The sequence below is a fragment of the Hypanus sabinus genome, chromosome 25 (genome assembly GCF_030144855.1).
Source record: "Hypanus sabinus isolate sHypSab1 chromosome 25, sHypSab1.hap1, whole genome shotgun sequence".
Classification (NCBI taxonomy): domain Eukaryota; kingdom Metazoa; phylum Chordata; class Chondrichthyes; order Myliobatiformes; family Dasyatidae; genus Hypanus; species Hypanus sabinus.
In genome coordinates, this window is record NC_082730.1 from 9,702,363 (window position 1) to 9,763,617 (window position 61,255).

General features: G+C 44.8%; 1 long non-coding RNA gene across 2 annotated transcripts; it reads left to right on the forward strand.

The window, feature by feature from the left end:
- Positions 1-6,690: 6,690 nt before the first annotated feature.
- LOC132380993 (uncharacterized) lies at positions 6,691-36,215 on the forward strand. 2 transcript variants are annotated; one of them, XR_009507897.1, is made up of 3 exons: positions 6,691-6,716; positions 35,507-35,657; positions 36,043-36,215. It is a non-coding gene; the product is annotated as an uncharacterized LOC132380993 (long non-coding RNA). The 2 variants fall into 2 exon arrangements; XR_009507896.1 differs by lacking the exon at positions 6,691-6,716 and adding an exon at positions 7,656-7,731.
- Positions 36,216-61,255: the final 25,040 nt, after the last annotated feature.

Sequence of the window (61,255 nt, forward strand, 5' to 3'; positions counted from 1 at the left end):
CAATCAACAATGGTTTTGGTTCTAAATGTTCCTGCGTTACTTTCATGAATTCAGCAAAGCTCATTTCGGCTGTTTTGGTTGGCACTGTCAAACTCCTAACCAAAACAGTATGCTTTTCCACCCAATGCCCTCAGCAAATCTGGTACTTGTTTCTTATTGGCTATTAAAACATTGCGCAGTTAGCTCAGTATGCATATTCCAGTTATCTGGTATGTAATCAAGTGCATCAATCTTTCCTATGTACAGTAGTCAAATATTTCACCTTTTTTTATGGTTATTATCACCTGGTATTCATTGTTTATGAAGCCATGAATTCTTCAGTTCTCTGCCTTAATTTTTTAAACTTGACCATGTCTCTCCCTTCAAAAGGAGCATGTACTGTAATGTTTTGTTTTACTTGACCGTTTCTCGCTGCCCATTTTTTTAAACTCAAACATCTCACTACACTTCCTCAGACGGGTAGCCATCGCAGGTTTGCTTAAAACTTCCTCATTGCTACTGTTATGTTTTGTAACTCCAAAACATAGAACTAATTGAAAGGAAAAGATGGGAGTCCAAAATGTGAGTCTGCCTTGGTATTTTACTTTAAATGAGATGTGCACTTATCATATGGTAGTGTCATGACATATAGAATTCACATCTTTTTACATATAACTGTAATGAATTATTTAAACTGACAAGAATGCTTAATCAAACAATATATTTTAAATATCACTGGAATACTACAGCAATGTAGATGCCCATAATCTGGACCAGGTGAAAATGTCCGCCACCTGAGTCAGGTGGAGATGTCCATCACCCAGGCTAAGTGGACGTGTCCATCACCTGGGCCAGGTGGCCCAGACTGGGTGGAAATGAACAGAATCCAGACCTAGAGAAGATGTCCATCACCCAGGTGAGGTGAAGATGTCCACCACATAGGTCAGGGGGAATAGTCCATCAGCAAGCCAGGTAGAGATGTCTACTAGAGATGAACACCACCCAGGCCAGGCATAAATGAATATCACCTAGGCCAGGTGGAGATGTCCATCTCCCATTTAAGGTGATGGTGCCCACCAAACAGGTCAGGTGGAGAAGCCTATCATCAGGCTATTTGGAGATGTCCACCACCTGGATCAAGAGTTGTCCATCACCCAGGTCAGTGGAGATGGCCAACAGCTGGGCTAGGTGGAGATATTAATTAATCAGGTCAGATGCCAATGTCCACCACCCAGGGCAGGTTGTGATATACTTCACTTTGGCCAGGTGGACATATTCATCACTCGGAACAGGTGTAGATGCTCATCACATGTGCAGCTTCTTTGCTGACAATGTCTAACGTGAAAGCTGCAGAGACCTGTCCCCATTCTCTGAGCTTAACTGAATAAAATAGTAAATGACAGGTGATTCAAAAGTACTGAACACCCTTGCATAATTTATTTCAGCTTCGAGGCATCCCATTGAAAGCAATCATGTAAATAACGTCCCAGAGCACTCAATCACTGAAGGTTTACAATAGCTTTGCACTAAATATTATAATTAGAATCAATCATGCTTATGCACTGATCTATCCCTTTGGTAGATGCAAATTCTACTTGTTGTTGGCCATCCATTTGAAATTGATTCCTAGTCCCATTCCGATGTGTCTGTCCACAGCCTCCTCTAGAGCCATGGAGAAGCCACATTCATGTTGGGGGAGCAACGTATCAAATTCCATCTGGGTAGCCTCCATCCTGAAGGCATGGACATTGATTTTTCTAACTTCTGATCATTTCTACCCTTTTCCCATTCCCATTCTGACTCTTCTCTCACTTCTTCTCCTTACCTACCCATCACCCCACTCTGGTGCCCTTCCTCCTTCCCTTTCTTATATGGTCCACTTTTTTCTCCTGTCAGATTCCTTCTACTTCAGACCTTTACCTCTTCCACCTATCAATTCCCAGCTTCTCACTTCATCCCCCTCCCTTTCCCACCTACTTTCCCCCTCACCTGGTCTCACCTATCACCTGCCAGCTTGTACATCTTCCCCTCCTCCTGCCTTATTCTGGTTCCTTCACCCATTCTTGTCAGTACGAAATGTCAACTGTTTATTTCTCCCCATAGATTCTAACCTGCTGAGTTCCTCTAGTATTTTGTGTGTGTTGCTCAAGATTTCTAGCATCTGCAAAATCTATTGTGGTCATATTTGTCATTGATACTTTCTGGGAGACTAAGCTGGAGCACTGGAGAAATTATACCATCCACCACCCATATCCCACACAACAACACCCACTCACCCATTTCCTCCGTGCATGATAATATTCACTGAATCTTATTTCCGACATAAACATACAAGCTAGGAGCAAGAATAAACCACTCGGCCCATCTAACCCACTCAGCCATTTAATAACATCACAGCTGCTCTGCTTGTAACATAACTCAACACTCCCATGCATTCCCTTCAACACTCTTGCTAATCAAGATCTACCTTTGCCTTAAAAATAAGCAAAGACTCCACTAGGGTCTTTGAGGAGATTTCCCCAGAAGACTCGAGCAAATTTCTATGGATGTAAGGTGGAAAGCATTCTAACTGGTTGCAACACCGTCTGGTGTAGGACCAGAAAAAGCTGCAGAGGGTTATAAACTCATCAGCTCCATCATGGGCATTAGCCTCCCCTCCATCAAGGACATCTCACAAAGGTGGCATCCGTCATTCAGTATCTTTGCCATCCAGGACACATCAGATTGGACTGTACCCGTAAGGAATGTTTTGAGCTGTTGTTAGATCTAGCGGAAGAAATAGCAAGCTCAGTGGGTTGATTTCTGCACCAGAATCAAGCATTGCAGACGTGTGAGTCCTTCGCAGATGGTATCAGTGTCAGGGCAAAGTTTCCCAATGCACAACGGCCTCCTGCCAGTTTCAACACACACAGCTATTTGGCACTGAGCTTGTTGCCAGCTCTACGCTGAAAGACAAGAGGAGCAAGAAACCCTGTATAAAGTAGCCTGAAGCATTATCAAAAAAAATAAACACCTCTTATATTTCCATAGCACTTCCACCAACTCAGGGCATACAGGGAAACCTTCCAACCAGTGACGTACTTCTGAAAATATATTCACTGTTGTAATGAAAGGAATGTGACAGACAATGCACTCAACATTCTACTCAACTGTTATAAGACCATTGAACGGTCCCCTACTATAATAAAATAGTTTCTTGACTTCCCAATCCATTTCATTATAAGTGCCATTACAAAGAAGACATGACAGAGCCTTTACTCTCTTAGAAGTTTGTGCAGATTCGGCATGACGTCTAAAATGTTAACAAACTTCAATGGATGCACAGCGAAGGCTAGCCTAACCAGTCAGTTGCGTCATGGCCCAGAATGGGAATGCCAATACCCAAGAGTACAATGCCTACAAAAAGAGGTGGACAGAGCCCTGTCATTCACAGGAAAACCCTCCCCACAATGGTGCAGAGCTACAAAGAGCACTGGCTCAAACAAAAAAGCAGCATTCATCATCAAGGAACACCCCCCCCCCCGCCCACCCTGGACGTGCTCTCTTTTCACTGCTACTATCAGGAAGAGGTACAGGAGCCTTAGGTTCCACAGCACCAGGTTCAGGAACAGTTATTACACTTCAACCATCAGGCTCCTGAACAAGAAGGGATAACATCACTCAACTCAGGACTGAACTGATTCCACAACCTATGCACTCACCTTCAAGGACTCCTCAACTCTTGTCCTCGGTATTATTTATTTAATTATTTAATTATGTATTATTATTATTATTATTATTATTATTGATTAATTGGTTGATTGATTAATGATTCAGCACTTCTGTGAAGTAAAAGGAATTACAGAGGCGTGAGAGAGGAGTTACTTAATTGGAAAAAAAACACTGGCAGGGATGACGGCAGAGCAGCAATGGCTGGAATCTCTGGAAGCAACTAGGATGGCACAGGACACATACATCCCAAAGAGGAAGAACTGTTCTAAAGGAAAGATGACACAACCGTGGCTAACAAGGAAAGTCAAAAAAAACAGAAAAGCTGAAGAGCAGGCAAAAAATAGAGCAAAAATGAGTGGGAAGTTAGAGGATTTGAAATATTTTAAAAACCAACAGAAGATAATCAAACAAGTCATTAAGAAGATAAAGATGGAATATCAAAGTAAGCTAGCCAATAATATCAAAGAGGATACCAAAAGTTTCTTCAAGTACATAAAGTGTAAAAGAGAGGCGAGAGCAGACATCGGACCACTAGAAGACAATGCTGGAGAGGTAGCAATGGGGACAATGAAATAGCAGATGAATTGATGCAGTATTTTGCATCAGTCATCACTGTGGAAGACACTGTCAGCATGATGGAAGTTCCAGGTGTCAGGGGTCATGAAGAGGGTGAAGTTACCATAACTGGAGAGAAGGTTCTTGGGAAACTGAATGGTCTGGAGGTAGATAAGTGACCTGGACCAGGTGGTGTACACTACTGGGTTCTAAAAGAGGTGGCTGAAGTGATTGTGGAGACATTAGTAATAATCCTTCAGGATCACTAGAGTGGTTCCGGAAGACTAGAAAATTGCAAACGTTACTTCGCTCTTCAGAGAGGCAGAAGAAAGAAAACTATCGACCTCAGTGGTTGGGAAGATGTTGGAGTCAATTATTAAGGATAAGGTCTTAGGACATTTGGAGGCATGTGATAAAATAGGCAATGGTTTCCTCAAGGGGGAATCCTGCCTAACCAATCTGTTGGAATTCTTTGAAGAACTAACAAGCAGGATAGACAAAGGAGAGTTGGTTAATGTTGCGTACTTGGATTTTCAGAAGGCCTTTGACAAGGTGCCACACATGAGGCTGCTTAACAAGCTACAAGCCCATGGTATTACAGGAAAAATTACAGGGAACAAAGAAGAGGAAGAAAATTGGGTCAGCCGTGATGAAAAGACTGAACAGATTCGATGGGCCAAATGGCCTAATTCTACTCCTATATCTCGTGGTCTTATGGTATCATTGTTATTTTTTGCAGTTTATCTTCTTTTGCACATTGGCTGTTTTTCAGTCGTTGTGTATAGTTTTTTGATTCTATTGTATTTATTTGTTCTACTGTGAATGCCCGCAAGAAAATAAATCTCGAGGTAGTACATAGTAACATATGTATTTTGATAATAAATGTATTTTGAACTTTGAACTTATTATGGCCTTTGTACCCAACTGTCTTCTGGCACTGCCCTCCCCTGAAACGGTAATGCTTTTATTCTGCATTCTGTTATTGTTTTCCTTTGTACTGCCTCAGTGCACTGTTGTGATGAAATTATCAGTATAGGTGATATGCAAAACAAAGTATATCACTGTTCCTCGATATATGTGACAATAATAAACAAATTTACCAATTTAACAGTATCCCAGAGAAATACGGCAACCACCAGATAACCTGTTTTAAAAATCCATTATTCGGCCTGTCCACATAGAGTGTCAGGAATCCTTCCTAGACACAACTAACAAATTCTGCCCATCTAAATCATTTGCATTAAGGAGGCACCAATCAATATTAAGAATGATGAAGTCCTCCATGATATCAGCCCTGTTACTCTTATAGCTTTCTAAATCTGCCCCACACACCCACCCTCGATCTTTTCCTCGGTGTCTCTGTTGCTAATGGGGCTCTATAGAATGCTCCCAATAGAGTGATTGTTCCCTTCCTGCTTCTGTCTTCCACCCACACAGACTCAATGGACAGCCTCTCCCCGGCATCCTTCCTTTCTGCAGCTGTGATACTATCCCTGATTAGCAATTCCACTCCCCCACCTCTTTCACCTCCTTCTGAAACATATACTGCAAGCCCCGGAACATCCAGCAGCCATTCCTGCCCTTGCGACAGCCAAGACTCTGTAGTGGCCACAGCATCATAGTTCCTTGTACTGATCCACGCTTTAAATTCACCACTCTTATTCCTGACAGTTCTTGTACTAAAATAGACTCATTTATGACTGCATTTATGCCCTACCCACTGCCTGTCCTTCCTCACACTCTCTCTGCATGTTGCATCTACCTTTACACCAAATGCTCGTCCTCTGACACATCAGTCCAATTCCCAACTCCTGCAGACTTAGTTTAAACCCTCGCCAACAGCTCTAGCCAACTTGCCCGCATGGGTATTGGTTCCGCTCAGGTTCAGTTGTAACCCATAGCATGTGTGCAGGGCATACCTCCACCAGAAGAGATCCCCATGGTCCACAAACCTGAAACCCTGCCCCTGCACCAATTCTTTAGCCACACATTCATCTGCCAAATCAACCTATTCCTATCTTCACTATCACAACCGGGGGTGTTTTTTTTAAGAAGAAAAGATTTTTTTTGTCAGTTAACATGTGGATTGTATTGTCTCAGTGTAACCTCATGGTATGCAGTGTTCCTTGGACTGATAACCTTTTATGTCTAATTGTTTGTCTTTGGACTATCAGGGTTTTTCACTTTGTGTTGCAAGTGCATCTTTTGGGACCATGCAGATTTTAAGCTCTCTTTGTATTTATCACTTTTATTCAATTTGGGGTAATTTAATTTGCATGGGATTTTCAATGTGTTGCATTATTATTGCAGTTTTTATGGGTTATTGCCTCGTCTGGATACAGGGCTGTCTGATTGGTCCTGAATTCTGATGTGCTCCAGGGTGTATTTCAGGAAGGCAGGCCAACTGCACTTTGCTCGGTCGTTGTGGCTCCCTGTCTGGTGAAACTCGGACCGAGTTCCCTCTGAGTGTTGTGAGTGAGTTCAGTTCTCTCAGATTCTGTATAGTTTACCTGAGTTCTCCCCAGTTTCAAATCACAAACAAGAGAAAATCTGCAGATGCTGGAAATCCAAGCAGCACACACAAAGTGCTGGAGGATCTTGAGTTTCTCATTAGTTTTGCTGGTTAATTTCTGTAATAAATCTTTTTTTCGTGCTTTAATTGCCTTAAGTCTCTGGGTATCCTGCACTTGGACCCTGACACTCACGGGCAGCAATCCAGAGATTACCACCCTGAAGGTCCTGTTTCTCAGCTTCCTACCTCTTTCCCTGTATTCTCTTTTCAGGACCTCCTACGTATACCCAACTGTCTTCTGACACTGCCCTTCCCCAAAACGGTAATGCTTTTATTCTGCATTCTGTTATTGTTTCCTTTGTACTGTCTCAGTGCACTGTTGTGATGAAGTTATCAGTATAGATGATATGCAAAACAAAGTTTATCACTGTTCCTCGATATATGTGACAATAATAAACAAATTTACCTATTTAACAGTATCCCAGAGAAATATGGCAACCTGTTTTAAAAATCCATTAGTCGGCCTGTCCACATAGAGTGTCAGGAATCCTTCCTGGACACAACTAACAAATTCTGCCCATCTAAATCATTTGCATTAAGGAGGCACCAATCAATATTAAGGATGATGAAGTACATACCCTACCTACGTATGTCATAGGCAACATGGAAGCTAATATTACCCCCAACCCATGGTTCATTTTAACCTGAATCAGTCTAGTAGCTGTATGAGTTAAATCCTCTCCTAGTTTTCAACAATCTTCACCTGATCCAGAGGCCTGGACAGAAACCTGGATAACTTCTCTCTGTAGTAATAATTTTACATCCTAATCTCTTACTGTGAGATTGAACTGGCTGGCTATTCATTGCTTCTTTAGACAGTTAAGCTATCTTGGAGACCTTGTTTATGTTTCAATGTGAAATACAATGGCGAGCAGGAGAACTACTTACTCTGCAGAGAGCACTAGATCAAACCAGTAAGTATGAGAGAAGATTTTCTACACCATTCATAGTTAAATCATGTGCATGTTTCTTATAAAGGCATTTGCAGTTTTTCTAAAATGTCAAGGATGTCTTCAACCTGGCATTTGTTATGCTTAATTGCTGAGGATTTGAACTGCAATAAATATTTCAAACCAATGATTTATTCATTGGACCTTGTGTTCTACATAGTTACTTTGTGTATGAACTTTGCCTCAGACTGATAGCTTTGCCCAGTCATGCCGCAGCATGATTTTATACATTTCAAATCCACTGTTACTCATCATCCAGTAGTGAGTCTCAAGTTGTAAATTTTCCAGACAATCACGGCACCAGATCTTGCTGTCGAAATACCAGTAAAGAAAATCCTACTGGTCTTGCCGGATGCACAGTGGAAAAATGTTCTGGTTGGTTTCGCTACAGTGCAGCAGTTCCAATGCACAGGAACACAAGAGGCTGCAGAGAGTAGTGGACACAGCACCTGCCCACCCCTGACAGCATCCACAACAGGTGCTGCTTCAGGAAGGTGCCACCTATCATGGAAGACCCCCACCAGCAGGGCCATGCCTTCTTTCCTCTGCTAGTGTTGGGCAGGAAGTTCAAAAGCCTGGCGTCCCACACCACCAGGCTCAGGAACGGTTATTCCCTGAGACCATAAGGTTCCTGAACTGAGCTGCACAACCCAAACTCTACCTCAGTAACAAAACACTGTGAGCCACCTCTTGCACTACCATGGACTTGTCTGTTTTTTTGCACCATGTTCTTGATTTGCAAAGTGTTTTTCTTCACCACCTGGTATAATTTATGTATACCTGACGTTCCTTAAGGCTGTCATAGCCTGGAAAGGTGGTGGGGATAAACTCTCACTATCTACTAAACGCTCTCAATGACGTGCATCTCAAGTAGCTTCTGACAACTGAGTCCAGCTCCTGGCCTTCATGTAGCTGCTCAGCCCTGTAAAACCAGTTCTACTGACAGGACAAAGGGCAAAGGCAGGCTACTGGCACCTTACAATCTTCTCCATGGATTGTCACCTTGTCGTGGTGGAGAAGCTTGTGTGGTCCTGAGATCCTGAGAGTGATGCCGTCTGGAGCTATGCTCCTGTTAGTGTCACCCATGGTGGTAAGGTCGAGGGTGAGATCCCTGACAAAGAGCAATCCAACCAAGACCTCAACGGTGGAACAGGCGGACGAAGTTACCTTGAACTCAACGGCTGTGAAGGCGGATGAAGCCTGCAACAAATCTATCAGCTCCAATCATCATAGTTTCCGTGCCTTTGGAATCAGTTGTTTGATTTGTGAAGTATTGTGTGCTTCTTGGAGTGCAACATCAAGTGCACGTTAAACAAATACACGCACAAGCGTCTTCGCTCTGTGGGCCACATCTTCGCGGAACAAAGACCATCATCCTTGACCTCGAGGGATAACCATGACAATGACAATCAGTTGTTCTGGGCAGATGAAGCTTGTGAGCTATGGTTAAGAGAAGGAAAGCTCTGATATCAGACCTCTGCTGCCTTGCAGCGACACCCACTCATTGGAGAAGGCTTCAGGAGTAAATCTCGAGGAAAAATCCAGAGCTGGAGTCTCTAAGGCAGCCCTACACTGAATTCAATGCCGACTGGCAACTCCTGCAACGCGACTGGTGTCAAACTGTATTGGTCTCTGCCGTTCCTTTGGGTTTATCAGATGCGTGGAGAGGGGGAGCCTGCTGCATGGACAACAGCCTGCTCTCCATATTGTACTGCCCGGGCTTGTGTATCACATAGACAGCTGGGATGCAACATCCACAGTCAACCCTGACCAACGGAGGGTCTGAAATTGATGGTCTGCATGTTGCCTGCACCTAATCCCTTGTACCTGTACCTCAACACACCTGTTCACATAATAGTGAGCTTGACTTGAAATTTGCCTTCTATCTGTATGTAAATGGTAGGTCAAGTTCAAATGAGGTTAAATGCAAATATCCAAAGGCATCTGTCCAAAATGTGGCGTTGATCACTTGTTTTGTGAAAGTAGTATCTCTCTGCTGGCTGACAGGTGAGTGGGCTGAATTGCTGCTTTGTTCAGTCCGTTCCAACGGTATTCACCACAAGTATGCAGAGCTGGAGGTTTAAAAAGATTAGGTCATATCAAATCTCGGGTCTGGATTACAGTTGAAGGTAAGGCTGTCTGGGAATGCAAGGAACAGCTGAATTTACATCAGAATGTAAGGAATAAAGTATAAACACAAGAGATTTGGCAGATGATGGAAATCCTGAACAATAAACACAAAATGAGGAGGGGTTGGATCCCTGGGTTCATTGGAGTATCGTGTTCATTTCTGGCTGCTTCATTATAGGAAGTTTATGGAAGCTTTAGAGAGGGTGCAGAGGAGATCTACCAGGATACCGCTTGCATTAAAGAGTACACCTGATAGGATAAGCAAGCTGGGGCTTTTCTTTTTGGAGCGAAGGAGGATGAGAGGTGTCTTGATAGATCTGTACAAGATGGTAAGAGGCATAGATTGAATGGATAGCCAGAGACAGTTTCCAGGGCAGAAATGGCTACAAGAGCCTTAGGTCTTCACCACCAGTTTCAAGAACAGTTAATACCCCTCAACCACCAGGCTCTTGAGCAAAGCAGATAACTATATCCACATGCCCTTCCACTGAGATGCTCCCACAGCCAATGATCTTACTTTACGAACTCTTTACCTTGTTAGTTATTGCTATTTATCTGCACTTGCACACTTTGTTGTTGTCTGCACCAAGTTTCATTGATCCTGTTATAGTTACTATTCTATATATTTGCTGAGTATGCCCCCAGGAAAATGAATCTCAAGGTTGTACCTGATGACATAGATGTACTTTGGTAATAAATTTACTTAGAACCTTATGCAAGCTGGCATAATTTTAAGGGGATTGGATGGAAATATAGAAGGGATGTCAGAGCTAAATTCAGCCTATAGAACTCTGATCAAGTATATACATTCCCCCTGTTACTGTGTAGGCGTTCTATGCGTGCTCTTGAATACCCACTCCCAATCGTAAAGGTGTGCTTTTAAGTTCATTTTCTGCAGGAAAGTACCTTTTAGTGTGGGTAGATGTCAGGAGTATCAAGGAAGTGAAGGACATGTGAGAGAGAATAAAGAAGCAAGTGGCAGAATGGGACTGATGGAAATGTGCAGAGGGCTAGTATAAATTCAGTGGGTGGAATGGCCTTCCAGGTGACAAAGAAGCTTGAGAGATATGCGATGATTGGTAGCGGGTTGTAGCAAAATGACAATCAAGGTTCTGGAGTATCTGGAACCTGGGTTGTTGGCATCAAGGCATAAGTTATGATCCCCGGAGATGGGGAATTTAAAATTCATTTAAAAAATTCTGGAGTTTCACTAAAATGTCACAGGTGTCCATAAAACAAGTGGTTTTTTGTGTAAACAGAAATGAATGTTCCTCAGAGAAGGAAATCTGTCCTCCAATTTGGACTACAATGACTTGACAAACTCCAATGAGATGAACCACTTCCTCTCTCACCTCAGGGGTAAGTAGGGCCCATTGGCATTATCCACATCCTACAGGTCAAAAATAGATAAAACACATCCCTATGTTCTATCTTCTATGTTCCTCTCTCATGTTGGTATTTAACCATCTGAAGAATATAATCTGGATCTCTACTGGTTGCACTGCTCGACCTTTACATCAAAAGCAGAGATGGAGGCCTCATCATCATTATGTGACATGGGTGAACATGGTCTGTCTGTGACCACAATTGTTCTTGGCAAGTTTGCTACAGAAGTCGCTTGCCATTGCCTTCTTCTGGGCAGTGTCTTTACAAGACGGGTGACCCCAGCCATTATCAATACTCTTCGGAGATTGTCTGCCTGGTGTCAGTGGTCACATAACCAGGATTTGTGATATGCACTGGCTGCTCATACGACCATCTACCACCTGCTCCCATGGCTTCACGTGACCCTGATCGGGGGGCTAAGCAGGTGCTACACCTTCCCCAAGGGTGACCTGCAGGTGAGCGGAGGGAATGAGCGTCTTACACCTCCTCTGGAAGAGAAGTATCTCCACCCCACCACCCCACATCAACATTAACCTCCAGACTGGCTTCTCTGAATTTAAATTCCCCACATCCTGTGCTCCTAATTTACTCTTCCAGGCCAACAAGGAGAAAGGGAGGGTTGAAGACTTAACCAACTCCCATCAGGGACTCAAGGCTCCCCACCATCGAGAACATCTTCAAAACGTGGTGCCTCAAGAATGAGGCGTCCATCACTAAGGACCCTCACCATCCAGGAAATATCCTTTCTCATTACCAGTGCCAGGGAGAAGTTACAAAAGCCTGAAGAAGCACGCTCAATGTCCCTTATCTCTCTATGTATTGCCTATCCGCGTACCTGTCCCACCTGCCTTTTAAAAGATGTCATTGAGCTTGCCTCAACCAGGTCTGGCAGCTCATTCCATTTACGTAACACCGTCTGTGAAACAAAGCTGCCCCTAGCTTCCTATAAAATCTCTCTCCTCTCATATAAACCTGTGCCCTCAAGTTCTTGGCTTCCAAAGCCTGGGAAAAATACTGTGTGTATTCACTATGCCCCCTTCATACAGTGAAGAATATACTTTGTTCAGTATATATAATGACATAGAACATAGAACAGTACAGCACACTAAAGGCCCTTTGGCCCATGATGCTGTGTCAGCCTTTTCACCCGCTCCCAGATTCTAACCCTCTCCTCCTACATAGCTCTCCTTTTTTCTGTTGTCCATTGGACAAGCTAGGAGTTCCATAAATGTTCCTATTGTATCTGCCTCCACCCCAGCAGTGTGTTCCACATACCCACCACCCTCTGTTTAAAAAACCTGCCTCTGATATTCCCCCTATACTTTTCTCCAAACAACTTAAAATTATACCTTCTCATCTTAGCCATTTACACCTTGGGAAAAAAAAGATCCTGGCAGACCTAAAAGGTCTTGGCCTGAAACGTCGACAGTTTATTCCTTTCCATAGATTCGCTCTGGCTGTCTTTTCAGTTTATGCCTCTTATCATAAACTGAAAAGACAGCCATCTTGTACACTTCCAACGTCAACCTCATCGTCCTATGCTCCAAAGAGAAAATCCCTAGATCACTCAAACTTTCCTCATTAGATGTGCTCTCTAATCCAGGCAGCATCCTGGGAAATCTCTCCTGTACTCACTCTAAAGCTTCCACATCCTTCAACAAGAACTGAACTCAATATTCCAAGGGTGGTCTAACCAGGGTTTTATAGACCTGCAACATTACCTCTGGATCCGTGATGGAGAGGAATAAACAGTTGATGTTTCAGGCCAAGACCCTTCATCAAGACTGGAAAGGAAAGCCCGAATAAGAAGGTGGAGGGAGATTTTTCCCCAGGGTTGTGAAATCAAGAATTGGCAGGCATAGGTTTAAGGTGAGAGGGGAGAGGTTTAATAGGAACATAAACAGCAACTTTTTTATACATCTATGTGGAATGAGTTGCCAAAAGTGGTTGGCCATAGGTGTGCTAGGAACTTTTAAAAGACAGTTAGACAGGTACATGGATTGGAAAGATTTAGAGGGAAATAGGCCAAGCTCTAGCCGTACCTTCTTATTCTGGCTCCTGCTCCCTTCCTTTCCAGTCCTGATAAAATGACTTGGTCCAAAACGTTGACTGCTTATTCCTTTCCATAGATTTTGCCTGACTTGCTGAGTTCCTCCAGCAATTTTTGCGCATTGCTCAAAATTTCCAGCATCTGCAGAACCGATTGTGTTTTTAATTCCAATAATGTTTGTTTCAATACTGTAAGTTAATTCTATTATCAACAAGAGGGCCATGTTTTACCCCGCTTTACATTAAGTTCCAGCTATCATATCACTGATTGTATGCACTGATTTAATCCACTAATGAAAGCATAATGACTCTTCTGATGAAAGTAATTGTAACATCCTGTTCATGCTAAGAGAAATAAACCGTATCGTCTGTGATTAACTGGATTCTGAAAACTCACACTCAAGAATATTTTATTTACTTGTGCACAAAGAGAATGACATCACTCCTGTTACCATGCTCTTCTGAAGATTGAACAAAGACTTTTATACAAACTTCACTAGCTGGGTACAGATACAGACCAATTGTGTATGTTCAAATTTCTTATTTACGAGATCAATCGCCAATCATATTACAATAATACAGGTATTAATAGAATAAAATCAGAATCACTTTATTTCCAGTATGTGAAACATACCAGTATCGATTGTGGTTTGGTGCCAAGCATAAAACACAGGATAATACCGTAACAGACAACACAATAACAAACGACAATTTGCAAGACAACAGTACAAGCAGCCATGAACAATCAACAACTAGCAGAACGGTCACGTGCGCAAACGTCAATAATCAGACTTAAATAAATGAACAGCCTCAATAATTGTCAACAGAACAAGCAGAGCAGGAAAGGCCATGTAATGGATGTTATGTAGGAACAGTTAGGGTGTTCCACCTGAGTGAGGTTTATTGGGAAGCTAGATTGTTACAGGAAAGAAGCTTCGGAGATGACGTGTAATAGCCAACAGAATCTACACGTTAAAGGCCAATAACATTTGTGAAAACTAACTGACCGATAGTAAGTGTCATCCTGGAATCTTTCGATTACGTCCTTATCTTGTCTCGGTATGACGAGTAGCCCCGGTCCCCCGCTGTGCAAGAGGGAGCTTTTCTCTTCAAAGACCTTTCCTGCCGAGGCGGACTACACACAATATCTCCACTATCCTTGCCTGGACATTGTTTCAACCCTTACGTGGCTGCATCTTCCACAACTGTTTAAATACACTCAGTGGCCACATTATTAGTCACCTCCTGTATCTAATAAAGTGGCCACTAAATGTACATTTGTGGCCTCCTGTTGTTGTAGCCCATAAAATCGAGGGAACTACTGGGCAGCGTGGTTTGAAGGCTGGAAGAGCCTATTCCAAGCTATTTTACAATAAATAAATAAAGAAATTAACATCTCCACTTCAAAGTTTGATGTGTTGTGCACTCAGAGATGCTCTTCTGCACACCACTACTGTAATGAGTGGTTATTTGAGTTACTGTCACCTTCCTGTCAGCTTGAACCATTCTCCATTCGGGCCATTCTCCTCTGACCTCTCTCATTAGCAAGGCACTTTCACTCACAGAACTACTGTTCCCTGGGTTTTTTTTTGTTTTTCACACCATTCTCTGTAAACTCCAGAGACTGTTGTGCATGAAAATCCCAGGAGATCAGCAGTTTTTCAGATACTCAAACCTCCCTGTCTGGCACCAACAATCTCTCCACAGTCAAAGCCACTTACATCACATTTCTTCCCCATTCCCCATTGGCCCAAACAGCAACTGAACCTCTTGACCACGTTGGCATGCTTTTATGCAGTGAGTTGCTGCCACGTGATTGGCTGATTAGACATCTGCATTAGCAAGCAAGTGTACAATGGCACCTATCAAAGTGGCCACGGAGTGTAATTATGAGAGTGAGGTCAGCAGATGGGTTCATGGAACAGGAATGAGGTTGTATTCCTGAAGTCACACCCACCCACTCATCATTGTTCCTTACATAATGCTCTCTGAATCACTGCACTGTTATCAGGTCTGGTGTCTTTAGAACAACTTCGATTTGTTATTTTTACTGTACTCTTAAAGGGAGCTTGGCTTCTCAGCACAGAACAAGATACTAGGCACTATCTGTTGTTTGAGAGGCAAGGAGGAAGCATCCATCACAAAAGGCCCCCACCATCCAGGCCATGCTGTCTTCCCACAGCCTACTTCCCACTTTCAAGGACTCTTCATCTCATATTCTTGACTTCATTGCTTATTTATTATTAGTATTATTGCTGTATTTTCTTTTTCTCTCAGCTCGAGCTGGTGGAACCTGGGGTACGAGCATAGCCAAGCATACTCATTTCTCAATTGCTAGGAACTTTTGGACTATTCTAGTGGTGTTTAGAATTGGAGATTTACATAAATATTGCGTTGTGGGACTAATTACTCCTGCAAGGGCCCTAGCTATCCAGAATGTTATTATGGATTGTCTATCTGTAATAATGATTCGTCATAATAAATGGGCTGAATGGCTTAATTCTGCTCCCATGTCTTATGGGCTTATAATAATAATTATTATTATTATTGTTATTTAACTTTCTTCTTTCTTTGTGTATTTGTTCAGTTTGTTACCTTTGCAAAATCGTGTTTGTCCATCCTGTTGGGAGCAGTCTTTCATTGATTCTATTGCGTTTCTTGTATTTACTATGAATGCCCGCAAGAAAATGAATCTCAGGATAGTGTCAGGCGACCTCTATATATACTTTGATAATAAATTTACTTTTGAACTTTAAACTGTGAAGCATGGGGATGTTACTGATTGTTTACTCTGAGATGAGGTTGTCTGCAGTTACTGAATGACCCAGAGGACTGGGTTCAAGAGCCATGAGATAATGTCGCATCTCTATAAGACCCTGGTTAGACCACACTTGGACTACTGTCTCAACACTTTGTGGTCTCATTCAGTTAAAATATTCATTGTCTTCATCATTCTTCTTTCCAGAGTGGATTGCCTCACACCTTCCCACACTGTGCTCTGTTCACCAACTCAATTCACTAATTTGTATGCCTTTTGTACTGCTCTCAATGTACCAATCCACCATCTGTGTATCATCAGCAAACTAGTCAATTTTACTGCATTCAAGTTACCAATACCAACTTAGCACTTTACTGCCCTATCTTCTATGATAGAGGCATTTGGACAGATACAGGGAGGGTTAAGGTCCTACATGGAATGAGCAGAGAGAATGCTGTGGTCAGCATGGACCAGATGGGCCAAAAGGCCTGTCCCATACTGTAGTGTGGTCACTTGAGTAGAGTATCATGTTCACCAAAAGGGTTTTCTATTGGTGGCTGTAGAGGCTGATCTGGGATCCACATATTCTGTAGGGTGGATTCCCTTAATGCAGAGAACTTCTGTGAGATGTTGTTTAACGTGGGGAGGCAAATGCACGGGCAGCACACTGTCATTAACAGATTGAGGTCAGGATTCAGTGGCATGGAATGCAATATGATTAGGGATTCTTCACCGCTGCAGCCTTCCTCCACCTTCACTGCTGTTATGATGAATCATCATTTTTCTCTAGTTCAACCTTTAAGACCCTAGGTGAATCACTCTTTGTCTGGAACTTCCCCCTTGGTCTTACCGTTGTGGGTAATCCGACCGGGAGCTAAGTGTCAGGTGGCTAAACTTCAGATGGCACAAATATCAAGAGCATGAGTTGAAGAATCCTTGAAAGTGAGTCCATAGGTCCTGGGAACATTTCAGTAATGGGGCAATTGAAGTTGAGTGAAGTTATCCCCACTGGTTCAAGAGCCTGATGGTTGAGGGGTAATAAATGTTCCTGAACATGGTGGTGTGAGCCCTGAAGTCCAGTACCTTCTTCTTGATGGCAGCAGCGAGAAGAGATAATGATCTGGGCGGTAGAGACCCTGATGATAGATGCTTTCCATGTGAATGTGCTCAATGGTGAGGACAATTTTACTCGTGATGAACTGGGCCATATCTACGATATTTTGTAGGAATTTCTTTTCAAGGGCATTAGTGTTTCCATAACAGGCTTTGATGTAACCAGCCAATATACTGTCCACCATACATTTATAGAAGCTTGTCAGAATTTTAGATGACATGCCAAATCTTTGCAAACTTCAAAGGAAGTAGGGGCACTGTTGTGCTTTCTGTGTAATTGCATTTGTGTAGTGGGTCCAGGACAGGGCCTCTGAAATGATAACACAAAGCACGACAAAGTCTGAGGATGCTAGAAATCCAAAGCAACACAAACTGCTGGAGGAACTCAGCAGGTCAGGAAAAGAGTAAACAGTCGACATTTTGGACCAAGACCCTTCTTCAGGACTGAGAATAAGATGCCAGAATAAAAATATGGGGGTGGGGGTGGAGTTGAGATGGGGAAAGAGGCTAGCTGAAAGGTGATCGATAGTGCCAGATGGGTCAAGGCTGGAAGAGAAAAAATCTGATAGGAAAGGAGAGTGGACAATAGGAGAAAGGGAGGGAGGAGGGGACCCAGGGAAGTAATAGGCAGGTGAGAGAAAGTAAAAGGTCTGAGATGGAAATAAAGGAAGTGGGTTGGGGAATTTGTTCTCCGGAAGGAGAAATCAATATTCATGCCATCAGGTTGGAGGGTACACAGAAGGAATATAAGGTGTTGCTCCTCCATCCTTAGGGTGGACTCATCTTGGCACAAGAGGAGGTCATGGATCAAGACATTGGAACGAGAATGGGAATCAGAATTAAAATATCTGGCCACCGGGAAGTCCCAAATGTGGATAATACTAAGGAATTTAAAGTTGCTGACCTTCTCCACCTCTGATCTCTCGATGTGGACTGGCTGACGGACCTCAGTTTCCTCCTCCTGACATCAATAATCAGCTCCTTGGTCTTGTTGACATTGAGTTAGAGGGTGCTGTAAGGTTTCTAGTATTTTCTACGATTTCAGCGTACAGGCACAAGGTAGAAGTGTGTTCCTCAGTATCACTTTGCATGCTGCATCTTCCCTGAGGACTCACCTTATTGTGGTGGAGAGTCTTGAGAGTTCTTGAGACCCTGAGAGCGTTGAAGTCTGGAGGTCAGTCATCTGCTGTTTAGCTCCTGATGGGGTCACCCTTGGAGAAGTTCCAGACAAAGAATGATCTTAGTGGTGGATCTGGCAGAAGATGATAACAAATCACAACAGCGTGAAGACAGAGGAAGGCTGCAGAAGCGAAGAGTCCCCAGTCGTCTTCACTCCATGCCATTGGACCTCGACCCAGATCTATCAAGGATCATGAGATGGTTGCCCATGCATTAACCTCCCTACCTTAAACAAAGTCATTCACAGGTGTTCTCCATTAAGGGAATAACCCCACAATAAAGCATCATCCCCATCTCAAGTGATCACACTACTACTCCCATGCTGTTAGAACATTCATCAATTTTTCATGGCAAGAGGATCACTTAATTGTCAAAAGCAGCAGAACTATTATGATTAAGAAAGTCCAGATGATAGTAGAGGCTGTTAAATATCTGGTTTGCTGCTGGTCATAATCTTGTTGAACCCTTCACTCATGTATTCTGAATCCCTGTAAGTCACAGTTTTACAAGCTAGTGAGTCATCTTCAATCATCCACAAATCTACGACAGCAGATGTGAGATTATTGTGGGTTCATTAAAGATGGTCCTGTTATCATTATGCCTGCCTGGAACGGTGGCAGGAGTTCACCTCAGCAGGTCAGCAAGGGCAGTGGACCTTGAGAAGGGGCAGAAGAGCTCCAGGGATATGGGGGTTTCAGCAATATGGCTCAGATGGAAAAACCAGACTGGGACAAGGGATCACTAGTGGAAGTATACAGGAGCACAGCCAGTGTTGATTGGTAAGGGCGTCGAAGGTTTTGAGGAAAATGCAGGAGAATGGAAAATAACTCAATCATGATCAAGACAAGATAGAAGACATGCGCCATTCGGCCCATCAAGTCTGCTTCATCATGGCTCATTTGTTTTCCATTCTCTTGCTTCTTATAGACTTATGGCCTGTGAAATTTTGGAAAGTTTTCCTGTTCAGGTATCATGGGGTGTCCTGGGGAGAAGGAGGACTTGAGATTAAGGACACAAGGATATATATATAAGATGTTGATCAAAATGACATAAATATAGATCCATAGAGTCATAGAACACTGCAGCATAAAAACAAGCCCTTTGACCCATCTAGTCTGTGACAACTGTTATTCTGCCTAGTCCCAGTCCACGCAGACCATAGCCCTCTATACCCCATCTGTCCATGTAGTTTTCCAAACTTCTTTTTAATGCTGCAATCAAATCCACATCTACCACTTCTACTAGCAGCTCGTTCCACACTCACACCATCGTTTAATTGAAGAAGATCCCCCTCAGGTTCCCCTTCAATATCTCACTTTTCACCCTTAACCTATGACCACTAGTTCTGGTCTCACCCAGTCTCAGTGGAAAAAGCCTACTTTCATTTACCCTATCTATACCACTCATAATTTTCTATAACTCTATCAAATCTCCCCTCATTCTCCTCTGCTCTAGGGAATAAAGTTCTAACATATTCAACTTTCCCTGTAACTCAGGTCCTTAAGCCTTGTCAACATCCTTGTAGACTCATTCAATCTTATTGACATCTTTCCTACAGGTAGCTGATCAGAATTAAACACAATTTTCAATGATTAGGCAAGTTCAGTGAAGTTGTCCCCCTTTGGTTCAAGTTCCTGTTGCTTGAGGGGGTAACAACTGTTCCTGAACCTGGTGGTGTGAGTCCTGAGGCTCTTGTTCGTTCTTCCTGATGGCAGCAGCATGACCTAGGTGGTAGAGGTCCCTGATGATGGATGCTACTTTCCAGTGACGATGTTCCATGTAGATGTGTTCAGTGAAGTGGAGGGATTTACCTGTGATGCACTGGCTGTGTCCGCTTCTTCTTGTAGGACTTTGTGTATGATGTTCCACCAGGAACCGGCATAGACTCAATGGACCAAACAGCCTCCTTCTGTGTTTTAGACCAGCTGAAAACATCTCTGAATGAAGGCAATTGGAAATTTCAAATAGAAGTGGGTTCCCACCCTGATTTACTCAAAGAGAAGCATTTTGTTTTCCCAATGTAACTTTGCTATTGGACTTGTTGAAAAGAAGCTGAATTTCATCTGCCTTTGTCACATTGATGTAACTATTAAAAATTCTTCCAAACTGTCCACTAAAAATTGCACTGGAAGGAAAGCAATTTCACTTGTTTAGGCGAACATGACAAGAGGATTGAGCTGGCTAGAGGTGGCTAAATCTGGATGAGGTTCAGTGACAAGATGTAATTATTTATAGACAATCAGTTCAAACGTTCTCAGCAGGCAGCCTGTGATGCTGTGAGGCACTTCGCAGACAATGAATTACTTCAGAAATGCTGTTAGTGTTGTAATACGGCAAACACAGCTGACGTTTAATCAACAGCAAAGTCTCAAAAACACCCATAATTGCTTAGTGTTACTGGTTGATGGATCAATATTGGCCAGGGATGTGGGGAGAACTTCCTTGCTTTGAAATCTTGGTGACAGCACAGGAAAAAAAATTGACAAAGGCAAGGTTACAAGGTGCAACTTGAACAAAGTTTTGTCCATTTCAAAGTTTGAAGTAAATACTTTTATTATCAAATTAAACTACCTGGAGATTCATTTTCATGCAGACATTTACTAGAAAATAAAGGAATTCAGTAGAATTTACAAAAAAGAAGTTACATTATCTAGAAAGTTGGAAGAGGTTCAGGTTCAGTATGATCTCTAGAAAGCTATCTCAAGTGGCAATTCTGGATGAAACTTAAATCAACGAAGGATGTTCGATAATTGAGTCAGGGTTTGAACACTATCATCTCCAAGCATCATATCCAACTACAGGGCTTCACTTCCAGATGAGCTCAATGCCTTCTATGCTCCTTTGACTATCAAAACATGCAGGAGCCATCACGAATTCCCACAGCCCCCGATGATCCTACGATTTCGGTCTCCGAAGCAGACATGTGAGCAGGCTTCAGGAGGATGATCCCATGAAAACATCCGGCCCAGATGGGGTACCAAGCCAAGTACTGAACACCTGTTGGAGTGTTCACTGAGATCTTTAAACTCTCACTTCGGCAGTCAGCTGCCTCAAGCAGGATTCAATTACACCGGTGCCCAAGGAGAACATGGTGACCTGCTTCAATGATTTTCATCCTGTTGCACTTCTGTCCACAGTGATGAAGTGTTTTGAAAGGTTGGTGATGAAACAAATCAAATTCTGCCTGAGAAATGACTTGGATCAGCTCCAATTTGCCTACAGATCCACAGTGGATGCCATCTCATTGGCTCTTCACTCAACTCTGGATCATCTGAACAGCAAAGATACCTACATCAGGGTATTTTTTATTGTCTACAGCTCAGCATTCAATACCATCAGCACCTTAAAACTAACCAATAAGCTCCTAGGCCTTTACCTCAATACCTCTTTATGCAATTGGATCCTTGCAGAACCCAGACAGTTCAGATTAGTAACATCGTTTTCATGATCTCCATCTACACTGGTGCACCACAAGGCTCCGTGGTTAGCCCCCCTGCTCTACTCACTTTACTCTTATGACTGTGTGGCTAAGCAGAGCTCCAATGCCCTATTCAAGTTTGCTGCTGAAACCACTGTCATAGGCCAAAGGTGGTGATGAATTAGCATACAGGAGGGAGATTGAAAATCTGGCTGAGTGGCGCCATGGCAACAGCCTCTTACTCAGTGTCAGCAAGACCAAGGAACTGATTGTTGACTTCAGAAGGAGGAAACCAGAGGTCCATGAGCCAGTCCTCACTGGAGGGTCAGAATTAGAAAGGATTAGCAAATTTAAATTTCTCTGTGTTACTATTTCAAAGGACCTGTCCTGGAACTGGCACATACATACAATTATGAAGAAAGCACGGCAGTACCTCTACTTCTTCAGGAGTTTGCAGAGGCTCAGCATGATATCCAAAACTTTGACAAACTTCTATGGATGTGTAGTGACTGGCTGCATCACAGCCTGGTATGGAAACACCAATGTTCTTGAACAGAGAGTCCTACAAAAAATAGTGGATAAGGCCCAGTCCATCACCGGTAAAGTCCTCTCCTCTATTGAGTGTATGTACATAAAACGTCTATGCCTTGAATCACCAAGGCTTAGAAATCTTGAAGTTCCAGGAAATGGGATTAGCATGGATGGTCACCAAAGTTCAAAGTTCAAGTTTATTATCAAAGCTTTTATATCGTATCCATCCTTAAGATTCATCTTCTTGCAGGCAGTGTGTTCAAGCATGGACAGGATGGGCCAAAGGGCCTGTTTTTCTGTCGCGTGACTCCATCATTCTAAACAGATCACTGTTCCATTTCTTTCTCCATCAACCTCTCCACTTGCTAAACTCACATTTCTAATTTTAGTGGCTTACGAAGGTAATTTCTTCATATTGTTTGCTACTGTACCACAGTTCTGTGCATCTGTGATTCTATTTTACATCAGAGTGTAGTTAACTGTGATACTGTGCTGTGATTTTGGTTAATTTAGCTCTCGGTACGAAGTTTGGAAGGATATGACAACATTGATGAAAAAATAGATGTGTATTTCTCTCACATCTTTCACAGTACTGGGTTTTCCTAAAATGGTTCAAATACATACACTCAGTGTACACTTTATTAGGTACACCTGTACATTTGCTCATTAATGCAAATATCCATTCAGCCAATCATGTGGCAGCCATGCAGACATGGTGTATGGCACAGATGCAGTAGAAGCACTCCCGTGCAAGAGGTATGGCAAAGAGGTTTAAAAAACCCAGTTTCCATAAAAGAATGGTAGCATCTAGCAGAGTGGTCATCGTTGGAGTGGTCTGAGTCAGAGTGGTAAGGCCTTGGCTCAACAGGGCTTTGGTGAGAACAGGCGGAGGCAAGGTAAGTAGGTGAGTTCACTCCTTATTTCTTATTTCTTTTTTCCTATGACTACAGAGCCAGGGTTCTGTTCTGGGTGTCAGATGTGGGATTTCTGGGAGACTCCCAGACTCCCTGATGGCCACATCTGTACCAGGTGCATTGAGCCGCAGCTCCTTAGAGACCATGTTAGGGAACTGGAGCTGCAGCTCGATGACCTTCAGCTTGTTACGGAAAGTGAAGAGGTGATAGACAGGAGCAACAGGGAGGTAGTCACCCCAGGCCTACGGGAGTTAGATAAATGGGTGACTGTCAGGAGGGGAAAGGGAAAATGTCAGATAGTGGAGAGCACCCCTGTGGACATCCCCCTCAACAATAAGTACTCCATTTTGAGTACTGTTGGTGGGGAAGTGACAACCTACCTGGGGGAAGCAATAGTGGCCGTACCTCTGGCACTGAGTCTGGCCTTGTTGCTCAGAAGGATAGGGAACGGAAGAGGATGGCAGCAATAATAGAGGACTCTATAGTTAGGGAACAAATTGGTGATTCTGTGGACGCAAAAAAGAAACACAGATAGTAATTTGCCTCCCAGGTGCCAGGATCCGTGATATTTCTGACCGTGTCTACAATATCCTGAAATGGGAGGGTGAGCAGTGAGAGGTTGTGGTACATACTGGTACCAACGACATAGGTAGGAAAAGGGTGGAGGTCCTGAAAACAGAATACAGGGAGTTAGGAAGGTAGCTGAGAAGCAGGACCTTAAGGGTTGTAACCTTGTGATTGCTGTCTGTGTCATGCAACAGTGAGGTTAGGAATAGAATGAGGTGGCAGATAAATGTGTGGCTGAACAATTGGAGCAGGGAGCAAGGATTCAGAGTTCTGGATAATTGGTACCTCTTCTGGGGGAAGTGTGACCCAGAAGGTTGAACTTGAATCTGAGAGGGACCAATATTCCTGCAGGCAGTTTACTAGAGCTTTCGGGAGTCATTTAAGCTAACATGGCAGGGGATGGCAACCAGTCCGATAGAGCTCAGGATGAGCCAACAGGTCTATAAGTAGATGATGGACATAACACAAGCGTAAGGGAGGACAAGCCAATGATTGGGCATAAAGAGCAAAGCGTTGAATTGTACCACAGAGTCAAAATTCAAAAGAGCAAGGAATGCAGGACTGAAGGTGCTGTATTTAAATGCATGTAGCATTTGGAACAAGGTGGATGAACTCATGGCTCAGTTAGAGATTGGTCAGAGAGATGTTATGGGCATCACTGAGTCGTGCCTGAAAGAAGGCCATAGTTGGGAGTTTAATATCAAAGGATGTACTTTGTTTTGAAAGGACGGGCAGAAAGGCATAGGCGGTGGTGTGGCTCTGTTGGCAAGAGATGGAATTACATCTTTAGAAAGAGGTGACACAGGGTCAGAGAATGTTGAGTCTTTTTTGTTGGAGTTAAGAAACAGCAAGGGTGAAAAAGCATTATGGGAATCATATATAGACCTCCAAATAGTAGCCAAGTTGTGGGGTTGAGATTGCAAAGGGAGCTGGGAAAGGCATGTAATATGCTTAATGTCACAATTGTTGTGGGGGACTTCAATATGCAAGTGTTTGGGAAAATCAGGCTGTTGTCAGATCGCAGGAAGGGAATTTGTTGAATGCCTAGGAGACGGCTTTTTAGAGCAGCTTGTGTTTGAGCCTACTCAGGGAAAGGCCATTTAGATAGGGTGTTGTGTAATAACCCAAATCTCATTAGGAAGTTTAATGTAAAGGAACCCTTAGAGGGCAGTGATCATAATATGATTGAATTCATACTGCAATTTGAAAAGGAGAAGCAGAAGTCACATGTATCAGTATTGCAATGGAATAAAGGGAATTACAGATGAATGAGAGAGGAGCTTCCCTATGTGGATTGGAGGATGATACTGGTGGGGATGATGGCAGAGCAGAAATAAATTAAGTTTCAGGCTGAAGATGGCAGGATAGATATGTCCCACGGAAGAAGTAGTTTTCAAATGGCAAGGGTTGGGAACTGTTGGCAAGGGAAGTTACGAACTGCATAAAAGCCAAGGAAAGCACATATAAAGTTACAAAAGCGAGTGGGAAGTTGGATGATTGGAAAGTTTTTAAAATCCAACAATAGGCAACTAAAAAAGCTATAAGAAGGGAAAAGATGAAATATGAGGGCAAAGTAGCCGACAATATAAACCAGGGTACTAAATTTTTTCAGTTATGTGAAGAGTAAATGGAAGGTGAGAGTTGGTATTGGACCAGTGGAAAACAATGAGGGACAAAGAAAGTGCAAATGAATTTAATGAATACTTTGCTTCAGTCTTTACTGTCTTTACACTAGCAGTGTGTCAGAAGTCTGTGAGTGTCAGGGAGCAGGAGTGAGTGCCATTGTTATTACAAAGGAAAAAGTGCTAGGCAAATTGAAAGTCACCTGGACCAGATGGACTATATCCCAGAGTCCCAAGAGACATTGCTGAAGAGATAGCAGATGCATTGGTCATGATCTTTCAAGCATCTCTTGATTCCGACATGGACTGGGAGATTGCAAATGTCTCTCCACTCTTTAAGAAGGGAGGAAGGCAAAAGAAAGGAAATTATAGGCCAGTTAGCCTAACCTCAGTATTTTCTGGTTGGCTGCCGGTGACTAGTGATGCTCCTCGGAGGTCAGTACTGGGACCACAGCTTTTCACATTATTTGTCAATGATTTAGATAATGAAATCGATGGCTTTGTGGCAAAGTTTGTGGATGATACAAAGATAGGTGAGTAACAGAAAAGTAAATGAAGATAGGTAAGTGAGATAGGTGATAGGCGGAGGCAGATACGATGGGGTCTTTTAAGAGGCTTTTAGATAGGTACATGAAGCTTAGTAAAATAGAGGGCTATAGGTAAGCCTAGTAATTTCTGAGGTAGGGACATGTTCGGCACAACTTTGTGGGTCGAAGGGCCTGTATTGAGCTGTAGGTTTTCTATGTTTAGGTGGAGGGGGAGGTGGTGCCGAGGAAGCAATCCATTTGCAGCAGGACTTAGAAAAATTGGAAGAATGGGCAAAAAAGTGGCCGATGGAATACAGTGCTGGGAAATGAACGATAATGCATTTTGGTAAAGGGAACAATACCTGCATGGCGCATATCCATCTAAACCCTTCCTATCCATGTACCTAAAGATTTAAGGATTAACTTTACATCAAAACATAGCATACCCTCGACTCACTAATCCAAAACCATATCTTTGGAATACAGAAGGGAACTGAAGCTCATGGAGGAAACACACACTGTCACAGTGAGAATCTACAAACTCCTTAAAGACAATGGCGGGAACTGAACCCTGGTCTTACAGTTGACACTAGCTTCTACACTATTGTGCTACCACAAGTATATCTATCAGAATGTGTCCCTTGAATGTTGTAATTATACCCGCCTTGACCACTTTCTCTGGCAGCTCGTTCCATCTACTCACCACCTTCTGTGTGAAAAGGTTGCCCCTCACGTGCCTTGTGAATCTTTCCCCTTTCCCCTTCCACTTTAGCTTAGGACTTCCCTATAATCTTAACCGACTCCAAGATCAATCTAACCCGTCCCTCGCCATTCAGAGGTGACAGGGTAGGCAACCTGATCACAGCAGATACCAACAGACTTGCTGCACAGGTTAACATTGTCATCATCCTGTTAGAAGCCTGGAACATTAGCCTGAGTCATCCTCATTAAAGTGTCCACGCAGCGGGGACCTGCTCTGTGGACTTCAGTGATGAAAGGGAAAAGACAGATGCTTATCACAGCACACTCCTGAATGCATCTGCCAGCTGCACCTTGTCTGGCTGGCTATTACTTTACAAAGATTAGCTACTTTGACAGAAATTTGTTTTCAAAACTGCCTTCTGTCTCTGTCCATCTACTCGTCTCTCTCTATCACTCTCCCCCTTTCTCTCCCTCTCTTTTTTCTTTCTTTCCTTCTTTCTCTCCCTCTGTCTCTCCCCTCCCTTTCTTTCTCTGTCTCTCCCTCTTTCACACTCTCACTCTCTATCACTCTTTCCCCCATTCCTTTTCTCCTTCTATCTCTCTGTCTCTCCCCTCTCTTTCTATCTCTCCCTTTCTCCCTCCATCTCTCTCTCTGTCTCCCTTTCTCTCACCATCTCTCTCTCTTTCTTGCTCCACCTCCCTCTGTCTCTCCAATTCTCCCTTCATTTCTCTCTCTCCCTTTCTCCCTCCATCTCTCTCTCTGTCTCCCTTTCTCTCACCATCTCTCTCTGTTTCTTGCTCCACCTCCCTCTGTCTCTCCAATTCTCCCTTCATCTCTCTCTCTCCCTTTCTCCCTCCATCTCACTCTCCCCTTTCTCCCTCCATCTCTCTCTCTCCCTGTATCTCTCTTACACACACTCACAGGCACAAACACATGGAAGTATACATACATATGCACATTGCATGCATCTGCACACCAGTTACAAGCACACTTGTGCACTTGAACATCTGTGTGCACAGACCAGTATAGGTACACTTTTGTACATTGTACAGTGTATACTTTTTGTCATCGCAAACTTAATAGCATGTATAAACACATGTTTGCACGTGCATGCACACACACACTTACACAATCATACATACAGACACACACACACACACACACACACATTATAAAGTCATTGAGCAAGACAGCTCTGAAACAGGCATTTCGGCCCATCTAGTCCATGCCAAACTGTTAATTATTCATAAACTTCTCAATCTAATTTCAGCCTATGCAGCCTTTTACATAAGTTATCTTCCAACTCCAAAAGAGCTTGCCATCAGCACTATTTTCTCACACAAGGAATTTAAATCAGTCACTAAATATGTACATGCAGGTTCCAATTCTTTTTTCTGTATTCTGAGCATTAGTGATGTTAAAAATAGTCATTACAGACATGGCAAAAGATGATAATGTTTCAAAGCTCTCATTTTTAGTAAACCTACGACAACCTGCCCAGGAGATTATAACTTGAAATTCCATGTTAACTTGTCAAAACAACTTGACAGCTTTATTAAGAATATCCCACCACTCAAAATACTTATATGTTGATGCAGAAACAGTTCACTTTAGGCCACTGTGGCCTGTGGCCTAGGTCAGCTGACAGAAGCAGTCATCAGACTTGTGGTAAGTTTGTAGTGAAAACAAAATGTCAGGCTATCTTTTGACATTTTCTCTCATGGACAAAACTGAATGCTGAGGCTTCTTAAAGCACTGGTAAGGCTTCACTTGGAGTATTGTGAGCAGTTTTGGGCTCCATATTTCAGAAAGGATATGCCGACATTGGAGAGGGTTCTGAGGAGATTCATGACACTGACTTCCAGAATGAAAGGCTTATCGTATGAGGATCAACTGATGGCTCTGGGCTTTTACTCGCTGGAAATTAGAAGAATGGGGGCGGGAATCTCATTGAAACCCATTAAATGTTAAAAGGCCTAGATAGAGTGGATATGGAGAGGACGTTTCCTATGTTGGGGGAGACTAGGAGTGGAGAGCATGGCCTCAGAGTAGAGGGACATCCATTTAGAACAGAGATGAGGAGGAATGTCTTTAACCAGAGGCTGGTGAATCTGTGGAATTCATAGCTACAGACTGCTGTGGAGGCCAGACAGTTGGGTGTATTTAAGGTGGAAGATGATAGGTTCTTGATTGGTCAGGGCATGAAAAGTGACAAGGAGAAGGCAGGAGAATAAGGCCGAGAGGGAAATGGATCAACCATGATGAAATAGTGGACGGGATGGCCTAATTACGCTCCTGTGACTTAGAGACAAGGAGCAAGGTCTGTTGGTTACCTTCCCATCCTTCCATGTCTAACTGGCACAGAGAGGGAAGTGTGAAGAGCTCAGGCAAACGGTGCAAGGGCTTATCCATACCTTTGAAACTCCCTCCCATCTGTACAACTCCAGTAGTACAGAAGGTGGCACAGTAGTAGTTAGCACAACATTTTAGAGCACCAGTAAGAGTTCAATTCCTGCCACTGTCTCTAAGTTGCTTGTACACTCTCCCCATCACCACGTGGGTTTCCTCTAGGTTATCCGGTTTCCTCCCACATTCAAAAAATATCCAGGTTAGGGTTAGTTAGTTTTGGGCATGCTATCCTGGTTCTAGAAGCATCACAACACTTGCAGGCTGCCCCCAGCAAACCCTCGGACTCTGTTGGTTGTGGACACGATGTACTTGTGAGAAATAAAGCCAATCTTTATACTGTAAATGCATTCCAATACTTTTCAAGTGGGCCCATAACTGTTACGTGGTCGGCAACAATGAATATAGAATTGTGTCAGGTTTTATAAACAAACGTAAACGTTTATTAAACTCTGCTCGACAAAAGAGAAAAGTAAACTAACAACTAACTTAACTGCTATACGGCAATTTAACAAACAGCCAGACTCTGGAATAGTTCTTAAAGTGGTAAATTCGAAAGTCCAAATGATTTATACAGTCAGTAAGGAGAGACTTCCCTGAAAACTGATATCTTCAAAGACTTGACATTACTGCTGATCCCAGCTGAGAGGTGCCTTGTCCAAAGGATTCACGGCGAAGGAAATAAAACGGCTTAAAGGAACTGACCTTTTTGCTGGAGGGCGAACACTGCACAGACCTTCCTGATCTTGCAGGGGTTATCTCAGATGCAGGTCACTATTCCTGAATGAAGATTCAGTGAGGTCGATCCTTTATAAAAGCGCTGAACGACACCCTTTGGTTTCCCATACTTTAGTAAGGTCTTCACTCTCCAATACTAGACTGTAGAGGTAAAACAAAGGTTCAACAAACAAGAACTGGCAGCAATTGGTGAAACTGCCGGCAACAACCTTTGCACTTTAAAATAGAAAGTAAAACTCCATTTTAAAACAAAACTGCGTTATGAGACGAATATGCAGCAAAACTAACTAATGAACGAACTGAGTGACAACAGGGGTTTCCCCTTGTATACCTATTGGAACATGCCATCATGTGACCTCACACTGGCAGGAAAATTACATCACCCCACCATCACAAGACAATTACATCATGCTCACAAGATACTCAATTACATCATGGTCATAAGACAGTCACAAGATACCCACATGGTATGTAACATAACCGCATTGTAGAATCATAGAACAATTATTATCTTCATGATGTGGGCAATCATGGTCCACCCATGACCCTGATTGTTCTTGGCATGTTTTCTACAGAAGCGGTTTGCCTTTGCCTTCTTCTGGGCAGTGTCTTTACAAGACGGGTGACCCCGGCTGTTATCAGTACACTTCAGAGATCAATTTCTTGAACTTCCAGTAATTGCATCCCACCACCCCCATCACCATTCCCATTCCTGTTTCCTTCTTTCACCTCATCTCGTTATCTACCCATCACCTCCCTCTGGTGCTCCTCCTCTTCCCTTTCGTCCATGGTCTTCTACCCTCTCCTGTCAGATTCCCCCCTCCCTTCTCCAGTCCTTTATCTTTTTCACCAATCAACTTCCCAGCTCTTTACTTCACCCTTCCCCTTGCCCAGTTTCATCTATCACCACCCACCTTGAACTTCTTCTTCCCCTCCCACCTCTTTGATATAACCTCATCTTTTTCTCCAGTCCTGATGAAGGGTTTTGGCCTGAAACATTGGCTGTTTTCTCTTTTCCATAGATGATGCCTGATCTGCCGAGTTCCTCCAGCATCCTGTGTGTGTTGCTTTGGGTTTCCAGCATCTGCAGGTTCTTTCATGTTTGTGCTGCTCTTCAAAGATTGTCCGCCTGGTGTCTATGGTCCCAAAACCAGAACTTGTGTCAGGCCTAGCCGCTCATACGACCATCCACCACCTGCTCCCATGGCTTCAAATGACTCTTATCGGAGGGTGGGGGGGGGGAGGGGCTAAGCAGGTGCTACACATTGCCCAAGGGTAACCTGTAGGCTAATGGAGGGTGAGAGGGCCTTAAACCTCCTTCGGTAGAGACATATCTCCACTCCACCACTCTAAATCATGAGCTAGCAGACCACGATCTTTCAACATTTCAGAACTGGGCAGTCAGATGCTAACAGCTCCCTGCATCCTTGCAGAACTCTTTCTGTCCTCTATGAAACAGCAGCAAGGGAAAACAGTCAAAGTGAACTTATATAAATACTTGGAGAGTTAATTGCCCTGGCAAATTATCGGCTGATCAGTTTGCGATATGTTTCCCTTTAACGTACAAGCTTTTGCTAAGGCCACATTTGGAATACTGCATACAATTCCAGCATCCCTGCCGCAGGGGGCATGCCACGATAAACGGGAAAGGGTACAACAATAAGATTTATAAAGATTTTATTGGGACTGGAGGGCTTGAGTTACAAGGAGAGGCTGGATAAGATTAAAAGATAAGTTCCATTTGTCACATATACATCGAAACACCAAAACGTGCAGCGAGATGTGTCGTTTGCACCATCAACCAACACAGTCCAATGTCCTGGGGGCAAATCGCAATTCCGGCTTCCACTTAGCATGTTCATAACCTACTACCTTTATCCGTAGTTCTTAGGAATGTGGGAGGAAACTGGGGCCCCTGAAGGAAACCCCAACAGTAATGGGGAGAAGGTACACACTCCTTACAGGCAGCGATGGGAATCGAACCCTGTAGACCGATAAGCGGAACTATAAAGCGTTGCACTAACTGCAATGCCATCATGTTGCCCTCAGCATTCCTTCGTCCCTAGAAGGTAGGAGGCCGAGGGGTGACCTCACAGGGCTCTTTAAAATCATGGGAGCATTGAAAATGTGAGCCTTTTCCCCAGGGTAGGTGAGTCTAACACTAGAGGGTAAGGGTTTAAAGAGAGAGGGGAAAGATTATAAGGGATTTGAGGAGCAGATTCTTTGAAGAGTGTATGTGTTGATTGTCAGCAAGGAGGAGATATTAGAGTGCTAATCTAAATCTTAGAAAGGATATTCTGAAAGTGGAGAGGGTTCAATGGAGGTTCACAAAAAAGATTCCAGGAATGAAATGCTTATCATATGCGGAGCACTTGATGGCCCAGGGCCCATCCCCACTGAAATTTAGAAGAATGAGGGAGGAACTCATTGAAACCTATTGAATGTTGAAAGAATTAGATAGAGTGGATGCGGAGAGCATGTTTCCAATAATGGGACGGTCGAGAACCAGAGGGCACAGCCTCAGAATAGAGGGATGCTCATTTAGAATGGAAATGAGGAGGAATTTCTTTAGCCAGAGAGTAGTAAGCCTGTGGAATTCATTGCCATGGGCGGCTATAGAGGCCAGGTCACTGGGTGCATTTAAAGAAGAGGTCGCCAGGTTCTCACTGGTTAATCTGTTCTGTACCTCACAACACTTAATTTAAGCATTTTAGTTTGTTTATTTATGAGTAATTCATCGTTAGATTTCATCCTTACTTTCTAAAGTTATTGTGTGTTATGTGTACTACAGTGCTTTACAACCTGGTTTGGAGACACTTTGTCTCATTTAATGGTACATATATAATTAAATGACAAATAAATTGACTTGACTTGACTTGTGTAGTGAAAGGTAATGGGGGAAAGGCAGGAGAATGGTGTTGAGAGGACAATGGATCAGCCAGGGTGAAAAAGTGGAGCAGAGTCGATGGGCCAAATGGCCTAATCTGCTCCTATGTCTAATGATCTTATGGGAAGGAGCTCAGAGTGAATAATAAACTCATTTTCCTTTGGCAGCTGTACTGGAAACAGAATGGGTCACTGCCCCTCCTCAGTAACGGGCAATTGCTCTTCAACCATCATAAAGCAGCACACTAACAGCCCAGCGGCTAGAAATAACTAATTAACACTTACCGAAAGGAGGAATGGAAATAGAAGCAAATGGCATCACTCAGCAACGAGCCGTTAATGGAAAACACAATTTCTCACTGGTGCTTAAAAAACGGTAAACCTCAGGCTGATTTGGAACACGTATACCTGATGAACTTGGGAAAGAATGAGTAGGCTTGCAAAATTTCCATCTTGACCCAAACTGGTCCGAATCAGAATCACGTTTATTATCATTGATATATGTTGTGAAGTTTGTTGTTTTGCAGCAGCAGTAGAATACAAGATATAAAATATATTATAATTTACAATAAGATATTATATATTCATACACACACACACACATATATATATATATATATATAGAGAGAGAGAGAGAGAGAGAGAGAGAGAGAGAGAGAGAGAGAAAGAGAGAGATTAAATAATTAGTGCAAAAATTGTGCAGTCGTGTTCATTGTTCAGAAATTCAACGGCAGAGGGGAAGAAGCTGTTTCTAAAACATTCAGTGTCATTCTTCAGACTTCTGTAGCTCCTCTCCGATGATATTAATGAGAAGAGGGCATGTTCCAGATGGTAGGGGTCCTTAATGCTGCCTTTTTGAGCCATCACCTCTTGAAGGTGTCCTCAGCGTCCTTGATGGGGCTGGCTGAGTCTCAACCCTCTACAGCTTTCAGCCAGGGGAGACCCAAAGTTTTAAGAAGCAATGAAGGAACAAATAACAAACAGGTGCCTGGAGGAAGTCAGCTTGTCAGGCAGCATATGGCCACATGACTTAGGAGCAGAACGAGGTTATCAAGTCTGCTCCACCATTCCATCGTGGCTGATTTATTATCCCTCTCAACCCCATTCTCCTGCCTTCTCCCCGTGACCTTTGACACCCTTATTAATCAGCAATCTACTAACCCCCACTTTAAAGATACCCAAAGACAAGGCCTTCACAGCCATCTGTGGCAATGAATTCCACAGATTCACCACCGTCTAGGTGAAGAAATTACTCCCCCTTTCCAGCCTTTCGAGCCACGCTGCCCAGCAATTCCCCCAATTTAATCCTCACCTAGTCACGAGACAATTTACAATCACCAATTAACGTACCAACTGGTATGTCTTTGGACTGTGGGAGGAAACCAGAGCACCCGGAGGAAATCCATGCGGTCATGGGAAGAATGTACAAATTCCTTAGCAGCAGTGGTGGAATTTGTCACATATACATTGAAACATACAGTGCAATATGTCATCTGCATTAACTGAGAATGTGCTGGGGGCAGCCAGTAAGTGACATAACGCTTCCAGGCCACAATTCACTGACCCTAATCCGTACATCTTTGGAACGTGGGAGGAAACCAGGGTACCAGGAGGAAACCCACATGGATCATAACATACTTTTATAAGAGTGGCAATTCTTGAATTCAGAGATAAGAGATTAAATATTTAGGAATATGGAGACTAGATGCTTTAAGGAAGCAATTACTCGAGTTGTGTAAAGAGGAGGTAAATAATTTTTTGTACGACGAGAGAACTGAGAGCTACGTGCAAAGGCAAAGAAGAGGAAGTGAAGTTTGAGGAAAATCAGTGAAGTTCATACTGAATAGCAGGGTAAGTTTGATGGGCCGAGTGGCTTACTCCTGCTCCTGTTTCCTTGTGTGTGCTCTTGTTACTCGGGGAACATCTTTGCTCAGACACTTGTGAATCTGGGATGACACACAAAGTGCCAGAACAGCCCAGGTGAAGGGTCCTGACCATTTCCCTCCACAGTTACTACCCGACAGGCCGAATTCCTCCACCACTTTGTGTGACGTGCTTGACAGTCATCAGATGATGTGTCTTATCGTCACTAGCTGAGGGATAGACACCTGCTAGGACACTGGAGACAACGTTCTTTGGAATGGAATGGGATTGGAATGGTCTTCAACATCATTTATGTCCATCTGAGGGAGTTGAATGAGTTAATAGTTCACTGAAAACCAACACCTTCCAGTTGTCTAACTGAACTAGACCCATTTGCCTACATATATATACTTTTTATTGCAATTTATAGCATATTTTAGGTATTGCATTGTATTGCTGCCACAAAACAGCACATCTTACGACATATAAATTAGTGATAATAAACCTGTTTCTGAATCTAATTCTGAAGTAAACGTTTGTGTATATTTTTAATTATTTCCTGATTAGCTGTTCATCTTTAAGTTCTTATCACCTTTAATATTTAAACAGCACTGGTTATTACATTGATCAAGGAGTTATAAGCACAAGAGATTCTGCAGAGGCTGGAAATCCAAAGCAACACACACACACAATACGGTCAGGACTCAGCAGGCCGGGAGGCAGCATCTATAGAAATGGAATGAATGGCTGCTCCGGGCTTCGAGTCTGGGAACTCAGTTTCGTCCTAAGTGCTATTTGCTTACTGTTATTGTTTGCATGATTAATTTTTTTCTCTCTCTGCTCACTGGGAGACTGATGACCTTTTTTAACAGCTTCTTTAGGGTTTCTTGTTATTTGGTTTTGAAACTCTATTATTGGAACTGAGATTGAAGTTTGAACTCTTACGCAGTAACAATACCAAATGACTACAAAAGCCAATGAACTTCTGCAAGCCTGCTGACAACATGACCAGAACTGCATTAGTGAAGAACGCAAAGTACCAGGAGCTGGTAGAACAGTGCCGGAGACAGGTGTGGAGAGAACAACGTGAGCCTGTAGAGGTGAGGTGTTGACGTTTTGCTGGCTTCTCGTGGTGCAGAACCTGCCCTCTCCTTGGCATTACAGGGACTACAAAGAAAAGAGCCATCAGGACTGTCACAGGGGCTGCTCAGCGAACCTCTGGATGGCTGTGAACCAATGGGGGGGGGGGTGGGGTGTGAGAGAAAGACAGTTAAATTAAGTAAGTAGGGCAAAAAAGTAGTGAGATAGTGTTCATAGGTTCAAAGTCCATTCAGAAATCTGATGGCAGAGGCGGGGGTAAAGCTGATCCTGAAACATCGGGCGAGTGCATTTAGGCTCCTCTACCTCCTTCCTTATGGTAGCAATGAGAACAAGGCATGACCTGGGCGATGGGGGTCCTTGATAACGGATGCCATTTTTTTTTAGGCATCGCTCCTTGAAGACGTCCCAGATACATCACTGATCCCAAGATGTCTCTCAGCAGCACAGATCTGTCAAGGAAAGATCGTCTCAAGTGAGGGAGAATCGAAAAGACACATTTCACCGTATGCTTCAATGCTTCAAGAAACATACTGTTTGAGAAATAAAGATACTCTTTAATTGTAAATTCTGTCTGGTGTAAACATACATAGACCTGGTGCCTTTTTGTCCGACGTTAAGATTATTACAAGACCAGCTCTACACAGAGAGCTTGGGCCAGTACGTTCTTGTCCACACTAACACAATGATCAGCACCAGCTGTCAAGGGTTGTTGGTGATCTTGCATTCGGCTTCATGACTAACAGCTAACACAGGTTTGCATTTTCAGTGGCTAAAGATTAATGAAGCCTTCATTTGATCGATACTCCCTTAGAGCAAAGACTGATATTGTATCTTCTCCTCAGGAAGAGAATTGTCCTACAACATGGACCTCGCAAGAGAGCCACGCATTCCCGCAAGATGTCTTTGAATATTTCATTAGAACACTAATTACGTCATCCCATAAAACTTTAATTCCTCTCACAGTTATTGCTGAGGCATATTTCCATGGGCAGCAAATGCAGCCCTAAAGCATGGAATACATTTTTTACTAATAACTGCAGAAGGAATATTTCCATCATGATTATACAGTCCATTAAGGGAATGAGTGTAATATATGTGACAGAAAGAGATTCAAATCATTTTTGTTTATCTGAAGGAAAAAAGTCTGCAGAGAATTTCTTGTTATGATTTGTTGCAGGTAGATCACAAATAACGAGTCCTGGGCGAATCTGACAGAGTTGTAAATACAAGAAGTCTGCAGGTGCTGGAAATCCAGAGCAACACACACAAAATGCTGGAGGAACTCAGCAGGCCAGGCAGCTTCTTTGGAAATGAATAGATAGTCGACACTTCAGGCCAAAACCTTTCTTCAGGAGTGGAAAGGAAGGGGGAAGATGCCAAAATAAAAAGGTGGGGGCAAGAGAAGGAGGATGGCTAGAAAGGTGATAGGTGAAGCCAGATGGGGGGAAGGTCAAAGGCAGGAGACGAACAAGATGGTGGTGAGAGGAGTTCCCGGGAAGGGTAGGAGGCTGTGGTAATGGGTCTGGGTGAGTACATGAGTGAAGAGTCGGTTGGGGGGGGTGGGCTAACAGGAATCACAGAGGTGGAGCGAGAAGTTCACTGAACTCCCATCGGAGAGAGGATTTGAACTTCTTCAGGGTTGGCATACCTTAAAGAGAATCCGCAGAGGAGCAGCAAATCATAAATCTGCAAAAACCACATGAAATGTGGAAACAGGATTAGTGTGAGAATCAGAGATTTTGCAGATGCTGGAAATCCAGAGCAACACACACAAAATGCTGGAGGAACTCAGTAGGACAGGCAACATCTATGGAAATTAATAGATAGTTGACATTTCTGGCCAAGACCCTTCTTCAGCAGTGGAAAGGAAGGGGGGGGGAAGACGCCAGAATAAAAAGGGGCAGGGAGGGGGAGTAGGCTAGCAAGAAGATGATAAGTGAACATTCCATTAATCCACTTTTCCTCTTGGAAAACCTGTAGAGTAATTTGATTCAGTCCTTCCCTAATAAAGGGAAAAATAAATAAATGTATTTACTTTTAGATCAGGCTGGTGGTGTAGCTGTCAAAGATGCAAATAAAGCAGTAATCAAGAGGAGGCAGTTATCACATGCCAATGAAATACACTTAGTGCATTTTTGATTTTTATACTTAGCAGGGGTGGGTAGATTTCCCCAAGTCCAGGGAAAATAGGGGAGCAACAGACACAAAACACTGGAGGGTCTCCCTCAGTCAGGCAGCATCTATGGAGAGAAATAAACAGTCGACGTTCCGGGACAAAACCTTTCTTCAGGACAGGAAAGGAAGGGGGAAGAAGCCAAAAAAATAAGGCGGGGGAAAGGGAAGGAGTGGGTGGGAAACACATTCTCGATGGAATTATATTCTTACTTTCCATTATGTCGAGTCTGAGTCATGTACAACGGAATTCCACCCAAAACAAAGATGAGAGCATGCTCTTCAGTAGAACAGGAGAGAGAAACATTATGACTTCAAAGGTTTTAATTGTGCTTAGTTTTTTTTTGGAGAGGCGGGCCTCAGCACAAAGCCGATGTTTCAACTAAATTGCTGAACCAGTTTGTTATTGTCACATGTGCCGAGGAAAATAGGGATTGGTCAAGAGCACAAGGAATCCCACACTGAAGCACCTTGACCAACTTGCGCAAGTAACAAAAAATATTAACCAGAAGCACATGGAACATGAATCGTTCAAAAAATGTGTCCGCAGTCACGGAGCGCGTTCATAAATATATATATATATATATACTAGTCAGAATATTAGTTTGGCACAGACTGATTCTGCGCTGGATAACTGGATGACACTATACCCTGGTGAGGAATTGTGTATGATTTTATGGTTGAGGTGCATGCAAGTGCAGGTTATGTAAATAGTAGTGACTGGTTGAGGGAGTTCAATTAAAGTTCGCAACTGCAAATGTGCAGCTTTTGTAAATGTCAATTATTACCCCGCACTAATCCTGTTTCCACATTTTGTGCGGTTTTTAAACATGTAAGAAATGCTCCTTCCCTTAAATAACAAAAGTTAAAATCTTATTTCCTCTAAAGTACCTGGTTTCAATATCACACTGCAAGTACTCAAAAATCCCAGGGGAATGTAACAAAGAGTCAAAACTACCTGGGGTCTCAACACTTATTTCCCTTCAACCATCAGGCTCTTGAGCCAGAGAGGATAACTTTATTTAACTTCACTGCCCCACCACTGATTTATTTATTTATTTATTTATTTATTTGTTGTTTTGTTTATTTATGATTATTTCTCTTTTGTCTTTCTGTTTGTACTTGCACAATTTAATGTCCTTTGCACTCTGATTGTCCACCCATTGGCGCAGTCTTTCATTGATTTGATTCTGGTTATAATTCAGTTATGGATTTATTGAGTATGCCCACAAGAAAATGAACTTCAGGGTTGTATATGGTGACATATATGTACTTTGATAATAAATTTACTTTGAACGTTAAACTTTTGAACTTTGACTATCTGCTTGCACGGAAATTGTTGCCTGCTGTTTCTCTCAAAAGATTGATGAGAAGTAAGTCCCTCTGGAAGAATGGAACACAGCAGCTCGACGACTGGCATAACACTTTATAGCACCAGCGATCAGGGTTCATTTCCTGGCACTGTCTCTGAGGAGTTTGTATGTTCTGCCTATGACTGTGTGAATTTCCTCCGGGTGCTCCAGTTTCCTCCACATTCAGAAGACATACGGACTAGGGTCGGTAAGTTGTGGGCATGCTAGGTTGGTACCAGCAGCATGGCAGCACTTGTCTCAAGTACATCCTCGGACTGTGTTGATCATTGACACAAACAATACATTTCCATGACTCCTGATGAAGGGTTTCGGCCCGAAATGTCGTCACTACCTCCTCCAACAGATGCTGTCTGGCCTGCTGAGTTCTGCTAGCATTTTGTGTTTTTATTCAATACATTTCCATGTATGATTCAATATTTCCCTGAACATATCACCGATAAAACTAATCTTTAATCTTTTCCCGTGCATGGATCACAGCAAATGACGGTTCATTGGTCTATTGACCTTCCTTTGAACACGATGGCCAAGAAAGCTCACCAGTGCCACCACTTCTTCAGGAGGTCTACGTCGGTCGGGGTCAACCATGGATGTTGCATCCTAGCTGTGGGATGTGTCACACTTGAGAACATCTCAATCACACCTGATGACCAAGTCCTTTCCAGTTGTTGAGAGGGAACGTCCTCCTCACAGTCCCAATATCTATTTTACTGTTCCGATCCACTTCAGCCAATTCTTATTGCATGCCTCGGCCAATCCCAAGACTGCAGGCTGCCCAAAGCGTAAGCAGAGGTCATTGATGGCCACCAAGGATTGTGGGAGTTTAAAAGTACGTGTCTTTAGGAGGGAGAGGAGGTGTCTTTTCCAGGGATAATACAGACCCCTGTGAAAACTGCTGTGGAACAACACATCACCAATCAGCTCAAAATCTGCCTGTTAAGCTATTGAAAGGCAAATCGAACATCCTGCGAATGATAATAAAGCTTCCGGCTGAGTTTGGGGTTGGCAGACTACAATAGTCCCACACAAATCCCACACAAACCAAAAAATCCTTCTGCAGCATTCAAAAAAATCAAGCATATTATAGATCTCAAATCTCTCAAGAACGCCTTAAAGCTGAGTTCAAGTAATATTTTGGTTGGTTAACTCTAATGTTTTAATGAATTTTCATGCACAGCCACATTATCTATAGCATGCAGCTAAAAGCCATTTCTGTCAAGGACACAGGGTCAGTCATTTGAACCAGTCAAATCCAGGGAAGACCGGAGGTGATCAAACAGTTCAATTTAATATCAGAGAATGTATACAGTATACAACCTGAAATTCTTACTCTTTGCAGGCACCCACCAAACAAGAACCCTAAGGAATGAATGGTAGTGACACTGATGCACCTTCAATAACTCACTCTGAGACGTAAAGGCGAGATATCGGCTTTTATTGACTGGAAGAAGGAACCAGCAGTGAGTGACCACCATACTACATCCTGGAGACTGAGAGGCCGGGCTCAGGCCTCAGATCGCCTTTATACAGGGGTCTGTGGGAGGAGCCACAGGAGCAGTCAGCGGGGGGGGGGGGGTGTGTCCAGACAGGTATATGTAGTTCACCACATTCACCCCCCCTTTGTTTGAAAGAGTCCCCATGTGGCGAAGTTTCTTACAGGTTAAGTCTATCAGGTGGTCGAATCTGTTGCTGCGATCTACGTAGCACCGGCTGTGATTGCACAGGAGACGGTGGTGGTGATTGCACAGGTGCCGGTGGTGGTGATTGCACAGGAGACGATGGTGGTGATTGCACAGGAGCCGGTGGTGGTGATTGCACAGGTGCCGGTGGTGGTGATTGCACAGGTGCCGGTGGTGGTGATTGCACAGGTGCCGGTGGTGGTGATTGCACAGATGCCGGTGGTGGTGATTGCACAGGAGCCGGTGGTGGTGATTGCACAGGAGCAGGTGGTGGTGATTGCACAGGAGCCGGTGGTGGTGATTGCACAGGAGCCGGTGGTGGTGATTGCACAGGTGCCGGTGGTGGTGATTGCACAGATGCCGGTGGTGGTGATTGCACAGGAGCCGGTGGTGGTGATTGCACAGGAGCAGGTGGTGGTGATTGCACAGGAGCCGGTGGTGGTGATTGCACAGGAGCCGGTGGTGGTGATTGCACAGGTGCCGGTGGTGGTGATTGCACAGGTGCTGGTGGTGGTGATTGCACAGGTGCTGGTGGTGGTGATTGCACAGATGCCGGTGGTGGTGATTGCACAGGAGCCGGTGGTGGTGATTGCACAGGTGCCGGTGGTGGTGATTGCACAGGTGCTGGTGGTGGTGATTGCACAGGAGCCGGTGGTGGTGATTGCACAGGTGCCGGTGGTGGTGATTGCACAGGTGCCGGTGGTGGTGATTGCACAGATGCCGGTGGTGGTGATTGCACAGGAGCCGGTGGTGGTGATTGCACAGGAGCAGGTGGTGGTGATTGCACAGGAGCCGGTGGTGGTGATTGCACAGGAGCCGGTGGTGGTGATTGCACAGGTGCCGGTGGTGGTGATTGCACAGGTGCTGGTGGTGGTGATTGCACAGATGCCGGTGGTGGTGATTGCACAGGTGCTGGTGGTGGTGATTGCACAGGTGCCGATGGTGGTGATTGCACAGGTGCTGGTGGTGGTGATTGCACAGGTGCCGATGGTGGTGATTGCACAGGTGCCGATGGTGGTGATTGCACAGATGCTGGTGGTGGTGATTGCACAGGAGCCGGTGGTGATGATTGCACAGGTGCCGATGGTGGTGATTGCACAGGTGCTGGTGGTGGTGATTGCACAGGTGCCGATGGTGGTGATTGCACAGGTGCTGGTGGTGGTGATTGCACAGGTGCTGGTGGTGATGATTGCACAGGTGCCAGTGGTGGTGATTGCACAGATGCCGGTGGTGGTGATTGCACAGGTGCCGATGGTGGTGATTGCACAGGTGCTGGTGGTGGTGATTGCACAGATGCCGGTGGTGGTGATTGCACAGGTGCCGATGGTGGTGATTGCACAGGTGCTGGTGGTGGTGATTGCACAGGTGCTGATGGTGGTGATTGCACAGGTGCTGGTGGTGGTGATTGCACAGGTGCCGGTGGTGATGATTGCACAGGAGCCGGTGGTGGTGATTGCACAGGTGCCTGTGGTGATGATTGCACAGGTGCCGGTGGTGGTGATTGCACAGGTGCCGGTGGTGATGATTGCACAGGTGCTGGTGGTGGTGATTGCACAGGAGCCGGTGGTGATGATTGCACAGGAGCCGGTGGTGGTGATTGCACAGGTGCTGGTGGTGGTGATTGCACAGGTGCTGGTGGTGCTGATTACACAGATGCCGGTGGTGGTGATTGCACAGATGCCGGTGGTGGTGATTGCACAGATGCCGGTGGTGGTGATTGCACAGGAGCCGGTGGTGGTGATTGCACAGGAGCCGGTGGTGGTGATTGCAACGGAGACGGAGGTTGTGCTGGTTCCGACCTAACTGGAGGTGTCAGCCCACTAGGCGTCAGTGATCCCTCACGCATGTGCGAGGCGCCTGGTATATACACGTACGAAACGCCCGGTATATGAGTGTCGTGAGGAGTCTGTGTAGGGCCTGGTGTGCGTGATGTCACCTCAGGTACAGGGTTCATAGTTACCGGAGAGTGTTCGGGGTAGTGGTCTGCTGCTCCTGCAGGCGCCAGGTCGCGGACGGAGACTGTGTCCTCCCACCCCTCAGGTAAGACCACGTAGGCATACTGGGGGTTCGCATGTAGAAGGTGAACCCTCTCGACCAGCGGGGAGTATTTATTACTCCTCACATGTTTCCAGAGCAGCACTGGCCCTGGGGACATCAGCCAAGCCGGTAGGGTGGTCCCAGTGACAGACTTCCTGGGAAAAGAGTATAGACGCTCGTGAGGGGTAGCATTGGTGGACGTACATAACAGGGAGCGGATAGCCTCGGGGAGGACCTCCTGCCATCGAGAGACCAGCATCCCTTTTGACTTAAGGGCTAAAAGTGTGGCCTTCCACTGTGGCATTCTCCCTCTCACCTGTCCATTTCCCCGGGGATTATAACTCGTGGTCCGACTAGTAGCAAAGCCCCTAGCCAGCAGGTACTGGCGCAGCTCGTCACTCATAAAGGAGGACCCTCTATCACTGTGGATATCGCAGGGATATCCGAACAGAGTGAAGAGCTGGCACAGGGCTTTTATGACGGACGTGGTAGTGGTGTCGGGGCAGGGGATGGCAAAGGGGAACCACGAGTATTCGTCGATAATATTGAGAAAATAGACATTGCAGTCAGTGGAGGGAAGGGGGCCCTTAAAGTCAACACTCAGTCCCTCAAAAGGGCGGGTGGCCTTGACAAGTTGCGCCATTTCAGGATGGTAGAAGTGCGGTTTGCACTCAGCGCAGATTTGGCAGTCCCTGGTCATCGTCCTGATGTCCTCCAGGGAGTACGGCAGGTTCCGAGCTTTCACAAAATGGTAAAATCGGGTGATCCCCGGATGGCAAAGATGTGCATGAAGGGTGTATAGCTGGTCGAGCTGTGCGCTAGCACACGTTCCCTGGGATAGGGCATCAGGGGGCTCATTGATTCAGCCAGGCCGGTACAGGATGTCAAAGTTGCAGATGGAGAGTTCTATTCTCCATCGCAAAATTTTATCATTTTTGATTTTGCCCCGCTGTTGGTTGCTGAACAGGAATGCAACCGAGCGCTGGTCGGTCAGCAAGGTGAACCTTTTGCCAGCAAGATAGTGCCTCCAGTGCCTAACAGCCTCCACTATGGCCTGGGCTTCTTTCTCCACTGCGGAGTGCCGAATTTCAGAGCCTTGAAGGGTACGAGAAAAGAATGCTACTGGCCTGCCTACCCGATTGAGGGTAGCAGCAAGCGCGAAATCGGAGGCGTCACTCTCTACTTGGAAGGGAATGGTCTCGTCCACCGCATGCATCGTTGCTTTGGCAATGTCCCCTTTAATGCAGCAGAAGGCCACACAGGCCTCAGCAGAGAGGGGGAAAGTGGTAGACTTGACCAGGGGGCAGGCCTTGTCTGTGTAATGGGGGACCCATTGGGCGTAATAGGAAAAGAAGACCAGGCACCGTCTGAGGGCTTTGAGAGCGGTGGGAAGAGGGAGTTCTAACAGGGGGCGCATACGGTCGGGATCAGGGCCAATGACCCCGTTCTCCACGACATACCCAAAGATAGCGAGTCGGGTGGTTCCAAACACACACTTGCCCCTGTTATAAGTAAGGTTCAGAGCTTCAGCCACTTGGAAAAATCGTTGGAGGTTGGCGTTGTGATCCGGCCGGTCGCAACCACAGATGGTGATGTTATCCAGATAGAGAAATGTGGCCTCCAGTTGGTACTGGTCCACCAACCGGTCCATTTCCTTCTGGAAAACCGAGACACCATTTGTAACACCAAATGGGACACGCAGAAAGTGATAGAGCCTGCCGCCCGCCTCGAAGGCGGTGTAGGGGCGGTCCTCTGGGCAGATGGGGAGCTGATGATAAGCGGATTTCAGATCTATTGTCAAGTACACCTTGTACTAAGCTATCTGGTTGACCATATCCGCAATGTGGGGTAGGGGGTACGCGTCAAGCTGCGTGAACCTATTGATGGTTTGACTATAGTCCATGACCATCCTATTTTTCTGCCCAGTCCGAACAACAACCACCTGGGACCTCCAAGGGCTTGTGCTTGGCTCAATGATCCCCTCTGACTGAATGAAGGCCCTGTCCCCCGCGCTGTACCTCCTGCTTTTAGTTGCCACAGGTTTACAGTCGGGGGTCAGGTTGTCGAACAGCGGTGGGGGAGGGATCTTGAGGGTGGAGAGGCTGCAAGTGGTGTCAGTAGTGCAGCTGTCAGCATGGTGCAGGGTGGGATGTGTGGGTCGGTGTGTGTGTGTGTGTGTGTGTGTGTGTGTGTGTGTGTGTGTGTGTGTGTGTGTGTGTGTGTGTGTGTGTGTGTGTGTGTGTGTGTGTGTGTGTGTATGTGTATGTGTGGTCAGTAGCGGGGTATGTGACGAAGTCCCACAAAACTGAGGATTCCTGACAGTGAGTGGTGGGAGGGGCTCGTCATATGCCATAGTCACACTTTCGAGGTGGCTCTGGAAGTCCAGCCCCAATAGCACAGGTGCGCACAGTTTAGGCATGACCAGTAGCGCAAAGTTCCTATATTCTGTGTCTTGCACCATCAATGTCGCTACACAACCCACCCGGATGTCTGTGGAATGCGACCCAGAAGCCAAGGTGATCCTCTGACTTACTGGCCGTGTCACGAGTCCACAGCGTTACACTGTGTCCGGGTCAATAAAACTCTCAGTGCTGCCTGTGTCAAACAGGCAGCTAGTCCTGTGCCCCTCCACCAGGATGTCCATCATTGACCTTGCAAGCTGGTGTGGGGCACTTTGGTCGAGGGTTACGGTGGCCAGAGTTGAGCCATCTTGGTGCCCGGTAAACACCTACGGGTTAGGGGCGGGGCATGCTGACGCCAACAAAGATGGCCGCCCACATCCAGGCATGCAAGATGGCAGCCCCCATGTCTCACACACAGCACTACCCAACCCCGCTTGTAGTTTAGACTTACAGACCTTGGCGAAATGGCCCTTCTTCCCGCAGCTGGAGCAGGTAGCTTCTCGGGCTGGGCAGCGTTTTCGGGGGTGATTTTCAAGTCCGCAGAAATAACACAGCTCAGGCTTTCACCTGGCCGCAGCCGTGGTCGGGTTCGGGGAGTTCGTGGAATCGCGACTGGCAGTAGCGTTGGCGAATTCGCTCGCGGGAACCGGCGGCGGGGTCTGAGGTGTCCACGGAACCGGCGGGGGATCACGCAACTGGACAGCGTCAGCGTTGTGCAAAGCAGCCTCCAGCGTGTCGGCCAAGCGTAAGGTAAGATCGGCATTTTCCAGCAGCCGCTGACGCACGTACACTGACCTCAGTCCTGTCACAAAGGCGTCTCGTACTAGAAGCCCCACATGCCGTTCTGCCGTGAGCATCTTGCAGTCACAAGCTCGGACGAGTGTCTGTAGTGCTCGGAGAAACTCGGCGCCCGATTCTCCAGGCCGCTGTCGCCAGGTAGCTAAACGATGTCTTGAGTAGACGGTGTTCACCGGCCGCAGGTACTGTCTTTGGAGGGCATCCAGTGCCCCTTCGTAGGTTGACAGGTCCCTGATAAATGAATAAACTTCTGGGGTGACCCTCAAGAGGAGAATTCTGTGCATAACAGCGGGTTCAGTTGCACGAAGCTCCTCCAAGTATGATTGGAAGCATGCAAGCCAGTGTTCAAAAGCAAGAGCTGCTTCAGGGTCTTGAGGGTCCAAATCCAATCTTTCCAGACGTAAAACAATTTTCATGTTTTAAAACTTCCAGTCAATAAAATTGATGCACCATCAATAACTCACTCTGAGACGTAAAGGCGAGATATCGGCTTTTATTGACTGGAAGAAGGAACAAGCAGTGAGTGACCACCATACTACATCCTGGAGACTGAGGGGCTGGGCTCAGGCCTCAATCGCCTTTATACAGGGGTCTGTGGGAGGAGCCACAGAAGCAGTCAGCAGGAGGCGTGTCCAGACAGGTATATGTCGTTCACTACAGATGCCAAAACCCCAAAGCCCCTCCTTCCCTCCCCCTCTTCCTCACCACACAGAAGCACCAACCCATCACTCTCCCATCATCCAAGAAATAGCCAAGGCCCCACCCCCAGAAACCTCAAACCAGAGTCCTGTCAAAACCTGCAGTCTGTAACCCAGCACTTTGATATCTCTGGCAGACTCTCTCTCATGAGATCATTTCTGTAACAATGAGAGCAGGAGACCAGCAGCTCACTGTTCCGACGCTACAATCTTCTGTGCTGTTTCTCCAAGCCCCCCGACGCGGGGACCAACGGGCTCTCCGCCCCCATCAAAAGAGAGAGGGAGAGTGATGGTTTGAGTGCAGGGCCTTTCTTCTGACAATGGCACACACCGCCTGCAGTCATGATGCTTCAGTCACGCACGACGCTTCAGCCAGTGAAATCGGTGAGGAACCAGGCTGTCTGCAGGGCCGCAAGCCGAAGGTGCACGTTTTCCAGGCTGCTCCTGGAGACAGCGAAACGCCAGGCCGCAGGGCAAGTGTGAAAGCCCACCGCTTGCGGAGAACCGTAGTTTGAACGGTAGATCACGGGCTCTGACAGAACCCCGACCACCGAGAAGAGAAAAGACATGAGAGAAGAGGAATAAGCCGTTCCGTGGACAAACAGGAAGAAGTCGCAAGGTCCACAAAACCCAGCGGCGCCACCTTCCTGGGATCTCACCAGCATTCCCTCCGCGTCAGTTTGAATTGCAATTTCTAATGACTCAATTAAAGTAGATTTGACGAACACAAATAAGAACCATTCCCATTACACCCCCCTGTGCTGAACTCTGTACCATTCAAATATCTGTCCAGATTTAAATGTTGCAACCATTCTTGCTTCCACCGTCCCCTGTGGCAGCTCATTCCAGGCACTAACCGTTCTCTGTATCTAAAGACCCTCTCCCTCTCATCTTAAACCTATACCCTTTAAATTTAAACACATCTCCAGTCAAAGACAAAGCATAATACATAGGAGCATTTGATCATGGCTGATTTATTATCCCTCTCAACCCCATTCTCCCCATAACCTTTGGTGCCCTGACTAATCAAGAACCTATTAACCTTTGCTTTAAACAGACCCGATGACTTGGCTTCCACAGCCGTCTGTGACAATGAATTCTGCAGATTCACTACCTCCCAGCTAAAGCAATTCTTCCTTATCTCTGATCTAAAAGTTTGTCCTTGAATTCTGAGGCTGTGCCCTCAGAGTCCCACACTACTGGAAAACCCTCTCCATGTCCACTCTCTCTAGGACTTTCAGTATTCGATAGGTCTCAAAGCAATTGCCTCTCATTCTTCTAAACCCCAGTGTGTACAGTACCAGAGCTGCCAAATGTTCCTCATATGTTAACCTATTAATTCCTGGAAAAATTCTTCAAAGTTCAAAGTAAATTTCTGATTAAAGCATGCGTACTATATGCGACATTAATTAAGTACCTATCCACCTCTATCTTACGTGTGCCCGATGACTTGGCCTCCGCGGCCGCCTGTGACAATCAATTCTACAGGTTTGTCACCATCTTGTCACGGTGCCTGCTCGCAAGGACTGGAACAAGGGCAGAAGAACGACAGGGTCTCTCTGTCACAGCAGCTGCTGGCACCAACTCAACCCGGGCAGCCTCTGTAATCAGAAGTACTGACAACGGCTTGACCCCAGGAGCGGGCGAGGGGGCGGCAGAATCCCCACGAAGAGATGGAAGGAAGAGGCTGGGAGAAGGAATACCAACAGAACCTCAAAGACAAATCATTCTCTCCAACACTCTGAATAAGGCGCCAAACGAGTGTCCTCTTTAAGTAATCACAGAACGCGGGAGACCCGTGCCAGTCACAAATAAGTGACCGGGTTAAACAGAGAGCAAAGAGCTTAGCAATTCTCGTTAAGACAACAATTAGTAAATACAGGTGCTCGAAAAGCCTCGAAGCCCAACGCTCTACAGCAAGCCATAGAGGCCCGCAGGCTCATGACACAACTGGCTAAAGAAATTCCTCCTCATCTCTGTTCTAAAATAATGTCCTTTTTCTCTGAGGCTGTGCCCTCTGGTCCTAGACTCTCCTTGTCCACTCTACCCAGACTCTGGATAGGTACTATGACAGACTATAGCTGTCATAATCTTATGTGTATCTATCACGCCACCTCTCCAGGGAAAGTGTATTTAGCCTATCAAACATCTCCCGATAACTCAAACCCTCCATTCTAAAGATAGAAGCAAACTAGTCTCCTGGGAAGGGAGATTTTTGTAAAACTTCCATTACTGGAAAGCAGTTAAAGTCACTTACAGTAACTTTCCCCGAAGGTTATCTTAGGAGAGAAAAATCATACAATTATAAACAGAGACAGCACGGAAGCAGGCCTTCCCGTCCACAAGGTCCATACTGACCCATTTACTCTCAACTTAAATTATTCTCTTTTATTTAATTCTTCCCTCTATCTCAACAACTTCCCCCAGATTTGACCACAAATCTGCACGCTGGGAACAATGTGTAGTGGCCAGCTCACCCACCAATGTGAACATCCTTGGAATCTGGGAGGAAGCCAGAACACTTAGCCCAGGGTTTCCCAACCTGGAGTCCACATAAAAGGCTGGTGACCCCTGACCCCTAGACCTAGAAGAAAAAAGTTTGGGAACTCCTGACCTACTGAAAAGCTACAGAACGCAGGAAGAACGTGCAAACTCTGCACAGACGGCACCCAATAATTGGACCCGGATACACAGGTTTAAGTTATGAGGGAAGAAGTTTACAGGAGATCTGGAGAAAAGTTATTTTTCTCCCGGAGGGTGGTTGAAACTTGTCTGAGTTCATGACAGAGGCAGAGACTCTCCCAGAATTTCAGAAGTCTCTGGACAAGCACTTGAATCAGAGAAGGGTATAGACCAAGTGGCAGGACACAAAACTAGCATCAATGGAGAGGCAACCATCAGGTTGTACAACATAGATAGAGGCCCTTTGGCCCAACTCATCCCTACCAACATTTTTGCCCATCTACACCAAACACATGTGCCTGTGTCCATATCTTTCTATGCCTTGCGCGCTTAAGTATCTGCCTAAATCCCTCCTAAAGTTTCTAATTGTACTTGATCTGCCACTTCCTCTAGCAGCAGGTTCCAGATATCAACCACTGACATAACAATGAGTGACTTGATAGAGGTGTACGAGGCATAGATAGAGTGGACAGCCAGAGACCTTTACCCCAGGCTAATGGCTAATTTGAGGGGCATAACTTTAAGGTGATTGGAAGAAAGTATAGGGGGGATGTCAGAGGTAGTTTTCTCCCCCACACAAAGTGGTGGGTGTGTACAATGCGTTGCTGGGAGTGGTGGTGGAGGCTGTTACATTAAGGACATTTAAGAGACTCTTTGGTAGGCCAAGGATGATAGAAAACTGGAGATTCAAAACATTAAACTAATTCAAATGAAAATGAGAATTCGAAGAACGAGAGTGTAACTTTGTCTTTAACGAGGTGCACACATATCACTTGGTAGTGTGATGATGTATGCAATTAATGTATTTATACATATAACCCCTTGATTTAAACAAACAAGAATTCTTAATCAAACTATGTATATGTATCCTCTATTTAAGAAGAATTATCTCTCTTAACCTTTTTAAAACCATCATTTCATCTTACACGTATGCCCCTACAGTGAAAATATTTTTGACTATCTACCCTATTAATGCCTCCCAATCTTGTACACAGCTATTAGGTCTCCTCTCAGCCTCCTTTGCTTCAGGGTAAGGAAGCCTAGTCTATCCAGTCTTTGCCCCAATCCTAGCCAATTGCTGGTGAATCTCCTCTTATCGTGGTAAGACAGACTGGCTTGTCACGACAAGGTCACACTCAATATTCACAAGAGCGAGGAGCTGATTGCGGGCTTCAGGAAGGGGAAATCAGAACACACACCAGGCCTCATCGAGGGATCAGCAGGTGAGCAGCTTCAAGTTCCTGGGCATCGACATCTCAGAGGATCTGTCCTGGGCCCCAACACATTGGTGCAGTAATGAAGAAGGCATGTCAGTGGCTCTAATTCATGAGGAGATTGGGTTATGTTCCCAAAAACTCTTTCAAGTTTATATAGTTGTATGGTGGAGAGAATTCTGACGAGTTGCACCTATGCCTGGTAATAGAAGTTCCAATGCTTGGGATCACAAGGGGTTGCCGACTCAACCATCTCCACCATAGCCAGAACCCTCTCCACCATCAACGAGGTGGTGCCTGAAGAAAGCAGCATCTATCACTAGTATCAGGGAGGAGGACCACACTCTTCCCCATGCCACTGGATTTCTGAAAAGTCCATGAACCCATGAACACTACCTCAATACTCCTATTGTTTCCTTAATGGTCTATTTATTTTGTAATTTATAGCAATCTCATGTCTTTGCACTGGACTGCTGCCGCAAAAGGAAAAATTTCTCATCAGAGGATTGTAAGTCAATCACTTCCATTATGGCCACTTGCCTCCCCACCATCAAGGGCATATCCAAATGACAGTGCCTTAAGAAAGTGGCATCCATCATAAAAGACCCTTACCATCTGGGACATGTCCTCTTCTCACTACTACCATCAGGGAGGAGGTGCAAAACCTAAAGATTCACACTCAGTGTTTTAGGAACAGCTTCTTCCCCTCTTCTCCAAGAGGACCTCAACCTTGCCATTAGGTCTGGAGGCTTGAATGCCTCATTGACCCGGAGAGCTACGTTGGCTGGAGTCAGGTCATTGTGTTTTGGCTCTTGGTAGGGTCACGCATGCCAAACAGGTCAACGTGTGGAGACCAGACTGAGAGTGGTCCACTGGTCCTCCAGGTTTGGGAATTCAGCTCAGAGCTAACAACCCTGCCTGGTAAAATGAGTTTACTCCAGAAACAGCATTGAAGAATCCTTCTGCAATGGTATCCTGAGTCTCCACCTGGACTTGCATGACTGAGAATAGTGAAAACCGAGATGAAGTGACTGACACGATGAAGGAAACCCTGAACACCACTGGAGATGGAGGACCTTCACTGCTGCTCTAAATGCCAGTGATGTCTTGGGCAGTAAGGTAAGACCTTCCCCACTCCCATCTGATTTCCGAACGGTCCATGAACCCATGAACACTACTTCACAATTTTGATCTCTTTTTGCACTACTCATTTATTTTTTATACTTCTTAATGTAACAAAGGAAATATTTGTGCACTGAACTGCCGCCAAACCGCATGTCCTATGTCAGTGATAATAAACCAGATTCTACTTCAGTGATAAATGAGATTCTGGTTCTTCACTCCCTCAAGCACAACCACATCCTTCATACAGACCAGAACTACACCCAGCCCAGTACTCCAAGGGTTCTCGATGGACACTTGGGATGTGATGGGAACTTGGTCTGTTCTGAGCTGTAGGCTTCCTTTGATGTATTCGTCTAAACACGCCAACATCATGTATTATTGTGTCCACAAGAGATTCAAAACCAATTCTTCATCTTTCTGGGTCTTCTTGTGCACAGCTACACATAACAAGGCTGGTATCCTTGCTGTATTCACGTAACACCGGGAACCAACACGGAAGGAAGCGTTCTACCCTATGGAATGGTGCACTAAGTTGACTGCATGAGTTTGCATGAATCCATGGGAGGTCAAACACACCTTCAGCCAGTTCTAATTGAGAGTCTTCATCCTGAAGCATTAACTCTGTTTCTCTTCACAAATGTGCAACCTGTCCTGGTCTAATCATGTAGGTACTATGGCCAAGATACCACGTGGTGTGCACGGGCTGACTCGAGACGGTGGGGCCCGCGAGCTGGGAATGAGCCGGCGTTTGACCACTGCTGGAACAGATTTGGAGGCAACTTGATGTGGCAAAACTGAGTCAAGGCAGAGTCGAAGTGGCGGGGCCCAGGCCTGAGAGTGAGAAAGGAATCAGAGATATGATCGATTTAAGTACAGGACAAATTGGAGAGGTAGGGATCAAGGTGGCAAGGCCTGTGCCTGAGACCATATTGGAGTGGCAGGGCCCAGGTCTGAGAGCAAAGAATGACCTAAGGTTTGGATGATTTAAGCGCTGGGCCAGACTGAAAAGGTCAGGGTGTCAGGGTCAGAGGCCAGAGACAGGCCGGTTCAGCTTGCTGCCCATTAGGTTTACTCATCTCTGTGCTAAACTGAGGCTGTGGGCTGCAACTAACGGGCTACTGGATTGGTTGCAGTGGTGACTGGCCTCTTAGCTGTAGACTCACTTTCATGAATTTCAGTTCTGAATGTAACTTGCTTACTCTTATTGTTTGCATGATTCATTTTTTGTTCTGTACGTTCGGGTGTTTGATGGTCTTTTTTTAATAGGCTCTACTGGATTTCTTTATCTTGTGGCTCCCTGTAAGGAGATAGATCTTAAGGTTGTATATAGTACACTTTGAAGATAAGTGTGCTTTGAAATTTGAACTTTGAGGAAGGCTCAGCAACGTCTCCACTTCCTCAGGAGGCTAACGCAAGCTGACATGTCAACTTTGACCCTCACCATTTTTTACAAATGCATCATAGGTGGAGGGATGGAGTTACGTCTCTACCAAAGGAGGTGTAAGGCACACTTCTCTTCGCTAGCCTGCAGGTCACCCTTGGGCAAGGTGTAGCACCTGCTTAGCCCCCTGATCAGGGTCACGTGAAGCCAGGGGAGCAGGTGGTGGATGTTCGTATGAGCAGCTGGTGCAGATCACAAATCCTGGTTATGTGACCACTGACACCAGGCAGACAGTCTCTGGGGAGTATTGATAATGTCTGGGGTCACCCGTCTTGTAAAGACACTGCCCAGAAGAAGGTAATGGCAAATCACTTCTGAAGAAAAAATTGAAGGACAATCATGGTCACGAGACCATGATCGCCCACGTCATACAACATGGCCCAAAATGATGATGATGACCTGTGGTGAACTACATATACCTGTCTGGACATGCCCCGCCCCCCCCCACCGCTGACTGCTCCTGTGGCTCCTCCCACTGACCGTGGCTCCTCCCACAGACCCCAGTATAAAGGCAATTGGAGACACAGCCCCGGCCTCAGTCTCCAGGATGTTGTGTGGTGGTCAATTGCTGCTTGTTCTTTCTTCCAGCCAATAAAAGCCTATATCTCACCTCACGTCTCCCAGAGTTATTGATGGTGCATCATGACCATCTTGTCTGGATCCATCATGGCTCTGCCCAAGACAGCCAGGAACTGTGACAGCTACAAACACAGCTCAGCAGATCACAGAAACCAGCCTCCTCTCAATGGCCAACAAGAGAAGATCTGCAGATGCTGAAACTCTAAGCAACACACACAAAAAAGTCTCGCTGAAGAGTCGACAGTACTCCTTTCCACAGATGCTGCCCGGTCTGCTGAGTTCCTCCGGCATTTTGTGTGTGTCGCTCCTCTCAGCGGACTCTGTGTACACCTTAGTAAAGCAGCTAACATCGTCAAAGACCCCACCCACCCCCGGACATCCTCCCTCCCGTTGGGCAGGAGGTCCAAAAGTCTGAAAGGACAAACTGTATAATCCTAAGCAATGCAGCAATATGAGCAAACCTTCAAAATCAGGAGTTAATTCTAGCCATAACTAATCTCTCAAAGCATTTCATCACCGTAGATATGAATGCTACTGGACAATAACTGGTAAGGCAGATCACCCTGCTCTTCTTGGGCACTGGTATAATCTTTATCCTTTCGAAGCAGGTGGAAACTTCCACCTGTAGCGAGGAGAGATTGAAAGTGTCTTTGGACACCCGCACTGTTTGGTTGAGACAGGTTATCAGAGCCCTACCAGTTACTCCATCAGGAACCGTCGCCTTGCGAGGGTTTGCCCTCTGGACAGGCAGCCTGACGCTGGGATCATGGGATCATGGGATCACCAGATGCTGCAGGAGTCTGCATAGCTGTAGTTTATTCTTCTCAAAGCGAGCATCTCCCTTTCAAGCCTCCCCTGAGTTTGAGCAACAAGGTTATGTTCTAAAGCAGAGCATCTGAACTGTTACACGAAGTGGGCCTCATGCGGTGCAGAATCTCATCTCCTTCTGCAGACTGCCTAACCATAAATGTATAACGTACACTAATGACAAGTATTTATCATACTTCTGCACACTGTCACACTCAGAACTCATTGGGAGGTTAGCCTGGAGCCACAAACAATCTGCTCGAGGAACTCACTGAGGGAAAAGGAATGGTTGACGTTTCAGTTCGGAACCTTTTGTTGGACTGAGGTTAATCTGCACCGCTATTTTAGCTTTTCACAACCTCTGGCTGCCAAGTGCATTAGCATCCAAGTAAGCAGCTTTAAAGGCGTAGACTGCAATCTAAAAGGGAGAAAATTCAGAAATCAGAGTTGCAAAAGGGCTTGGGAGTCATAGTGCAGGGTTCCCTAATTGTTAACTTACAGGTTGCGTTGATAGTAAGGGAGGCAAATACAATGTTAGCATTCATTTCCAGAGCATTACATTACAAAAGCAAAGATTTAATGCTGAGGCTTTATAAGGCATTAGTCAGACCACATTTGGAGTATCACAAATAGTTTGGGTCCCCATATTTAAGGAAGTATGAGTTGACATTGGTGAGGGTCCATATGAGGTTTAGAGTCATAGAGTCAAAGAAAGTACAGCACAGAAACAGGCCCTTTGGCCCATTTAGTCTGTACTAAACCATTTAAAGTGCCTACTCCCATCAACCTGCACCAGGACTATAGCCTTCCAACCTTCTACCTCTATTTGAAGGCTCTGGGCTTGTACTCACTGGAGTTTAGAAGAATGAAGTGGAATTTTATTGAAAGCTACCAAATATTGAAATGTCTAGATAGAGTGCACATGAGGATGTTTCCAATTCTTGGAGAGTCTAGGAGCAGAGGGAACAGCCTCAGAATAGGAGGAACAAGAATTCAATATGATCCTGGCTGATTGACACTGGCCTCATCTCCTCTTCTGTGCCAGTTCCCCATAACCCCCAGTTCCCTGATATTTCAAAGACTTATCAACCTCCACCTCAAAACGCATTTTGAAATGCTCAGTTCTCGAACCATCCAGCAAAACTCTAATCACCACAATTTAGCATCACCAGGGTCACTTTACATTATAATGGATGTTTTTGTTATTCTTTGTGGTAAAAATTGTATAATTTATTTTTAATTTATGTTTTATTTGTGAATGCTGCTTATCTGATGCCCTGTCCCTGCGATGCTGCTGCCAGGAAGATTTTCATTGCACCGTGAATTGGACGGGAGAGGTCAGAAAGTACTCATAGATGCTTGTCTCTCCAGCTGGAGCCCTGTAACGAGTGGTGTGCTGCGGGCATCAGTGCTGGCTCTGGTGTTGCATGTCATCTATGTTAATGATTTGGATAATAATGTGGTAAACTGGATCAGCAAATTTGCAGATGAAAACAAGATAGGAGGTATGTAACACCGAGCGTCATAGGAAGTCATTCCTGCCTGTGGCCATCAAACCCTACAGCTCCTCCCTCAGAGTATCAGACACCCTGAGCCAATAGGCTGGTCCTGGACTTATTTCCACTTGGCATAATTTATTTATTATTATTTAATTATTTATGGTTTTATATTGCTATATTTCTACACTATTCTTGGTTGGTGCGACTGTAACGAAACCCAGTTCCCCTCGGGATGAATAAAGTATGTCTGTCTGTCTTAGTGGACAGAGAGGACTATCAAAGCTTGCAGTGGGATCTGGATCAGATGGGAAAATGGTGGATGGAATTTAACACAGACAAATGTATTGCACAAAGAAGACAAACCAGGGTAGGACTTGTACTGTGAATGGTACAGCAAGGGGACCTAGGAATACAGATTTATAATTCCTTTAAGCAGGGAGCTTTTATAAATCACAGCATGGAGTACAGAAGAAGAAGAAAGCCCTTAACTCTGAGTGGGGTCATTGGGACACCGTCGTGATGGCGGTTTTTTAGCAGGCTTTCTTGTTTTTACGAAGCTGAGTTGCTAGCTCGATGCTCAACCCAGCATGCTTGGAAAGCGTGCAAGGGGGCCGGCTGGATTCGAATGCAGGAGCCTTCGCTCCAAAGTCCGGCGCTGATGCCACTATGCCACCAGCTGGTTCGCTGAATACAGAACTTGGGGTATTATGTTGAAGTTGGATGCAGCGTTGGTGACGTCGAATTTGGAGCATTGTGTACTGTTCTGGTCGCCTACCTACAGGAAAGAAATCAATAAGATTGAAAGAGTGCAGAGAAAATTTACAAGGATGTTGCCGGGACCGAAAGACCTGAGTGAAAGGGAACGGTTGACCAGGTTAAGACTTTATTCCCTGGAGCACAAGGGAATATGGGAAGATCTTATGGAGGTATACAAAATTATGAGGGGTATAGTTAGGGTGAATACAAGCACTGAGGTTGGGTGAGACTAGAATGAGACATCCTACAGTAGGTCAAGGGTGAAAGGTGAAATGTTTAAGGGAAACAGATGGGCAACTCAGTTCTCAGTCCTTTTGTGGTACTGTATTCCTCAGAGGGTGGCGAGCTGTCAGCGGAAGTGGTGGATACAGGTTCAACTGCAACATTTAAGAGAAGTTTGGATCAGTACATGAATGAGAGGGATTGTGGTAAACCTTGTATACCTGTCTGGACACGCCCCTCTGCTGACTGCTCCTGTGGCTCCTCCCACAGACCCCGGTATAAAGGTGATTGTGTCACTGCTCCTGCCACAGTCCAGGGCGGTCATCTGGCATGGATGTGGTCCATTTTACTGTTAATAAAAGCCTTTCAGTATTTACTCTACTTCCAGTCTTTAGGAGTTATTGATAGTGCATCAGGGATATAGAGGCCTATGGTCAGGTGCAGGCAGAAATCTGAGGCAACATGGACCAGATGAGCTGAAGAGCCAGTTTCTGTATGGTTGCGTTCTTTGACTCAATAATTCTATGACTTGTGCAAGATGCACTGGTCCGTTCGATAATAAACATGACTATAAGCAAAGGAAGTGTAATGCGAAGGGTTAGCTTACTGTTGGTCGAGTCGTTTCTACCATGCTGGTCATCGATTGGCCCATTTGGACGCAGTACCTCTTTCCCATTGGTTGCCTTCTCTGCCACGGCATGGGTGTCCATTTTCAGTGCCTCCCTTTGTCTTTGGGGTTCGTCTTCACATTGCAACCAGTGCTGAAGAACCACCGGGAAAGTGTGCTCAAATATACAATAGGGGGGCCCAGGTGCCCTCTTAGCTCAGTGCCCGTTTGCTGAATGTTTAGTTTTGTAGTCGGCTTAGATATTTGGTCGAATGTTTTACTGTTTGTAAATAAATGGTTTATGTGCTCGTTTGTAGTCAGTGTCTTTTGTCCCATTTATCAAACCCGTCAACCTGCTTCCTGGTGACAGAAAGCTTAACCAAAGCCCAGGAAGGACACTTGGAGGACAAATTCTCTAACAAATTGAAATTAATGTCATGAGAATAACAAAAATCCGTGTCGGCAAAGCATAAATCAAAGAGAAGTTGAGCGTTGAACCAAATGTTAAAAGGAAAAATAATTTTTGCTGAATGCAAAGCAGATAACCTCTGCACCCCAGACAATTATTTTTCAGCAGTTGTTCTGGAGCGGGTTAAAGAAAAGGGTATAACCAATGGCGATCAATCTTGGGATAATTATTCCATCGTCCCATCACTGGATCGCCTGAGTGAAGATGTTGATGCTTCCATCAATCTTCTCCTGCAGAGTGAGCATGGGCTGAGCTGGTAACTGATTCAAGCCTCAGTGGATTCGTACTGAGAATACCTCAGTCTGCAGAAAAGACAGAGACAGCTCCAATTAAATCAAACCCAAATAGTTAAATCAGCAGATAAATAATCAGTGATAAATCATTCAGACACATCAGTGCATCTCCTTGCTCAGAAGCTTATGGAGATTTGGCATGTCACCAAACACTCTAACAAACATCTACAGATGTACAGTAGACAGTATCCCAACTGCATGCATAGTCAAAATGCTAATGGAACTCAGCAGGTCAGGTAACATCAGTGGAAAGGAATAAACAGTTGATAGTTTGAGCGATGTCTCAGACAGAAATGCCAACTGCTTTTTCCTTTCCATATATGCTGCCTGACCTGCTGCTGAGTTCCTCCAACATTTTGTGTGTGTTGCTCTGGATTTCCAGCACTGGATTTCTTGTGTTTCTGACTGGATGCATCAGGTCAGGGTATGGCAGATACAATGCACAGGAACGTGAGATTCTGCAGAGAGTGGTGGGGACAGCCCTCTCCTTCACGGGTACAACCTCTTCCACCACTGGCAGCATTCACAGCAGGTTAAGGCAACATCTATCATCAGTGAGCCCCACCATCAGGGGCTCCAAGCCTTTGCTGTGTCATGGACCAATACCATTACACAAGGTGTCCATGGACCCCAGGTTGGGGATCCCAACACCCATCCATGCCATGCCCTCTTCTCACTGCTACAGTCAACAGGGAGGTATAGAAGCCTGGTGTTCCACATCAGCAGGTTCAGGACCAGCTACTTTCTCTCAACCAAAAGGTTCTCGAACTGACCTGCATAATCCTAAACCTCCCTCGGCAACAGAACACTATGGACCATCACCTTCACTACTTATAGACTTGCTTCTGATTTGTTTTTTTTTAACATTGTCTTGATTTGCGCAGTCTTTTGATTTTTTTTCACCGAATGGTGTAAATTTAAGTATCATAAGGCCGTAAGCTATAGGAGCAGAATTAGGCCATTTGGCCCATTGAGTCTGCTCCACCATTTCATCATGGCTGATCCAATTTTCCTCTCAGCCCCAATCTCCTGCCTTCCCCCACCACCCTCCCCATATCTTTTCATGCCCTGACCAATCATAAATCTATCAACCTCTGCCTTAAATATACATAAAGGGACCCTGTTCCAGGCCTATTTGATTTTCCAGTTTTGCTTTCATATATGTCAAGAGGATCAGATGACGACACTGATGATTTTGTATTTTTGTGAGATATTATAAACAGCCCTTTCTTCTTTTCTCTCTTTATTTTCTTTTTTTTCTTTTTTGTTTTTTTTTCTATTAGTTATTAGATTTTTAGATTAGTTTTTGCATAAATATTCTTTTTTTTCTTTTTTCCTTTTTATTTTTTTCTTTTTATTTTATATTATGATACACCTAGGTTTGCCTTGTTTATTTGTATATTGTATTTTTTACGATGTGGGAATACTCATTTATACTGTAATCATTGTTTTGGTAATCTTTTATAGTTAGTTGAAATATGTATGTTTGTAATCCCATTATCTATGTACCAATTTTATTTTGTTGTTATTAATAATGATAATAAAAAGATGGAAAAAGAAAAGAAATATACATAAAGACTTGGGCTTCACAGCTGCCCATTGGCAAAGAATTCCACAGATTCACCACGCTCTGCCTATAGAAATTCTTCCTCAGCTCCATTCTAAAAGGACGCCTCTCTATTCTGAGGCTGTGTCCTCTGGTCTTAGACTCTCCAACCATAGGAAACATCCTCTCCACATTCACTCTATCTATCAAGGCCTTTCACCATTTGATAGGCTTCAGTGAGGTCACCCCTCATTCTTCTGAATTCTAGTGAATACTGGCACAGAGCCATTCAGCCCTTATTATATGATAAGATCATCAATCCTGGAGCCCCTTTTGAACCCTCTCCAGTGTCATTATATCCTTTCTAAGACAAGGGGACCAAAGCTTCCCACAATACTCCAAGTGAAGCCTCACCAGTGCTTTATAAAGACTCAATATTACATCACAAACAAAATGGTGGTGGAACGCAGCAGGCCAGGCAGCTCTATAGGAAGAAGCACTGTCGACATTTCAGGCTGAGACATCGACAGCGCTTCTTCCTATAGATACTGCCTGGCTTGCTGCATTCCACCAGCATTTTATGTGTTGCTTGAATTTCCAGCATCTGCAGATTTCCTCGTGTTTGCTCAATATTACATCCTTGCTTTTATATTCTAGGCCTCTTGAAACAAATGCTATCACCACATTTACATTCCTCATCACAGACTCAACCTGCAAATTAACCTTTAGGGAATCCTGCACAAGGACTCCCAAGTCCATTTGCACCTCAATTTTTTGTATTTTCTCTCCATTTAGAAAATAGTCATTTTTTCCAACCAACACTTATATAACACTTACATAACACTTCCTAACACTATTCCATCTGCCATTTCTTTGCTCATTCTCCTAATCTGTAGCCTCTCTACTGCCTCAGATACTGCCTCAGAATTATTTTACCCTCCACCTATCTTCATATCATCTGCAAACTTTGCAACAAAGCCATCAATTTCATCATTCAAATCATTGACAAATAACGTAAAAAGAACCGGTCCCAACACAGACTGCTGTGAAACACCACTAATCACCTGCAGCTAGCCAGAAAATGCTCCCTTTACTCCCACTCTTTGTCTCCTGCCAATCTGCCACTACTTTACCCATACTAGTTTCTTTCCTGTAATACCATGGGCTTGTAGGTTGTTAAGCAGCCTCATGTGTGGCACCT